General features: G+C 44.4%; 1 protein-coding gene across 2 annotated transcripts; it reads left to right on the forward strand.

Annotated features, from left to right (window-relative positions):
• The first annotated feature begins 9,416 nt into the window (after window positions 1-9,416).
• CD9 (CD9 molecule) lies at window positions 9,417-45,437 on the forward strand. Of its 2 annotated transcripts, XM_030538835.1 has the most exons (9): window positions 9,417-9,645; window positions 27,263-27,365; window positions 32,805-32,902; window positions 34,963-35,037; window positions 36,627-36,719; window positions 37,908-37,991; window positions 43,353-43,358; window positions 43,664-43,747; window positions 45,054-45,437. In XM_030538835.1, exons 1-9 carry the CDS (start codon window positions 9,580-9,582, stop codon window positions 45,117-45,119), a joined length of 675 nt encoding a protein of 224 aa, XP_030394695.1. In that variant the 5' UTR covers window positions 9,417-9,579; the 3' UTR covers window positions 45,120-45,437. The 2 variants fall into 2 exon arrangements, with proteins under 2 accessions (XP_030394695.1, XP_030394686.1); XM_030538826.1 differs by lacking the exon at window positions 43,353-43,358 and having other exon boundaries at window positions 9,418-9,645; window positions 37,908-37,997.
• Window positions 45,438-72,089: the final 26,652 nt, after the last annotated feature.

Genomic DNA, 72,089 nt, shown 5'->3' on the forward strand with positions numbered 1-72,089 from the left:
TGGGCTCAGGAAACAAGCACTGAGTTGTGGGATCACATCGTGATGCATGTCTGGGATGATGAGCAGTGGCTGCAGAACTTTTGGATGAGGAAAGCCACATTCATGGGACTGTGTGATGAGCTCACCCAAGCCCTGTGGCACAAGGACACAAAAATAAGAGCTACCCTGTCATTGGAGAAGAGCATGGTGTCAAGGTTCCTTCCCCCACTCTGAACTCTAGGGTACAGATGTAGTGATCTGCATGAGAACCTCTAAGCTTAATTACCAGCTTAGATCTGGGTTTACTGCCACCATCCAAATCCTTTAAGAGTTATTTGGGAAACTCCGTCTACCTTCCCCCCAGACTATCTCCCTCCCAGTAGCCTTGAGAGACTTCTCCACCAAGATCCTGGTGAACACAGATCCAAATCTCTGGATCTAAAAACAAGAAGAAATTAACCATTCCCCCTTCTTTCCCCCCCCACCAATTCCTGGTGAGTGTAGATCCAACCCCCTTGGATCTTAAAACAAGGAAAAATCAATCAGGTTCTTAAAAAGAAGGCATTTAATTAAAGAAGGAAAGGTAAAAACCATCTCTATAAAATCAGGATGGAAAATAACTTTACAGAGTAATCAGATTCATAGAGCCAAGAGGAACCCCCTCTAGCCTTAGGTTCAAAGTTACAGCAAACAGGTAAATCCTCTTAGCAAAAAGGAACATTTGCAAGTTGAGAAAACAAAGATAAAACCAACATGCCTTGCCTGGCTGTTTCTTACAAGTTTGAAATATGAGAGACTGGTTCAGAAAGATTTGGAGAGCATGGATTGATGTCTGGTCCCTCTTAGTCCCAATAGTGAACAACCACAAAACAAAGCACACAAACAAAAGCCTTCCCCCCACCAAGATTTGAAAGTATTGGTCCTTTGGGTCAGATGTCAGCCAGGTTACCTGAGCTTCTTAACCCTTTACAGGTAAAAGGATTTTGGTGTCTCTGGCCAGGCGGGATTTTATAGTATTGTACACAGGAGGGCTGTTCCTTTCCCTTTATAGTTATGACGTGGTGATTGCACTGTGGAAGCTGGCTACTCCAGACTGCTACCAATCGGTCGCTAAACAGTTCGGAGTGGGAAAGTCAACTGTTGGACTTGTGTTGATGGAAATGTGCTGGGCCATTAGTTGCATTCTTCTCCAAAAGACCGTGACTGTGGGCAACGTGCGTGACATTGTGGATGGCTTTGCACAAATGGACCTCCCTAACGTCGGAGGGGCGATAGATTGCAGCATATTTCAATTCTGGCACCAGACCGGCTAGCCATCAAGTACATTAATCACAAAGGGTATTTCTCAATGGTTCTCCAGGTGCTTGTGGATCATCATGGGCATTTCCAGGGCTGGCTGTAGCCATTTTGCTGCCCCAAGCACAGTGGCACGCTGCAGGGGGCGTTCTACCACTCGCCGGTTCTGCGGCTCTGGTAGACCTCCCGCAGGCGTCTCTGAGGAGGGTCCACTGGTCCTGTGGCTCCAGTGGACCTCCTGCAGGCATCCCTGTGGAGAGTCCGCTGGTCCCGCGGCTCCGGTGGACCTCCCGCAGGCGTGCCTGTGGGAGGTCCACCAGAGCCGCGGGACCAGCGGACCCTCCACAGGGACGCCTGCAGGAGGTCCACCGAAGCTTCCCGCCTCCCTCCTGGCAACCGGCAGAGTGCCTCCTGTGGCATGCTGCCCCAAGCATGCTCTTTCAAAACACACAGACTTTCAAAATTCCAAAGGAATTTGTGGGGTGGGGATGGTGGTTGGTCACCTGAGGGCAAGGCAGAAGAGTTCAAATCGATGACCAGAGAGGTGAGAATAGGCATTGTGGGACACCTCCTGGAGGCCAATCACTATGCTGTAATTGGCCATGGTGTCTACACTGGCACCACAGTGCTGTAACCCCAGCACAGAAAGCTGTGGTGGGGTTTTTTAAGTGCTACAACTGCACAGTTTCTGCGCACTAAGTGGCTTGGCAGTGTTTACACCTTGGGAGTTACAGCGCAGAAAGCTGCTTTACTGCACAGAAACTTGCCAGTGTAGACAGGGCCTCAGCTATATGTCTTCTGACTCATTTTCTCCTGCTCTCAACAGCAGGTCATCAGTATCTGTCCTCTGTTTCTTGTATCTGTACTCCACACTTATGCTCTCTCTCTTGATTCTAGCACCCTTTTCAGAAAGCTAATCAAGGTATTTCTCCTACAGACTGGGAAGGAAGAGGAAGAGACATTTTGATTGTTTCTATTTTTAAATGCTTGGGAGGTACTCACATAAGTAGATAGATACAGACTTCATCTGTATGTGTGTGAGTGTGTAATCCAAAATTGGTTCATCTCAGGTAGGTACATGCTCTGAAATAATGTATTGACTAGTTCAATCTCAAATCATGAGAAAGAATTGGTCTATCATTTCTATAAAAGATTGTGCAAATAGAAAATGGCCATGAATAGTCCAAAGCGTTAAATTCATGGGTAGATTCTGTCCATGACTCTATGCTCTTCAGCGGCAGTAGTGGCAAAATAAGTTGGCACAGAGCCTCAGGTACCACAGCTGATTGCCTTGCCTTTAAAGCCGTGGCTGCACCCTTCACAATAGGAACGCTAAGCAGCTGATATGTTGTGGGGCTATTTTCCAAAGCCTTTTCTCTGAAGAAATGTCCTCACAAACATTGTGCAACACTCAGCAGTAATCCTGGAGACTCAGTGTACGTCATTTGCACTTTAACAGACATGTCCACCAAAAACATGTTCCATCTCCACTCAGCTCTCACTCAGCTGATTGTAAGGAGCAAGCAGAACTTCCGCTAAGCTATCAGTAGATGCTTTGATTGCACAAGGGACTAAGTGAAAAACAGCCTCCTGACATCACTATAGGAACTAAAACCTCATTATATTGTGTCCTAAGCGGTCAGAAGTGGTGTCCCATCCTGGCCCATGGTCTGAGCAGTAGAATTTTTAAAAGCTTCCACGTGATTCATTTTACCTGGTTGCCCAACTCTGACACCAAGGAATAGATCTGAGTGCTCCAAAGTGGTTCCTAAGCTGTGGACCCCAGAGCCCTTTTTCATGATCTGCATCATGCATGATTTTAGATTCAGGTGGAGAGGTGCTGAAAGGGGAAGTGATTCATTGGAGGCTCTTTCCGTTACGAAATAATCTGTAGTTGAAAAAAACAGTTAGAAGACTCAAACTCTGACGCTACAGTTTGCGTGACCAAAGAGTAAGAGCTTTTGCAATTTTAATAACCGCAAATGTGGAAAGCCCCAGTCATGGTAATATCTTTCCATTATCTCATGGGGAACGTTTAGGGCAATGACTTAGTTTATTATGGGGCACACTTTCCAAACCGGTGGCTTTCAACCTTTCCAGATTACTGTACCCTTTCAGGAGTTTGATTTGTCATGGATACCCCAAGTTTCACCTCATTTAAAAACTTGCTTACAAAAATCAGACATAAAAATACAAAAGTGTCACATCACACTATTACTGAAAAATTGCTTACTTTCTCATCTTTATAATGTAATTCTAAAATAAATCAATTGGAATATAACTATTGTATTTATGTCAGTGTATAGTATATAGAGCAGTATAAACAAATCATTGTACGAAATTTTAGTTTGTACTGACTTTGCTAGGGCTTTTTATGTCGCCTGTTGTAAAACTAGGTAAATATCTAAATGAGTTGATGTGCTTCCTGGAAGACCTCTGCGTACCCCCAAGGGTACATGAATCCTTGGTTGAGAACCACTGTTCCAAACAACAGCCACACTGTGTTGACCTGTCCACACCAGATACGTTTTCCAGGGAGTAACATTCAATATATTTATGCCCTCTTTCACCATCCTCTCTTCTACACACATTATTCTTTCTTCCTCCCCTCTCCTACAACCTTCCTCTGTCCATCTCTACTTCTTTTCATATCCCCTCACCTCTACTGAGACTTCTCCACCATTGACCTCTCTACTAATCCATGAAGAAAATAGTGGGATGGGGAAGGAGAAGAGAAGGAGCTAAGGATAGATTGAAAAGGAGAACAGAAGTATGAGAATTAATGGAAAGAAGGGGGGAAGGAACAAGAAGGAACAAAGGGAGATACAGAGAAACGAAATTAAGAGAATGAGAGATGTATGGCTTAGTTCCATTGATTTCAGTAGGATTACTCATGGGCTTTAAGTTAAGCATGTGTATGTTTGCAAAATGAGGCCCTTAGAGAGAGAGAGAGAGAGAGACTGTGAAAAAGCTGGCCTTGTCTACACAGGGCAAACTGACAAACATAACTATTTCAGAATAGCTATTCTGAAATGACTCTCCCATATGGATACTCTATTCTGGAATATAAATTATTTAATCCAGAATAATTACTCCTCTTTGTGAGCAGGGTAATTATTCTGAAATAAAGTCCCATTTATTCCACAATAGAGTGTCCGCATGGGGAGCTATTCTGCAATAGCTGTAGCAAAATAGTTTATTCTGCAATAGCTGTGCCAGTAAATTTCCCAATGTAGACAAGTCAGAGACAGAAGAAACACTTTATTCTAAAATAAAGGGTATCTAGGTGACTTTTCTCCTAATTTTCCATGACAAACAACTTTATATAAACTAAAATATTAGGTCTCACGACTTTTTAATTAAAATTATGAGGTCCCATAGATACTCCCTGGTGTAAAGTAGGCCCCTTTTCTCCTTCACTATAATTCCCAGGATGAAGGCCTTCTGGGTTGCACAATCTGAGGAGGAAATGAACCTGTTTATGTGACCAAAACCTCACTGTGCAAGGCAGCAACGCTGTCCTTATGCAACATTGACCCCCGTGGGAGTATATCTGATTTATTTAGTTTAACAGTGACATTGGACAAAATAATCAGGCTATCAGCCCATGAAAATTAGCAAGTCTTCAAGTGTAGATGGTTATGGAGTTGATTTTGGTAAATTTCTGAATATCAAGATTTCTCCATGGAAGTTCCTGATGGTAAGTGATTCTTTCTCACTAGGAACCGTCCTTGAAGCCACTATGATAGGACCATAACAGTGATTCTGGGGAGGAAAGCAAAACAAAAAAAAATGCAGAGAGCAGGAAACATTACCACTAGTATCACCCTTAAATGCACATAATCAGCATGTAAGACTTTATAAATGTCTCACCTTGAAACATTCATTCAGACCAGTTTAGATTCAGTTTAAAAAGATCAACAAGAAACAAAATTGTATGAATATACCATAACACAGGCCATGCTGAAACTTGAAGGCCTTCTCCTCACCCTCAGTGAGAAAGAAGGTGTCTCCTGACTGAGGAATCTGTCCATTTGCCCTTATTATTTCAAGTCCTTGAGAAATTTAATTTTCGTCATGAATGTATTTCCTAAATTACGTTTTCTTCTATAGCCCCCAAAGAAGCCTGTCCCTTAACCAAGACATATTCTGACAGTTTTGAATTACATCCTGAGGCAAGACAAGGCTCCTTTCTGTTTTCACTGAGCCCCTACCAACTGCAATTTGGTGCCATTTATCAGACCAGAGAATAGAACACAGAGGAAATGAGTGTACAGTCACACTGTTCACTGGTAATATCTTGCTATCCATCCTAGAACTGCAGAAATCAATTAAATGTCTCAATCAGGCATTTGATCCAAATTAATGAGCCAATGGAGTTAGTCCAGATTTAAACTGGTGGAACTTAAAACAGAATTTGTCCCAACAGGCCCAATTCTGCCCTGAATCAAAAAGGTAAAACTTCTGCTGACTTCAGTGGGAGCTGTGTAGCGAGAATTGGGCTCAATGTCGCTAAGAGTTTGTCTACATTACCCGCTGGATCGATGGGGAGTGATCGATCCAGCAGGGGTCCATTTTTTGTGTCTATTCTAGATGCGATAGATCGACCGCCGAGTGCTCTCCCGTCAACTTCATTACTCCACCAGGGCAAGAGGTGCAGGCGGAGTCAACGGGAGAGCATCAGCCATTAACTCACCGCAGTGGAGACACCATGGTAAGTAGATCTAAGTACATCGACTTCTTAATGCAGCTGAAGTAGCATGACTTAGATCGATCCCCTCCCCACCCAGTGAAGACCAGGCCTAAGTCTAAGGCCAGAACTACACTAAAAAGTTAGGCTGCCTCAGCTACATCACTCAGGTATGTGAAAAAAACACACTCCTGAGTGATGTAATTAAACAGACCTAACCTCTTCCATCTACGTAGCTACCAGCTCTCAAGAAGGTGAATTAACTGCAGAAAAGGGTGAATCCCTCCTGTTTCTGTAGTAAGTGTCCATAATGAAGCACTACAGTGCCACAGCTACAGTGCTGCAGCTGTGCTCCTGTACTGGTTTAAGTGTAGACATAACCTAAAGCAATGCCTCTGGGAAATTCCAGAACCTCTCTTCTCCAGCCTGAATTTCAGGCTGACTGGTACCTCCAGGACTTCAGATACCTTGCAATTAACACCCTCCCTCAAATATCAAAGCTATACAAGATATCATTTGCTTTGGGCAGTGTACATAAGAGGGATGAGCATTTTTAAGAGAAACAAACACCAGAAGAAAGCATGCATGAGTGGTGGGTGTCTCTGTGTGGGAGAGCGTATGGAGAAGAGGTACAAAGGGACATGTGGCTGAGGAAAAGTGAGCCGTTAGCAGTCTCTGCAAGTTGGATCCATAGTCTAAATATTTATTGGCATTTCAAAACATACAAGTTTTGTCCAAATTAACATAAAATACATTTAGGCTTTACTGTAATAATATTTAGCTCTTATACAGTGTTTTTTATCTATGGTATATAGTGTTTTTCATCTATAGTTCTCAAGGCACTTTAGAAAGGTAAAAAGTCAATATTATCCACATTGACTATATGAGAAAATTGAGGCATAGAGGGTTTAAGTGGCTTGCCCAAAGATACACAAAGAATCAGCCACAGAGTCAAGAACAAAAGGCAGGTCTGATTTACAGCCCTATGCTCCACCTCCAAGATCACAGGTCCTGCAGTAGTGGAGTTCTGTCCCATGTGTCCATTTACTATCATTGTCTATTTCTGGCTCTATATTATGGTGATCATTTCTGCCAACTCTTTAATTTCTCCCCATGTTATGCATTTTTCTTTCTTGCTTTCTAATGGGAGAATCTCTCTTATTTTTATTTTTCTTATTATTTGAAAACTGATACAGGAAATCTCTTTCCATTGCAGTCGCTCCTCTATCACATTATTTTCACATTAAGTCTTATCCTGGACAGTTCTGAAAAATATTCAATTTTACCATCCTTTAAATTTTGGGGTCACTTATTCTAAAGAGTTCTTATTTGCATTTCATTCACTCCTGTTTGGGTTTCCACTCTGTTTTGTGACTCCCAGACCAGATCCTCAGCTGGTGTAAATTGCCTTAGTTCCAATGGCAATTTGGCAAGCAGTACCGGGTTTACCACGGCGCCAGTGGCACCAGGTCCACAATCAGAAGGGCCCCTGGCCAGCCCAATCCCCTGGCTGACTCACCCAGCCAGGAAAGCTGCCCCTGCCCCTGCCCCTGCCCCTGCTCCGCCTTGTCCCACCTCTTCCTCAAAGCCCTCACCCCTGCTCCACCCCTGCCTCCCCCTTCCTACCCCTGCTCTGCCCCAGCCCTGACTCTTCCTGCCCCGCTCTACCCCGCCCCCATTCCAGCCCTTCCCCTTAGGACTGCAGCAGGGTCAGGCCTGCACTCACTGGCGGCAGGAAGTGGAGAGATCCAGACCCAGCCCACTCCATGCCACCAGTGAGTGCTGGGGTGCGGTTCCCCCCTGCCCCCCAATCCCAAGGCTGGGAGCCAGAGGAGTAGAGCGGAGCGAGCTGGAGCCGAGTCACTCCACTTCCCGCCACCCTGTGAGTGCGGGGTCGGGCCCGCCCTGCAATCACCAGGCAGCAGGAAGTGGAGCGACCCGTTCCCAGCCCGCTCCACTGGCTTTTGCTGGGGAGCGGTTTCCCCCCTGCCCTCCAAGCCTGGGAAGGAGATGGAGCCATGGGGAAGGGGCATGGGATGGGGAAGATAAGAGGATGAAGGAAGCAGGGCTGGGGAAAAGAGGCAGTGGGGAAGAAAGTGGATGTGATGGGGAGGAGATAGATTGATGGGGAACGGGCATGGGATGGGGAAGAGAAGGGGATGGGGAAGTGGCGGTCCAGCATGTAGATCCCCTTGGTAACAGCTGGGGGTCCTCTGTTAAGCAGGCCCATCAAACCATCATCCTGACAAGCCTTTCCTCCTCTGCATCTGTATCACCCAGATGAGCCCCCCCAGACATCCTCCCCACTGAGCCCCAACCATCTACACCTGGAACCCCAACCAAATCAACCCCCCACCCTGCTGAGCTCCAACTACTTTCACTTGGTCCCGCCTGCAGACTCCCATTGTGCTGTGGTTCAGAGTTCTGACATAAGTAACCAGCCCACAAGCACAAAGGTCTCAACCCTGGTTCCAGCAACCTAGTTACTCTTTGCAGGGTGACCTCAACAACCCCTTCCAGGCCTGAGTCCCCACAAATCCATCTCCCCAAGTTTATAACTACCAGATACTTAGATTTTTCTCCTCTGGGTCATCACCCATGATGGAGTGAAACCTGCCCCAATTATCCGTTCACTTGGGCACACACCCTCCATATAGTTTACACATCACAGACCTGCTTGGGGTAAAAACAAACAAAATATTTATTTAATAGAAAAATCATAGAGTCAAAGATGAAATAAGAAGGGAAAGCTAACACACAAATTACACAGAAAATAAACAAAAGACAATCTCAGGCTTTACACTTCTCTGTTAGCTAAATTCCCTTTTCCAGTACAAGGTACCTATTGCCTCTGACCTGTTTCCCAGGGTGCCCTCTCTCCTAGAAGGAATCCAGTGTTTCTGGGACAGCACCCCACTTAGATGCTGCCCCTCAGTTTCTGGATCAGCTGTTGTTCCTACAGTACTGCTGATGCTATTCCCCTCCAGCATGAAAACCAATGACATGTTTGGGGGTTTTGTTAGCTGTTTGATCTGTGTGTGTCAGTTGGGGGTGGGACCAGGGTCTAGTGCGAGGTAGAATGTGGACACCATAGCAAAGGCAGGCCAAGAAGCTGTTGGAGAGGGAAGGGGCAGAGGCAGATGTGAGGCTAAGAGCTCAGGGGCAGAGGAGGGAGTAGGGGCAGAAGTGACTGGAGGCAATGCAGAGGAAGGGTGGGCAAGGAGGCAGAGAAAGGAAGAGAAGCAGGGCTGAGAGCACAAGGGGAGCACACAAAGGTGGCCTAGCGTTGTGCAGAGATGGCTAGCCGGAGAGGCAGGTGCAGGGCAGGGAAGGGTAGAGGAGAGAGAGATTGGCAAAGCAGGGATAGTGGGAGGGGAGCCATGACTTGCCAGAGGGCAGGGCAGGGCTAGAGGGTGGGGCGAGGGGCAGGGCAGTCAGAGGAATGGAAAAGGGGGCCGGGCTGGGCAGCCGGGGGGAGGCGCACGGAACTGCTCCACGGAAACTCGGATTTAAGGAGTGGCACTTTTGAAAGTCTCCTCGCCGCGTCCCGTTCCGTCCGCCGAGCCCCGCAGCAGCTGCCCAGTGCCCCCAGCCGGCCCGCACCCGCCAGCAGGATGCCAGTGAAAGGAGGCACCAAGTGCATCAAGTACCTGCTCTTCGGCTTCAACTTCATTTTCTGGGTAAGAGCCCAGCGCGCCCCCCACGCCGTGTGCCCCCTTCCGGCACCAGGGCGGCCCCACCCCTGGGCAGGAACCCGGCCAGGTGCGGCTCGGGAGGGAAGGACGCTGTCGTGAGCCCCCCGGTGCTACCCCGGAGGGAGTCAGTGCCTCCCCCCCAGCTTAGAGGAAGAGGAGAGTCGGTCTCCCCCCCCCTTCCAGGGCGGGATTCTGGCTTTTCCCCGGCGGGGCCAGCTCGCCAAGCGGTGCCGGAGCTTCCCGGGCCGAGGCGCCGCTGCTGTTTGGGCAGGGCGCCCCGGCGGGCGGCGTCCGGGCCCGGCCCCGCGGCGAGCGCTCGGCTGGTGGCTCTTTGCAGGCTGCCCCCGGGCGAGGCTGGCGCGGTCCCCGGGCTGCACCCTGGGAAGCCTCCGCTCCCTGCTGCCGACACAAGGGGAGACCCGACCGCGGGGCGCTCGGGCAAACCTGCCTCACTCCCCCCCCCTCCCCCCGGTAACGTGGCTGGTTGGGAGCGTCGCACCTCGGCCCTGCCCCCCGGGCGTGGGCGTCTCCGAGTGGAGGTGGAGAGGACTCGCCTTCTGGAGCAGCGTCTTTTGGTTCCCGCTCCCAGTTCCTCTCCCCTCCCGTTGGGGAGAGACGGGACCCCGGTTCTCTTGCCTCTCTGTATCCCCTGCCCCTGAATACCTCTCCCCCCGCCCCCAGTCTCACAGGGTGCGAGCACGGTCAGCCTCCGGTTCGTGTTGATTTGTAAACGGAGCCAAACCGGAGAAACTTGTTGGGGAGCGCATTCGATGTGCTCCAGTGGGAGAGTGTATTGGATCTTCAAAGGGTGTCTCCCCGACGTTTTTAGAAAGGGCCTTTCTCCTACCCGACCCCACCCTCCCCCTTAGACGCCGTGCCAGTAATCCAGGGTGAGGCTGAGTGGCAGTGCTCCCAGGGAGCGGCCAGTGCGGTAGCAGGCAGCAGCTGGCAGCCTGCCTAGTTCAGGGTAGTTGAGACACAAAACACTCAGGCAGCAGGCTCACCCAAGGCCTGCGGGACTTCAAGTCCAGTTTTAATATACCATACCTGCCAGGCAGTTCCATTTAGCCACATTTTCCCAAGCCTGCCTTTGAGAAGAGGCCAGGTAGAGACTTCTATAGACATTTGCTAACTTCAAATAATTGTATAAGTATACTCTCAGAAAGTAATTGACCTTCTTAAAACTTGAATTTTAAATGAACACCAGCAAACTATGGTAGAACCCTAATAGAGAAGGTGGAGGGGATATGGTACCCTATGCAGTGGATTTTAAAATTGCTTCCTATATTGCAGACTATTGATGTTCCATTTACCTTGGTGTCAAGTATCAGAGGGGTAGCCATGTTATTTTGTATCCACAAAAACAAGGAGGAGTCTGGTGGCACTTTAAAGACTAACAGACTTACTTGGACATAAGCTTTCATGGGTTAAAAAACCCACTTCTGATGTATCTGAAGAAGTGGGTTTTTTACCCATGAAAGTTTATGACCAAATAAATTTGTTAGTCATTAAGGTGCCACCGGACTCCTTATTTACCTTGGGAGACTCATTTTCCATAGGCTAGTAGACTTGATTACAAGCAGAAAGTGATTCATAATGTTCAAACAAGACTTTAACCTTTCTTAATTGTATACTTTTTTAAAGAGATGTCTTCGGTATCTGCTGAAGAAAATCCTAATCTAAGCAGTATTGCTTTAGTTTCAAAATGTATGCTGTGTTAAATACACTGCACCTGTAACTCTGATGAGAGAGTTCTGTATGCAGCTCAAAGCTGGCCTTTGGGGAGATGGGTGGAGCTACAATTACACATTGCAAACTTGCCTCTGGCCTATTATGTTTTGTCAGCCTTGTTGCATATGAATATTACTGCTTTCCAAATGTCTCATCCCATTGAATATCCTCAGTTCATTTTTTTTTGTAATGGAATTTCACTTCAATTTCTACCCATTGTTCTACAGAAATATAATAGAAGCATACCAGCTAGCCTGCTTTTTAACATGGGGGAGGCAAACCTGTTGTGTATGTAAGTTCCCATGGTAACAGACACACACAATTAAGACACATTTTTTTTCCCCTGGAGTTTAAACTCATGCTGTTTGCTGGTGGAATCTTCACCTGAAGCTGGGAGCGTCTCTCTGGGACATACTTAATAGTGCTTTCTCAGAGTGCCATGTGCCGAGGAAGTCCAAAGATATTTTATCCCTTTGGAGCAAGATAACAGAAATGAAAGCTAGGGAGCACTGCAAAGCAATACCTCAGGTGACTGCAGTTGTCATTTAGAAGCTGTGGCCTCTCAAACTTTATTTCCTTTCCCTGTGGTTTCTATTTAAACAGTCAGGTAACATCTATTTTTTGGCTGTTTACACTGCTAAATACAAATCTTCTGTTTTGGACTCTAGAACAAACATGAGTAAATTCAGGGAAGGTAATAGACACTGCTGTAAGTTCATTGTAAATGTCTGGGAAATAAGGTCATGTGACTCAAAGGGACTCAGGTTTGGGTACAACTGTGTGTGTGTTTTCTCAAAAAATAAGAAAAGATCCACTATTTAAAAATAATCAAGATTCAGCCAACACCTCACACCTCTTCTCTTTACTTCCTCTTCCCCCTCCGCCCCCTCCGCCAAAAAAGCTACCCTCAAAAATCCAGGAAATGCCTTTTTGACCTGCAGACTAGCAGTAATAGTGAAACCTGGAAAAGACAACCCCATGAGTAAATGCAGTACTAGAAGGGAAAAAACAACTGCATGTGTTCAAGTGAAATATACCTCACTAGTAATCTGTTTATGTAGAGATGGCCTTGAATACATTCTCTGATTTTTATCAGGCACAAACTACAAATTCTAGCTCTATAACTAGCCAAATCAAAACACTTAGTTTTTGGGAACACCTAGATTTATAATCTCCTGCCGAGAGATTGAAAGTGTTTGGATTCAGAGTCTCTGCATATCTCAACTATGTAAAATGTGATTCCACATCTGATATTCACTAAACATTAACTTGGATTAGGAGGATGGGAAGCTGGGAACAAAAATTTATCTGGTAAACAAATTTATGAATTCAAATTCTAGTATTTTACATAATGGTGTCTACCAGAGGTCTGGATTACTGGAATGGATGATTGTACATGAAGTTACTCTGTAAAACTATTCATATACTTCAACTAGCTCATAATGCAGTATCCTGCTTGCTCAGCAGCAGGCTGGTACGCTCTGTGATTTGAACAGATGCATAATCTGTTCATGCATGCAATTTAAGGCATGTGTTTTAATCTATAAATGGTAAAAAGTACTTCTCTCTCCATGCGGTGCCACAGCAGTTGAGATCTGCTGAGATGCTCAATTTACAGTTCCTTAGTTTAGCCATGAGAACTGGCAGGACGTTTACAGTGAAATGCTGTTAGCCAGGGAGCTCTTAGCCATTCTCTGGTACAGCACAGCACCACTTTACTGACTGTTTAGGATTAGCTTCTAGATCCACATTGTAGGAGATAAAGAGTTAGGGTAGCATCAGTGAGTCAGAGAATGGGGAAAGGAAAGGAAAGTACATGGACTATAAGCTCTTTGGCCTTGTCTTCACTAGGGAAAAACCTGTGTTCCTGTTACCTCATGTTAGCTAACAGGAGGAAACTTCCCAGAGAAGACTAGGCAGTGTGTAGTTTTTAGATGTGTTAGCTGGTAGAGGCAAACACTAGGCTACCCTCTGGTGCTTACCTTGATCTGCTAACACATGTAGAAAAACTACAGACTGCCTAGTCTTCATTGTGAAGTTACAGGTTAGCTCCCAGGAGGCAACAAAACACCTTTTTTTTTTTCCTAGTGAAGACTCAACCACTGAGGCAAAGACCATCTCTTATTTTGTGTATAGAGTGCCTAGAACAATGGGGCTCTGAAACCTGAACAAGGTCTCCAGGTGCTACTGCAGTACAAAAAATTGATGAGGAGAATCCATATTTTCATATACGTGTCCTAGGATAAAATGATAGATATTTTATTTGCCTTGAGGACTAAAATAAAGGGATGCTTTTTTGTGTCAAAAATCTTAAGAGGCTGAAGGTCCTTCATTCTTAAACTGACTTTTAGAGTACCAAAGTTTAAATTTAGAGACTTACCTGCACTTGTAGCTGGTCCATCTTCTGGGTTCTGGGAAGGTGTGTAGTGGTTGGAGGGCAGGGGCTGGAATTAGCTAGACACTTGGGGAGAGTGGCATGGAGGAGTGAGTGCACCATACAGCTGAGTGCTGGCTAGCACTGTTTCTGAAGTGAGGACTTGGGAAAGGAATTCTTGTTCCTGAGTGGCCCCACTGCCACTTGCAGGAGGCATCCACCTTTCCCTGATGACTAGTAGCCAGAGGGTCCTGAAGACAAATTAGATCTTTAACATCAATAGTTAAACTAAATATCTTTCTCTTAATACTTCCTTTTTCTGTAAGAGTTGCTCCTGATTAACTCCATGTGTGGACACATTTTGGGCTGGGAATAAGAGTAACTTTCATCCACCCACAATTACTATTGTGGATGGGTGGAAGAATAAAGTGACATTAACTTTTGAGCATAGACAAGCCCTGAAACAGGTTCCCTGAGGGTAGGTCTTCACTACCCACCGAATCGGTGGGCAGTGATCGATCCAGTGGGGGTTGATCTATCGCGTCTAGTGTACACATGATAAATCGACCCCCGGGTGTTCTCCCATTGACTCCTGTACTTAGCTCAGCGAGAGGCGCAGGCCGAGTTGACGGGGGAGCGGCAGCAGTGACTCACCATGGTGAAGACACCATGGTAAGCCAATCTAAGAATGTCGACTTCAGCTACATTATTCATGTAGCCGAAGTTGCGTAACTTATATCAATATCCCCCACCCACCCACCCCCTGTGTACACCAGACCTGAGAAACTGAACTGTTAATGTCGATTCATGTAGGATGTGAAGTTACAGCACAGTAACTGTTCCTGAGGGCATGGCTCTACTTGCAGATGTAGAGTGCTTTGAGTTAAACCAGCCTTCAGAAAGCGCAGTAGGGAAAGCACTGCAGTCTGTCCACACTGAGAACTTCAAGCGCACTGGCGTGTCCACATTTGCGGCACTTGCAGTGGTATTGGGAGTGATGCATTGTGAGCAGCTATCCCAGCATGCAAGGACTGCAACGTGCTTTTCAAATTGGGGTGGAGTGTGACAGGGAGTGTGTTATGTGTATGTAGGGGGGTGGAGAGAGTGGGTTTTGGGGGAGCTGAGAGCATGTCAGCATGCTGTCTTGTAAATTCAGACAGCAGCAGACCTCCTCTTCTGCCCCCCTCCCCCACCGTTCCACAGTAGTGGTTGCTTTGTCTTGGAGCAGATAAGCATTCCGGCTGTCAGAAACAGATCTTTGAAAGGGCATATCCGTATTCCTGCAGTGATTCCAAAACAATGACAAGAGTGGCCACTTGACTTAAGGGGATTATGGGATGTTTCCAAAGGCCAATCAGAGTGCAGTAATGCAACAGTTATTCACACTGGTGCCTGGGCGTTATAGACAAGGCACATCAAACATTATTCCACTCGCCGAAGTGGAGTACCAAGAGTGCTCTAGCTGTGGAGTCAGAGAGCAATACATGCCTTGCCGGTGTGGATGGGTAGTGAGCTAGGGTGCCCATGGCTGCTTTAATGCTCTCTAACTCGCAAGTGTAGCCAAGCCCTCAATTGTCCATAGTCATTTATTGTGGAATAAGACTGTCCATACTGGGCTCTATTGTAGAATAGCTTATTCTGCAACAACTAATCCAGGCTATCCCTCTGTAGACAAGTCCAAAGAGTGTCCACCCATGTAGTTAATGAGGAAAAGTTAATCAGGAGCAACCCGATGCCTCCACAAGCCTTAATTAATAATCCTTAGCTCTTAAGAGGGGTCACTCATACAGGGCACAATTTGCGGGGGGAGGTATGTGTGGGTGCATGCTGGGTTAAGTGAGTGATAATTCTCAGCCACTGTAAATAAGTTTACCTAATGAGGAGTTTAGAGTTACATGTCAGTCAACTTTATATGATTTATCTTAAAATTGGACTGAGGCGCCCTTGCCTTAAAGCTGTTTTAAAGACTCTGATTTTTAAGCACAGGTGTACAGGCATATCGTGACTCAGGCAGAGGACTGTGAATCCCTAGGAAATTTACACATGAGAGATCAAGCTCATAAAGACTGTACTAGAATCAGTTTGGCTAGCTACTTGAAAATAGTAGTTAACCAGATACCTCTTAATTCCTCCCTCCTGCCCACCCCCAAACTTCAAGGATGACTGTACCACTTAATTAAGCTTATTCACCTAATTATAGGGTGTAGTTTCATTCTGGCACTTTCCCTCTTTGAATATTGAACTTGCAAGGGTTCCCCACCCAATTTTAAAGGTATGAAGAGGATGGTGCTTCAACCATACTTTCCTCTCTTTTTCCCTCCAGGTGAGGGAATTCCCTGAGAAGCTCACACCTCTTACTACCATTATTCTGGTGTTTACATTAGGCTTGTAAATTTGTTTTTAAACTGTACCTTTAGTCAAACTGGTGCAACTCAGAATATAGATAATAAGGCTTTATAGATTCCTGTTCCTCATCAGTGTAGTGAGGTGTGTGGCCTTAACCACACTTATGAGTGGCTCCTTAAAAATACTTAGCTTACAGAGCCAATTTTTTGTCTTGAAATTCTATATCTGGGCTTGGGCAATTCCACTTGTGCATAGTGACAGGCTACTTGGAATGGAGCTGGGGAGCAGTGTGGCCCAGGCACTGGTGTTGGAAGAACCTGGGAGCAGACCAGTTGGAGCCACCAACTATCTTAGGTGTGATGGGGGAGCCAGGGACCATAGCAGCTGGAATGGGTGAAAGAGGAAAGAAGTTAGAGGAAAAGAAGTGAAGGGAGTGAGGGAGAAAGATAAAGAGGGAATCAGTGCTAAAAAATAACTTGGGAGGGGGAGTGCTATATTTGCAATAATCACCACCTTCTGATGTATTGCACTTCCACAAATCCGCTTTTCCGATGTGTTTTGACTGGGCTAAACTCCTTCATCAGAGTTTGAAGTCAGTTGGACTTAAGCTGAGATTTTCAGAAGCCCTTAGGGGCTCTTTAAAGTTTTGGCCTGTATATAAAAAATGTTCACAGTAACTTTAACATACTGAATGTCTAATAACTTCATTATTATCACTGAAGTAATGTTGTTTGGAAGAAGCAAAGATTTTATGCCATGAAGAGTTTTTAATGTTAGTTCCTGATGCTGCAAACACTTGTCTACGCCATCACTTAAGTCGACATAGGTGACGTCGCTCAGGGATGTAAAAAAACACCCCTCCCTCCAAGCAACGTAACTTACATTAATTTACACCATGTTAAGGCAGTGGGAGATGCTTTCCCATCGACATAGCTTCCACCTCTGATTGAGGTGGATTAATTATGTCAACAGGAGAGCACTCTCCCATTGACTTATCGTGTCTTCACCAGACCCACTAAATCAAATCCATTGCATCAATCTCAGCGACACCAATTTAGCACCAGAGTGAAGACAAGCTCTTAAACATGTCTTAAGTTTAAGCACTTGGCTAATCCTGTGGAAAGCAATGGAACTACTCATGTGAGTAAACTTACAGTCAGTTTTTAAAGTAAGTTTGTGTTTGCAGCATCAGGGCTTTAATCTTCAATATTTTTTGGTTTCTTGCTTATAGCAGTCTTGCAATATTCAAAGACAATGCCCTACTAGCAGTGGCAGTTTAAAATTTATAATAAATTATGATATACATGTTCTTTTTATCTAAAGTTGCAATAACACATGCTAAAATTAGTTTTACAAAGCCTCAACCCGACCTAAACGGGGGGTGGAATCAAGTGACTTAAATCTTTGAACTCTGTTTGGAAGTACTATTTTGTATCGCTCACTCACCGTTGTTTACAGAGGCCATGATTCCGGTAAAACTATGGTTAATGATAAGACTGGACTTTGGAGGCTTCTTCCTTTCTTCAGTGTGTGGCTGATCCACTGTGTGATAGAGCACTTAGTTCATCTGTTTGTTGTAGTACCACAGCGTAGAGGGTTGGATCTGATGACTTCTCAAGGTCCCTTCCAGTGCTGCATTTCTATGATTGTATGAAAAACAGCCAGCCTCTTTAAAGTACTGACAAATGTAGAACAAACATCCTTAAGCCAGTGGTTCTCAACCAGGGGTCTGGGAGCCCCTAGGAGGCTGTGAGCAGGTTTTGGTGGGGGTGCCAAAATAAACCACAGAGCAGGGCTGGCATTAGACTCTCTGGAGCTCAGGGCAGAAAGCTGAACCTAAGCCGCACAGGGCTAAAGCTAAATTCCAAGCAACTCAGCTTTGGAGGGCCCCCTATGTTGTGGGGCCACAGGCAATTGCCCTGCTTGCTACCCCCTAATGCCAGCTCTGGCTTTTAATCCTACTGGATATGCAGAAAAACAGCTGTTGCGGCACAGGCGGGCCATGGAGATTTCTATAGCGTGTTTGGGGGGTGGGGGGCGCCTCAGAAAGAAAAAGGTTGAGAACCCCTGCCTTAAGCCACTCAAATAAGTGGGGAGGAAAAGATTTCTCACAGCAAACACATTTGGGGTGGGAGGTGGGGAACCAAGCATTTTTATAAAATATTTTCTCTCTGCCTTGTGTAATGGTCAAGGCTGTTGACTTAGTCATGGGCTGTAGAGCCTGAATCAAAATGCTACTTGTGTTCAGTTGAACTGATATGTTAATTTCCAGTGTATGTACTTGAATTCCATGTAAAATGTAGTGGAAAGTCAGGAACACAATTGCAGTATATTGCCCTGAGAAATCTGATGTGAAATTATCTATATTTAGATTTCTAGCAATCTTAACTTAATTTACAATTTAAATAAATGTAAAATCAGTAGATTGACTTCTGAATAGTAACTTGTGTAAAATGGCCACTAGTCTTGGCTTTGGTTCAAGAATTCCCTGTAATGTCATACCATTTTATTGCAATAAATGCTGTTGCAGTACAGTAGGCATTGCATTAACTTTGCAAATAACGTTCTTGAACTGGAACTTGCTTAATGAGAAAGAAAACATCTTTTTTCCAACCCATACATTTTCAAAGCAAAATAGGATTAAACATGATCATAATAAACAGTTGCTGACTCTTTTCTAATTGCCAGATATGCATTATGCATCTCAGAAGCCTGAAAAGTCTGTGGATAGTGATACCATTACTAAGGCTAACCTCAGTCCATTCAAAATCCTTATTTGGTTTTCTTATCGGTGATTTTCTTCTTGTCTATAGTGAGCCAGAAGTTTTAGTCGGTTCAAAATCAGACATGTTCCTAAATTGCTCATAATAATCTCAGAACTTTTCTACATGCTTTGCAGTATCACGTCTGGTCTTGGCCCAAGGCAGTATATAGGCGTGCATATGTAGGGGTAGAAGTTGCTTTGGTTTCTGTACCAGTGGAAAGTTTGAGGTAAATGTTTTGGTAGTGTTGTTGTTTTGAAGGAGGGGAGGAGGGACCACACTGACTTACTCTACACTCCCATTCTTAAGGTGGGGAGGGCAGGGCCTGCTTTTGGATAACCCTAAATGAGGAATAGTCATTTAGTGATGCCTGGAAAAACCAGTCAAGTAGTAGCCAAAAATTATTATTGATACTCTTCCCCCTCCCCCCTAGCTTTCTTCTCCTAATTCTGTTCCATGCAGCACTAGGATACTCACAGCTGTGGAAATACTCTGGTTTTTATTGACTGCAATGCACTGCCACCATCTCACTTCCTTTCCCTCCAAATTAATTTCCCAAACTTGATTGTAATCAAATATACATCACTAAATGGCATTCATTTCAAAGTTTAGCAGCTCTAGGGATTTGCACTCTGAAGTGCAGTAAGCTTTTAATAACCTTTGAAAAAGGAGCCTACGTGCATAGTAAATGGCCACTGTCTAATGCCATCTGAATGAAAGTGGAAGGGTTCCTCTCTCCCTTGATCCATTCCTCCCAAACCCACTTATCCAGAGACACACACACCTTTCATATGGCATTGGAAAGTAACCAGGAGTTCTCATGGGTCTTCTCTTGGGCACTGTACTCTGACATTCATTTTAAATCACAAGGGTTCTGGCACACATCAGCCTAGTCTGCTCTCTGCATCCCTTGTTAATTGGCCTAATTTAAGGTTTTAGTCCTTTATCTTCAATAGCCCTGCACATGATTAATCCTAGCAAGTTTATTATTTGTATTACCGTAGCTCCAACAGAGGGTGGGGCCATGTTATGTTAATACCTCTACATACACATAGTAAGGGACAGTCTCTGCTGTGAAGAGGTTGCAGTCTAAATAGATGCCACAGACAAAGGGTGGGAGAGGAAACTGAGGCACAGAAAGGTAAAGTGAGATGGTCCTTCGCTTCAAGTCCATGACCCACGCAACAGCTATGTCTCTCTGGAACAGGGGTAATCCATTATTATTATTATTTTTTTTTTTTTTGGTCAAGGTCCAGATTCCAGAGAAAATACAAAAATAACAATAATGATACATAAATAAAAAGATGTTGCAGTCTGTTCAAAAGCATCTAGCTGTTCGGATTTGGCCCCTGCGCCACCTGTTGACTACCCCTGCTCTGGAACCATGGAGTTTTCAACCTCTAGATGGAGATTTGCGCATACAAGGCTTGGTCTACGCTTAAAGTAATACTGGTATACTGCATCAGTGAGGGGTGTGCAACAATAGCACCTGTGATTTGACCTAGCTATGCCGACAAATTCCCCAGTGTAGAGTCAGCTGTGTTGGTGGAAGAGGGCTTCTGTCAACACAGCTAGTATCATTCAGGGAGGTGGTGTTCCTACCTTGACAGACAACCCTCTTCTGTTTGTGTAGGGGCTATAACTGTGCTGACATAGTTATGCTGGGGTAGGCCCTGTGGCATAAATATAGCCTCGGACAGATTTTTCAGAAGCTGTTCCACAACTGTGGAACTCTGTCATTTTGAAGAGATTGGAAGAACTAACTTATTTTGTCACCTGCAAATTGAGAAGTAAAATCCACTTCTTTGCCCTTGCATTCACAGGGTACAATAACCTATAACACACAAGGTAGATTTACTCTTAGATTTCTTTTTTTTGGATAAGGTACTCAGATGCAATGTTGAGTGGAGCGCTCCCTTATCCCTCTCATGAAACATAACTTAGCCACTTTGTCAGCATATGGCAAGCTTTTAAACAGGCATTGGGACTTGTAAAACTTTTAATTACACAGGTTTCTTCAGAGTTGGTAAGTTCTTTGAACCATAGTGTAATAGATCTTATGCAGGCGGTGCTGATGGAGTGACAAGCTCCATAGTCTCCATACAATAGGTAATGGGGAGGTTGGTAATGGTCATCCATGGAGCTTAGTTCTGTAGCAGCAAATACAGAAGGCCCACGAGTACATTTTGTATACCTTGCAAGCTCTAAGGAAGAAACTGCACTTAACTAACCCATCTAGGCATCATTTGCCAACCTTGAGACCTTACTTTTAGGATGTCTTTGAGCTTCTGAAAAAGGAGTTGTCTCTGTCCAAAAGCTCCCAGGCTCTGCATGGTGTGTGTGTTTCTTGTATCTATCTGACCCTCACAACCTGTGCCTGTGGAGGTCATACCCTTCTCAAGACCAGTGAAGGATTTAAGTTCAGAAGATCTCCTGGAGATCCAAGAGGCTCAAACTACTTCAGTGATTAACTCCAAAATTAATTGCCTGACCTTCTAACATAGTATACTTATTCTTGTTCAAGAAAAATGAATAAAACTTGGAATAAGTAACTTTTTATACCCTGATATCTCCTTGTTCAATTAACATAACACTTTCTTTAAAAACATAAAAGACCCCATTAGCAAAGTTTCAGTAAGTGTTTTCAAGGAGAGGTGAAAATAGGTTGTATGCCATCTCAGCTTTATAACTTTCATCCAACATCCAGCTCAATCAGAGCCATTCTTCCCCCCCACCCCTTTCCCCATAGCTTTCTCAAGATTGGTTATCCAGAATAATCTGTTCTGTCACAACCCAGTTATCCAGTAACTTCACTCTGCAACATTATAGGTGTGCATGGGTTTTCTACAGGAAAAAATAAGGCAGGTTTCCTCTGGTCCAAAGAAGTTGAAAATCCAGGATGGCTATGCACAGTAAGCAAGCGAAAAGGCAGAGTGTCAGATTGGATTAGAGTCAAAACAGTAAATGCCATGATAACCTTTGTGTGGACTATAGCTTGTATGTGTATATATAATTTAAACAAAACAAAGAGTTTGGGAGCAGGGTCTTACAGGAATAATAGAGTGGTGCTCAGCATTGGAAAGCTAACAGAGGTGAGCTCAGAGGAGGACCTTCCAAGACAAAAGTTGCATGGGGACACAGGTGCAGGAAGGAAGTGGAGACTAGAAGAGTGTCAAGGTGCATGGAGCTGGGAGAAGAAAGGACAGGGCATGTTGTGGACCACAGTAGGAGACAAGAATACATATACAGGGGCCCAGCCTGGAAAGCAACAAAAGACAGTTTGCATTTGATACAGAAAATGACTGGAAGCTAGTGTAGGGATTAAGAAGAGGGGTGATGTAGTCAGAGTAACATGTAAGGAAAACAATTTGGCTGTAGTCAGATGGATTGAGGAGTGATGCAAGTTCTGGAGAGTGAAGCTGCTGTTGTAAGAAGTGAAAGATGACTAGGGATGGATTTTGGAGGAAGCAATTGGGTGCTTAGTAGCCTTAATACAAATGGTAAAGAGAAGTCTTGTAATGGCAAGAAACTTGCCTTTTTTTAGTGCCCTCTTTAGGGATTAGAACTTTGTCAGCCATCAAGTTGAATATCAGTTTAACTCCTGTTTCTGTTTAGACTTAACACAGTGTCTGTGACAAGCCTGTTCCCATAACAGGATCTGTCCAAGGTTTGCGGGTAGAGTGGATTTCAACTTAATATCTTTAATTCTTCAATTAACTTACGTTTAAAAAGTTAACTTTGGGTTTCTATACCATCTCTGGATTCAACCTGTCAATTTTGGGAGGGTTTACAGTTGCGTTCTTGCCTTTTTTTTTTTTTTTTTTTTTTTAAATCTTGTATCTCTGCTGTTGCTATATGCAAAAACCCACACAAACAAGGGGAAGTGACTGACTTCCTATACAGAGGAAACAGTGGAACTGACTATGTGATGTTTATACGCACCAAGTAACAAGCTTAAATTATATGCTTATTTAGTCTTAGTAACCTGTGTCACAAGTTCAGAACTGGAAATTATGGTCAGAAAATGCCACAAACAAAAGATCTCTCTTTCATTACTTCAGATATAGCTGCTTAACTTTTTGACCCCAACAAAATACCTCCCCAAATCTGTTTTTATTTTTGTCCTACAACACCTGTGGAGAGGGAGCTAGATTCTTGGTACATTATCAACAGAATCCTCAGCTATGTTCTAACTGTTTAATTTTTTTACTGGTGATCCATTTTACTTATAAACTGAACCTCTTTTAATATGTAGTCATTGAGAGGTAATAAGCTTAGAGCTCTGTAATGCCATTTTTATAGTTGTTTCAGAGTAGAATTGTACTCCAGAGTAGAACACAAGCCACTCCATAAAATAGCTTGGATTATCGCTGGTTTTCCTTCCAGATGGAGTTTTACTGCGTTGTGGTAGCCAAACAAAAGTCATAAAAGCACCCTTTTGATCTGAGAAGAATGTGGTTCAAAAAATCAAACTCCTTTCTGTTTTTAAAAACTGGCCTTGGATTTTCTATAGGTCAGCTCTTTATAGCCTAAAGCCAACAGTGTCCAGCTTCCCTTTCCCAGGCAGAAAGCTAAAAATGGAGACAAACTTTTCTGCTCAGCTCTAATTTGAAAGATGAGGCACAAATTTCTCATCTTGGATGGGAATTATTAAAGTCCCCAAATTTGGGGTGGTGGTGGGTAGATTGGAGGGATCTGGTAAGATTGCCAGGTGTCCAGTCAAAAAGGGACCTTGGCGGCTCGGGTCAGCACAGCTGACTGGACTGCTAAAACTCTAGTTGGCCGCAGTGGTAGGCTCCTGGAAGTAGCGTGCATGTTTCTCTGGCTCCTAAGTGGAGGGGCAGCCAGGGGGGCTCCAGCTCCGCCACTCCTGTGGGAGCTCCGTGACCAGTGGGGACTGTGGGGGCGGTGACTGCAGACAGAAGCAGCATGCAGAGTCCTCTGGCCACCCTGGAGACCTTCCTGAACTCTGAACCCCTTGGCCTACCCCGGAGCCCTCATCTCCTTCCACACCTCAACCCCCTTCCCTACCCTAGAGCCCTCTCTCACACTCCTAACGCCTCATCCCTAGTCCCAATTCAGAGCTCTCATCCCCAGCCAGAGCCCTTATCCCCTGCCTTAGCTTATGAAAATGATTGAGGGTGGGGGAGAGCAAGGGAGGGGAGCTGGAGTGGGGCTTGGGGGCAGGCCAAGGGTGTTTCTGATTGCAGAAAACCAAAGTTGGCAACCCTATGGCAAGGGCTCGTCTCCATTAACTTGGGAGGCCTTCGCAAGTTGAATCAGAGATGCTTTCAGTCATTTTATTCACAGAAGGCTTGAGGCTGCCTGAAAACCAAATGATAGCAATATCTAGCCTTAGGAAGCAAAGAGGGTAAGAGTCACTGTACTAAGGAGCTGGAGTGTTGTGGGTAAACAGCCTTAATCTGATCAAACATATTAAGGGTACATTAACAGGGAACCATTTATTACAACATCATTGCTTATTAATTTGTTACAGTCCAACTGGTCTGTAGGTCACTCATAATCATGTTTTGTAACTACAATACACCATCCGCTGACAAGTTTATAACTAACTAAAATACACATTACTTGGGTCAGTAACAGGCTTACAACCTCTAATGAATAAGCCACTTGAAAATGGAACCTTTACTGAGAACCCAGCATATGCAGAGATGCGTGAGTAGTGCTGAATGCTTGTTGAGGGAGGAGAGTCTCACCTTGAGAAACCCCACATTGCTTCTTTGGCCATGTAGGATATGGTGGGCAAAAGGGGTGAGAAGAGAACTTCCTGACCCTTTGGAAGATTAAGGCTCTTGCTGAAAGTCCTTTCGTTATGACTCTTGCTGCCTGTGCATGGTGGAGTATCCCAGGATAGCATTATATACTGTACTTTCTTTCCTTTATAACCCCATGAACTTCTTGAACTTCAGCCTAGTCAAGTCTTATTGGCCTCTATTTACACTTCTTTTATTATACCTAGCATAGATAAAGTGACACTCTCTCCCCTCCCCATCCCGTGTGGATAGTTATATCAGTATAGTTTATTGCCAATCATCAGTGAAGCAGAATAAACAGTACTGTTATAAAGCACCTTATACTATTACAACTTTATAACACACTAGGGTTTTTACTGGCATAATTATATCGTGAAAAAAATCATACCCTGGATTGACATAGTTACACCAGTAAAACGCTTTATGTAGACCAGGCCTTACTCTTATTCAACTGAGGTACAACCTGAAGATGATTGTCTGGTTGCATTTTGGTTTTGAAGTGTCAAGACTTTTTTCGTGTGTGTGTGTGTGTCTTTGATTGGGTTGGAAGTCTTTGGATGCGACTGGTTCCTAGAGAACAAATTAATATGTAGTGGTGCACTCTAGCTAAATCTTTAGGCTCCTCTTTGATAGGTTGGTCATCAGATTCTTGCTTTTAAAGGTGGTGCTGGTCTTTCAGGTATGTGTGGTTTCTCTGATCAGGTAAATCCAGTCTTTGGCTGTTCAGAGGCTAGGTCATTCTCTCTGACACCCCCCTCCCCCCCCCCCCCCCCGGGCCAACTCCTGTGGTGTTTTTAAAGCCTCTTTAAGGGCAATCTACACTGAGGTGAGGCTATTTAAATTGCAACTCCTCTCTAAACTATTACAAATACAAACCCAAACTTTCCCCTGCTAGTGATTTTTCCCTCTCGCCCCATGAAGAGTTCCTTCAAGGAACTCCACACACTTCCATCATTTTGGGGAGAGAGATTGGGAGAGGGGAAATATGTTTATGGGCAACAAAAGTTCACCTCTTCCTCCCTTCTCCCTCCTCCCTTGAAATGTCTGTACTCTAATACACAAGAAGAAAAGGAGTCTTTTGCTCCCTCTCTTTGTGCATATGTCCAGTGCAGGGTTTCACTTGGGTCCAGGGGAACTGGATATGATGTCATAGAGGGAAACATGCGCACCCATGGAGATCAGTGGCAGCGGATTGTCTGCACTATCTGCAGAGGGGACAATAATTTGAGCCTCTGTAACAATTTCCAGTCTCTTGGGTGCAGAAGTCTGTGAATGCCATTCTGTTCTCTCCTAGCTCATACTTAACTAGCTTAACCCTTCCCTGGGATTTCCTAAACCTTAGGCCTGTTACTAGTTCTAGTCATCTGTTATAAACTTCTCTTTGCCCTAGAAAATGTTGAGGCAAAATCTAAGTATTTGGCTACATGAACTCTTAGTCTGTAGCAAGCTGGGGTATAAATCTACTCCACACTCATCTCGCATGTAGTTAGTGTCCTTGTGCAACCTGCTGCTGCTGCTAAAATTTTCCTAGTGTGCATTGATCTACTCCCATTTCAAAGCAGCATAGGTGAAAACAACACTAGGAGACTTCCAGTGCATGGCAACAGAATCCACACACAGACACTTAGTGACTGGCAGGCAAGTGTGGGGTAGGTTTAAATCTCAGCTTGCCACAAACTGAGTTCATGTAGATAACCCCTAATTCTGGTACCTCTAATTCATAACCCCTTGTTTTGGAAGCAGGGCAACTGTCCCAGAGAGTAGTTTGTGAATATTTAAATGTCCTCTGCCACATGTGTGCGTGCACACAGCCAGGCTGGCAGGATCCTTGGGCACATAGACTTGGTTTTTTGTTTGCAGATCCAATTTTTTGGTCCAATTTTGAATGCAGAACTTCAGATTCGGATAGAGCAGTGTTTCTGTCACTGCCTTCTGTATTTTCTACCCCTCTTACAATATTCCCACATATCTCCTTTGTTTAGCTCCTACTTTATGCTTGGCAGACTTGGACTGATGAGCTCAGCAGACATATGAAGCTTTTTTTTTTTTTTTTTTTCTATTTTTACCACTGTGCCAGAAACATTGACCATCGCATGACATAAATCTGGCTTATTCCCTTAATTCACTGAAATTACTAGTGAGTCTTCATATAGGAAGAAATAAGACTGCCTACAAAGCATTGTCTTCAGTGTGAAAACATCAGCATGATGCAGTATTCAACCTGGTTACAATAGGTCCTCTCTAAAGCAGTGTGGGGTTCAGGGATAAGTGGAAATATATAACCCAGCAAGTTGACACAGTCCAATACTTAACATGTCTTCAATGTGGAACAAGAATGACATTCATCTTGATCTGTAAATTATGGTGCAATAAAACTTGTGAAATACTCTGCTGGATATGTACAAAGCTGGAGACTAATAGAGAGACCAACTTGGAATGTAAATATGCCAAAATTGAAAATAACATCTTAGTTCTGGAAATTAAATGACAAGGCAAAGTCCTCCTTTTCATTCATAATAATATTAGTCTAAAAATAATATGTAAAATTATCCTCCTCATCTACATTTGTAACAGCATAATACTTATTTCTTTAATGTTTCTCTTTACTCATACAGCTTTTAGGAACTGCAGTCCTTGCAATTGGACTATGGCTTCGGTTTGATACGCAGACAAAAAATATCTTTGAGATGGAATCCAACAATTCAAACTTCTATACTGGTAAGCAGTGAAGTAATTTTGAGTATCATAAATTCCCTTTGTACCAAGAACTTTCTGATAATGGACTCTGTCATCTTTAACCTTCACAAAGACTTGCCAAAGTGCAATACTCAATTGTCTGAGATTTTAAGATGTTCAGGTAAATATGGTGAGTCTGGAGTAAACACACGTCTCTTTCAGGGAGACAGCTAGCTATGTGCTTTGTACTGTTCGGATGCCTACACATACACACTGGTTTAGCATGCAGTGGAGGTCTAAGATATCCCATGGAAGAAAAGCACTAATAAATCAGTTTTGCCTCTTTGGCTGGCATTAGAGATGTGTGCGTCTGTGCTTACACTATGCTTACCAGTCCTAGAGACCTCTCTAGATGCGATGAGATAGAGCATGTGTTTCCACATGATGGACAATCCCTTGGAAGGGATCCAAGAACTGGTCTAGATCTCCAGCAAGGTGTGAGAGTCACTAGAGCTTCATTCTAAACCGAGTTACTATTTGTGCAGTGACTCGAAAAAATTACGGTGCAATAAAAGTTATTACTAAACTCCCAAAGTCTGAACTTAGAGGCAACAGGGGTATATATGAATCTTGGTAGACCTGGCATTCAAACCCCAGGACATCATGATTTGACACAGAAGATGCTCCAGAACCAGAAAGTCTCAGCAAGGATCATGCTTGTGCACATTAGGCATCATTGATGCAGTAATATGTCTGGTAGCCTTGGCACATATTCAAATGAGGCAGCCTCCATAGAACCTGAGGGACTTCTTCATAAGTTCAGATTCATTTCCTCCAAGAGTTTGCATCCTACCCTTTACACACTGGTGTGAAGGGAGCTGAAGTACCATCTTGCATGTACCAGTAGGAAGAGTCCCAAATTCCTCTATTCAAAATTATATTCCCTGTGGATTCACAAAGGGGTTGGGGGCTAGAACTAGAGCTGGTTAGAGTTCAGTCTGCTGAAAGCTCCTTCTGAACCACTCTTTGACGTTTTCTCTCTCGGGTATAAGGTTAACCTTTTGGATCGCTTGGTAAACTGGGGACAAACAATATAGGTTTTAATACACTAAATGTAAATATGTGCTTCTAGGAACAAAGGATGTAGGCCAAAATTACATGAAGGGAGACTCTACCCTGTGAAGCGGAGACTCTACCCTGTGAAGCAGTGACTCTGAAAAAGATTTGGGAGTCATGGTGGATAATCAGCTGAACAAGAGTTCCCAGTCAGATGCTGTGGCCAAAAGAGTTAATGCAATTCTGGGTTGCATAAAAAGGGGAATCTTGAGTAGGAGTAGTAAGATTATTTTACCTCTGTATTTGGCACTGGTATGGCTTCTGCTGGAATACTGTGTCCAGTTCTGGTGCCCACAATTCAAGAAGGATGTTGATAAATTTCCAGAGGGTTCAGAGAAGAGTCACGAGAATGATTAAAGGATTTGAAAATATGGCTTATAGTTAAGATTAAGATTTTGTCATGTTTATTTTTAGTAAAAGTCACAGACAATAAACAAAAATTCATGCAAACCCGTGACCTGCCTGTGACTTTTTTAATAAAAATAATTGGGAGTGGGGGGCTGACAGGGGATGGCTGAAACCTGAGGGTGTGGGAGGGGGCCACCACCCATCATCCTGTGAGGTCTCAGAGCTCCAGGGTCCCCCTGAAGGGGTGAGGTGGAAAATGTCACAGAGGATTCTGGAAGTCATGGAATCTGAGACCTCCATGACCTAATCTTATCCTTATAGCAGGAGTTCTCAAACTTCATTGCTCGACGACCCCCTTGTGACAACAAAAATTACTTCACAACCCCAGGAGAGGGGACCAAACCTGAGCCTGTTCGAGCCCCACTGCCTGGGGAGGGGGCAAAGCCTGAACCTCACCACTCTGGACAGGGGGGGGCAAAGCTCAGGGGCTTCAGCCCCAGGCAGGGGGCCTGCAATCTGCACCCCACGGCCCAGGACTGAAGCCCTCGGGCTTTGGCCTCAGGCAGTGTAGTTCAGGCTTCAGCCCTGGGCCCTAGCAAATCTAAGCCAACCCAGGCGACCCCTTTCAAAAGAGTTGACCCACTTTGGGGTCCCAACCCACAGTTTGATTCTATCACTATAAGGCAGAGATTCTCAAAGAGCTCTATCTCTTTAGCTTATCAACATAAGAACAACCATACTCAGTCAGACCAAAGTCCATCTAGCCCAGTATCCTGTCTTCCGACAGTAGCCAAAGGTAGATGCTTAACAAGGAATGAACAGAAACAGGTAACCATCAAGTGATCAATCCCCTGTTGCCCCATTCTCAGTTTCAGGCAAACAGACGCTTGGGACTCCATCCTGGCTAATAGCCATTGATGGACCTATCCTCCATGAACTTACCTAGTTCTTTTTGAACCCTGTTTTGGTCTTGGCCTTCACAACATCCTCTAGTAAAAAGTTCCATTGGTTGACTGTGCGTTGTGTGGTGAAATACTTGCTTTTGTTTGTTTTTAAACCTGCTGCCTATTAATTTCATTTGGTGACCCTTAGTTCTTTATCTCCCCTTAGTCATCTTTTTTTCCAAGCTGAAATGGCCCAGTCTTCTTAATCTCTCCTCATAGGGAAGCTGTTCCATAACATTCTCTTTGAATAACAAGAATGATTCGGGGTAGGGGATGACTTGATTACTATCTACATAGGGAACAAATATTTAATAATGAGCTCTTCAGTGTAGCAGAGCGAGAGAACACAATCCAAGGCTGGAAATACAACCTAGACAAATTCAGACTGGAAATAAGATGTACATTTTTGACAGTGAGGGTAATCAACCCTTAGAATACTTTACCAAGAGTCATGATGAATTCTCCATCACTGCCAATTTTGAAATCAAGATTAGGTGGTGGTGTGGTGTTTTTGTGTTTTGTTTGGTTTGTTTTTTCTTTAAAAAAAAAACAAAACTCTAGGAATTATTTTGAGGACATTCTATGGCCTGTGTTACACAGGAGGTCAGACTAGATGATCACAGTGGTCCCTTCTGGCCTTGGAATCTATGAATCTATTGGTGGAAGTGACTCCAGTTGCCCTAGTAACTGGAATTAAATTATCTCTTCAAGGATATGCTAGTTCAATGATTGCTTCCTGAATTCCTCTTAAAGATGCTGTCAGATTTCCACCTTTTAATCCTCCTTTCCATATTTTCCCCATTCTAGAAATCTCTCTCAGCAAGGCCCTGCTGTGCAAGTCATGTAAACAGGCTCTCTGAGAGCTTAAGTTGCCTTAGATAAAATACTAAAGTCCACTTGGACTTGCGTGCAACAACTTTTTAGAATTAGATCTGGTTTCTTCATGAGCACTATACCTAAACAGCTGTCTGCTACTTGTTTCATTGCATCCATGAGACAAATCTACTACTTCGATGTCTATAGAGCCAGTTGAAGACTTTCTGATGGAAAAACGCTCCCCTGTAAAACTCTGATTTGACAAAATCAAAATATTTCACAGGAACACGTCAATTTAATTGCAATTGTCAATGCAAAACATTTTAATATTTTTTTCTTCAGTAAGGTCAAAGTGGTTCGTTTTGACTTTTTTATAATTTATATTATAAAAGTCAAAACAAAGCACTTCACTTTTGTCAAACTTCAAAAGTTTCTGGAAACTCTTTGTTTTGCAGAAAATTGACACTCTTTCTCTCCCCCACCCCCACCTCCCCAAATCCCAATTTAGGATGAGAGGAAACTTTTTGAAATGTCAGAATCTCTTGCAGAATGGAAATTCCAAGTTTCAACCAACTCTATGTATATTTGGCCTGTCAGTTCACATCCAGAAAACTTGTAGGACAGCTCCAAAGTTTTCTGCATATATATAATATTGTGCATTGATTATTAATGTTAAGTTGCAGTAGTTGATCAGCCATGGCACTCATGCTGACAGTTTCCTGGTTTTGTACTGTGTATCAGGGACTGAAAGTAGGGAGTCTTTACTGGAGGGTCCCCTACTCTAGGACAGACTGATCGCTACCCCTTTCAAGAAGCCACTTCCCAAGTTGGACAGAGCACCATAGTCAATTTACTCAGTCACTTAATTCTTTTTGAGTGTGTTTGGCTGAATTTTTTTTCCCTTTCCCTCTTTAAAAGGCAGAGGAGGTTGAATTTGCTGTGGTTGTAGAGAATGACGGTTTAACTAGCTAAATTATAGTTTTTGTTATGCTCATGTGCCTAGAGGATTCCAAAAGGCACTCATTCATTTAAAAAGGGAAAAACAGCTCTTAAGCTCTATACCAGATGTATATGACTCCTTTTTCCTTCCACCCACGTTCTTGTGGAGCCAGTAAACCCTAGGTTAGAGGTAAATTGCAAACCTCGTCTGCCTCCAATCAGAACAATTGCAGCCCAGCCCATGGGTCTACAAAGAATAACTTGCAGGATTTGGTTCTTGCATAATTCCAGGTTTTCCCTATATGGGTTTAGAGACACGGTTCTGGGATGAGACAGTCTTTGCCCTTTGCCTATAATAGGCTTGGCAGAATTAGATTGTTTTGTTTTGCAATTTTGGCAATTAATAATTTATTTACTTTTACAGTTGTGGGGATGGTTAGGGCAGGGGCATTCTGTGTGGCCAAAGAACCCAAGACACACAGGTGCAAGGTGGATCCTGGTTTGGCAGAGCCAAGACCCTAGGCCAGGGCCGTCAGAAGGAGAACAACAATCCCCTAGCTGTGAAAGAGGCTACCTCACTGCTGAATGACTCCTGCCCAGGACAGAGCCATTCAGCAGCGGGGTGGCTTCCCCTCACTGCCCTGGTTGGAGGTCTCTGCTCTGCCCCATGAGGGTGGCAGCCATCCCCATATCTTGTACCTGCAGGGACCAGTGTCATGGGCCCTGTAGTCATGCAGGAAGCCCTCTGCAGTTTCACTGCCACAGCCCTTCTCTCTCTCTCTCCCCCCTGTGATAGTGGAGCTGCCAAGGGCTCTCTGCCCTGCTGTGTGGCCAGTGACACACAATCTCTGCAGCAACAAGGTGTGTATGTGCATGGGGGAGGAGGACAGGCTGCACTCATAGATGTTACCAATGGATATTTTTCATTTATTTTTGGTGTGTCCGCTGAAATCAATATTTACTGACATCAGTCTGTTTTTACATTGAATCTTGCCAAGCCTACCTATTAATAATGTGTCCTAAACAAACTCTGGGCTTAATGACTTGTGAAAAGGGTGGCAGAGGAATTGCCCATCTTATTGCTGCTTTGAACAGAAACATTTGTTTCCTCACTACCTTTTTGCTGTATGATCAGATGCTTTCACTCTAAAGAATCCCCTGTACTGCTTTGAAAAGTTCAACCTTAAGAACTTAAACCATGGCAAAGGCAACTACTTATACGTGCTATTGCCCTGGGGAATCTATTAAAAAATAACTGCAATCTCACAATCACTTATTGGTGAGTACTTCACCAGCTTTGTTTTCTCTTTACCCCCAGGAGTTTACATTCTAATTGGAGCTGGCGCACTCATGATGTTAGTTGGTTTCTTGGGATGTTGTGGTGCAGTGCAAGAGTCACAGTGCATGCTTGGCTTGGTAAGCATTTTTGTTTACAGTAATATTTGATCTTGGGCTGGGATGTGTTCTGCAAATGGAACCTTCAGAAATCTTAAGACGAGAGTGGGAATGCAGGCACATGTGATAAGAATAACGGGCAGCAGATTCTAGCTCTATTTCACTCCAGTTATTACTTGTTTTGAAGCTTTACTTCTCTCTCAATATAGATTAGTTAACATAATACTAAATGTAAATGACCAGCAGTTGAAGTCACATCTTGCTCTATTCCCTATCAAGTATATTCTGTTCAGACAAAGCAAGCTTAAATATTGGTATGTTCTGCAACATTCAAGAGTTAAGACAAGATGCGGGATGCGTGAATGCAGAACTGATGGACAGTGCCATTATTGGCACAAGTATGCATTTTATTCTGAATACAGTATAACCAATACATGTGATGCAGACAATAGACGGTTATATAAATTGCACACATGGCACTAGTATCTTGGTTTTCATCTTCAAAAGCACAGGCCTCTACCATATGAGCCAATAGAAGAACTGCTGTAGTTACCAGTAGTCATAGGCACCACTCTTTCTAAGTGAATTATGGAGGACAGCATTACTCACCTATATACAAAACCAGTACATCCTATCAGCCTCTCCATGTCTCAAAATTAAATAGCTGTGCTCAGAGTCTTCTGTAAATCTTCACAAGATTAACTGCATATCAACACAGACTGCCATTACAACTGGGAGAAAGAACTCATCATTTGCTGTGTTCAAGGAAGAAATTCATTTCCAGAAGACTCTTTCAAGTGATACGTATTGGCTTTGATATTTTAAATCTGCCCTCCATGCCTTTCTTTAATTCTTTTAAATGCTAGCAGCAATTTGATTCTCCCTGGCAGTTAATTAAACACACAGACTTTCTTTGTGTGAGATGCAGTACAAAGCTCCTGACTTCTTAAGGTCGCTAAACATCCCATAGTGCAACTTAGAGCAGCAGCGGTGACAGAAATTCGGAAAGAACACTTCTGAGAGAAGAACGATGTAGGCGATACCTGCATTACAGAGCCTGTGCTGGCATAGCCCCCTAGCATAGATGCAATGTACACTGATAGCAGGAATTTGCTGCCAATGTGTATGGACACAACCTCCCCATACAACACTGTTTATGTTGACAGAAGCACTCTTGTGTCGACATAGTTGCATCTGCCTGAGGGTTTTGTCACCATACCTCTGTGGGTCGGGTGTGGTTTGTTTTTTTTTCACACCCGTGGTGGATATAGCTATGCCAATATAAGTTTAAAGTGTAGACCAGCCTTTAGGCTATGTCTACACTACAGCGATACACATGCAGCACTGCAGCTGCACCTCTCTAGCACTTCAGTGTAGATTCTACAGCTATGGGAGGAGTTCTCACATTGCTGTAGCAAAATCCACCTCCCTGACAGGCAGTAGATAAAACAGTGGAAGAATTCTTCTATCGATGTAGCGCTGTCTACAACTAGGGCTATATCGACTTAACTGCATCTCTCAAGGGTGTGGATTTTTCACACGTCTGGCTGACCTCAGCCTCTTGTAGCTGCTCCACAATGCAATAGAATTAAAGCAGTGACAATACACCATTAGTTCAGTTTCCATAGTTCAGGAGTGACCAAAACATATGACTGGCTTCTTTCATTCATGACACACGTGTTGCTTCTGAAGTCTCCCTCTGCCATAATCCTTACTACTTTTCCATTCATATTGCAGAGCCAACTTAAAGGTGTAAAACCTGTCTCCATCGCCACTAAATCCACTACTCCATCACCACTTAATTTCTGAAGTAATTGTGAATTGGCTTTAAAGTAATACCATATCCTAAAATAAAAACCTCGAGGAACAAAGTCTAGTTGTATTTCCTCCCCTCTCTCTGCCCCTCCTCCCCATACATATGGCATTTAATTTATTTATTTTAATCTTGATAGGATTATAGTACTTGTACTTTAGAGATGATATTTAGGATTTTAAGTCCACTAATTTAAAAAAACTACTCCTTGCAAAGTACTCACAATAAACACCTTGATTTAATGACTTAAATCTCTCTTCTCTTCTAGTTCTTTACCTTCCTTCTCGTAATTTTTGCCATTGAAGTAGCTGTTGCCATCTGGGGATTTTCAAATAAAGAGACGGTAGGTTTTTGACTATTGCAAGCTCTTGGCACTGAAAATTTTCCTCAAGAACTGAAAACATGTTCAGCTATTTTAAGATCACACAATTAATAGGACAATGCAAAAGACAAATAATTGTTTCACTGGCATGTAAACACACAATCTTTCCCAAAGATGCAAGAAGTATAATGGGTCAAACTTTTTCTCTCTCATGATACAGGAGAATTTTCTTAACCCTTACACTTCTCCACAATAATGCAGTCTCTCCCCTCTTCTCAGCAAAGACTATGGGCATGTCTACATGCGGAAATTTATCAGTAGCATGTTACCTTTATAATTCCCTGTGCAGACACTTACTTTTTTTTTTTTTTTTTTTTTTTTTAAATTCCAGAATAAGTGTGTCCACACAGGCAGCTATACTAGTATAAATGTAAAAGTATAATCATACTGCTGTATTCTGCTGGTAAATCTCACTGTGTAGACAAGTCCTCAGTCACAGATTCTGTACTGGAAGTCCCTATTATGTACTACAATATACTATAATATACAGAGTATATCTTAATGCATTATCCATGTTCTCTAAACTTTGAAAAACTCTGGAGGAGATTCCCAGGCATTGGACCAAATTAGCAAGGTTCTGTTTTACTACAGTTAAGGCACTGTATAGTTATTAACTTCAGCCCCATTCCTTCAAACATTAGGGTACACCTACAAGATCAAGTCTCCCAGTCCAGGTCAACAGACATTGGCTAGCAAAGTTCACGCTGCCACTCTAAAAGTAGCTATGTAGTCAGTGCTTTTAAGTTGTGGTTCAGGCTGTGAAGTCCATTTCCCCCCGCCTCCCTAGGCTTCAGAGCCCAAGTTCCAGCCCGAGCCGCAACATCTACACGGCTATTTTTAGCACACTAGCATTAACCCTGCTAACCCAAGTCTGTTGACCCAGGCTCAAAGGCTTGCTGCCTCAGATTATGTAGACATACCCTTTAGGCATGTGAGTAGTCCAGTTAACTTCAGTGCAACTACTCAAATGCACAAAGCTAAGCAAACGTGGCAGGATTGGGGCCCAAAAATTTTAAGAATCAATGGAGATGCCTGAATTGGTAGCTTCCCTTATTTTTCCTCCTCTTGTACAACAGGAAAACTTGTCCATTGCTAAAACAAGGCTAGATAAGTAAAGATTTGCTCTCATGTATCTGATGGATGAAGTCTTAGTTTTCATCCCCATCAGATTCCCTCAAGATTTAGAGGGACATGATAAAGCTGGTATCTTCTTACTCATTGTCAAGTATCGGAGCAGAACCAAAAACACAAATTGGAAGAACTAGTATGATGTGTCCGTAACCATATTTCACTGTTGTAACCTTTATCTTGCTATACCTTTCTTCTCAACTCCTCCTTTTGCTATTTCCTTGTTGTTCTAAGGCTCATGCATATTTTTAGAGGCCTATGATGCTGACTTCTTTGGAAATGGAGGATGTTTACCTCTTCCTAGGATGGAACATTTAAACTGTAAAATAGCTGGTTTAAATACTTTTTGTCTTGGAAAATTTTTACTATAAGTAACATAAGTCAAGGTAAAACAGCATTATAGCTCTGTGCTATTTTTGTAGATTATTGAAGAAGTAAAGAAATTTTACAGGGAAACCTATGATAAGAGGAATCAGCCAGCCGTTAAAGAAACCTTGAAAGCATTTCAATATGCAGTAAGTATATGGTCATACTTATTTCTTTTAAATGTACAAGATGTCTGTTTTTTAAGAAGCTGGGCATAATACATTAGAGATGATGTTTCACTTCATTCTTTAATTATGATGTCTAGCCTTCAATTTTGGCACTCTACAGAGAGATGGCAGTTTGGGGGGGGGGGAAACTATTAAGTACCCACGCAATATGGTGGTGGTATATGTTTTTGTTTGGGGAGGGGGTTAAGTCTCTAATAATGGTGTTCATGGTGGCAAAGACTATAGCATTAAAGTTTAAAAAGGTCTTTGCTCTAACAGTCCCTACTTTTTGGTGAGTTCCTGAGCATCTGAAAACTTTTTTTCCTTTTGGGTCTGGAATTTAGGATGTCTCACATACATGGTCTTGGCCCAAATTCATCGGTGTTTTTAAGTTTTGGCCATCTCCATTCAAGAGACTGTTCAGGCATCTTTAGTCTAAAACTTCATTTGTCGCTGATCCTCAGTGAAAATTTCTCTGCTAAAACTGGGGGAAAAAATAAACCAAGTTATGGATGACAAGATTAGATTTCAGCACACGTCTTCATTGTTTGCTGACTTTTAAGATGCCTATTAGTTTTGGGTAGAATGTAGTAATTCTGATACATTAGATAAATACCCATGGTGCTATGAAACAGCTTGTGTAAACGGTGTGATGCCATCTTTGCACAAATGTGGAACTGCACAAACCAGCTAGATTATTGAACAAGCTCCTCTGACTTGATTAGATAATATCAGTAGCAAACTGTACACAGGATTTAGTCACAGACACTTCTGCTCTTCTAAGTGTGGGGTAGATGTAAAGAAATCTTTAATTGAGAATGTAGAGAGAAGTTTGGAAACTAAGGTTCCTGTAGCAATGTTGTCATTTATAAAATAAACTGTGATCAAAACTGTTATGTGCTACATAACACAAATGCAACCACTTTTACTGTTAAAAGAACTCCTTTACTTGTTCAAATTCTCACTCTTAATGTAATGTTCACAAAGCCATTATTTTAAAATAAAACTATTAATGGCACAGTCAAACTGACTGATGCAACTTAAATGTTTGAAACTCTTCTATTTGATATTTGTGTATATCAGAATGAAGTAACTATCTTGCTTGTTTTAGATAAAAATCTAAAATATGAAGGTTCCTAAAGATTTTCCTTTTTCTATTTTCTCCTGTAGCTAGACTGTTGTGGTATCGCAGGAGCTATTGAACAACTGTTACAAGATACCTGCCCTAAGAAGGAAGGATTAGAAATACTTACAGTAACGGTAACTGAAAACTGAACTCATTCCATATAGTGGTTCCATGCCATTACACTTGTATTTGACAGGGAACAGACTAAAGAACTACACTTCTTAATAATGAATTATGGGCCAGATAATCCCCTTCCCTAGGAAGAGTCCCTCCTTCTCCCCTCCCCCCAGTTTATATAAAATAATAATATCCAGGATGCAGAGCCACTTGTATCTAGCTGGGGGGGCCTCTACTACCAGTCTGGAAATGGCAAAACATGCAGCCTCCTAAGGACTAATAGAAAATCCTGATCACATCCCTGTGCAACTTGAATCATATACACATTGAAATCAATGGGGATTGTGCCACTGACTTCAGTGGGCCATGATTTCACCCAGAACGTCTGCATGCTTGCGGTCAGGTCTTCACAACCCTCTTTCGTCTTCCTGCTCCCTGCCCCTTCCTCAAACGGTCTGCAGCAATGCGCACTATGGCTTTGCAGCCACAGCTCTGCAGCTGGGATGAACAGAGCATGTGAAAATGAAACTGCAGGTCTGAATTTAATGAGGGGGGGTGGGAACAGCAATAACCGTGGAGGAAATTGGTGCGCATCCTCTAGGTGAGCACATCATATGGAGCCAGTGCTCTTCTGCTCTGGCTGCCTCATGAAATCCTATTGTCAAGGTGCCAAGGCAGGTTAATGCAGATCCCTGTAGGATCCTTCTGGACAAATCAGTCTTTTATCCTTCCCATCATTCCAACAAATTCTCTTCTCTTTTTTTATTTATTAAAAACTAAAACTACTCTCTGTACTGCCATTGAAGTTCCTTCTGAGAGCTTTTAATCCATGTATTCATGGGCACTAAGATGCATTAACTTTTCAAGTAAAAGCAACATGAGACTCTCAGGGTACATCTACACTATGAGATTATTCCGATTTTACATAAACCGGTTTTATAAAACAGATTGTATAAAGTCGAGTGCACGTGGTCACACTAAGCACATTAATTCGGAGGTGTGCGTCCATGGTCCGAGGCTAGCGTCGATTTCCGGAGCGTTGCACTGTGGGTAGTTATTCCATAGCTATCCCATAGTTCCCACAGTCTCCCCTGTCACTTAGAATTCTGGGTTGAGAGCCCAGTGGCTGATGGGGCAAAAATAATTGTCGCGGGTGGTTCTGGGTAAATGTCGTCAGTCATTCCTTCCTCCAGGAAAGCAACGGCAGACAATCATGTCACACCCTTTTTCCCTGGATTGCCCTGGCAGATGCCATAGCACGGCAAGCATGGAGCCCGTTCAGCTTTTTTTACAGTCACCGTATGTGTACTGGATGTCGCGGACAGAGGCGATACTCCAGCACTACACAGCAGCATTCATTTGCTTTTGCATGATAGCAGAGATGGGTACCAGTCATTCTGTACCATCTGCTGCCAGTGTAATTTGGCAATGAGATGAGGGTTATCTGTGCTGTCTGCTGCTATCATGGGTGCCCCTGGCTGAGATCGGCCAGGGGCGCAAAAGCAAAACTGGGAATGACTCCCCGAGTCAATCCCTCCTTTATGGTTTCTAAAAATAGTCAGTCCTGCCTAGAATATGGGGCAAATGTACTAGAGAAGCAGTGTATCAGAGTACAGCTGTTCTGTGTCAGATCCCGCAGAAATGATGAGCTACATACCATTCACAGGGGGTGCCCCTGCAACAACCCCACCCGTTGCTTCCCGTCTCCCCCAACCTTCCTGGGCTACCGTGGCAGTGTCCCCCCCCATTTGTGTCATGAAGTAATAAAGAATGCAGGAATAAGAAACACTGAGTTTTTAGTGACATAAAATGAGGATGAGGCAGCCTCCCACTGCTATGATAGTCCAGGCATGACAGAATCTTTTCTTTTCACATGAAAGGGAGGGGGCTGATGGAGCTCAGCCCCCAGTTGCTGTGATGAAGATGGTTACCAGCCGTTCTGTACCATCTACTGGGAATGACCGAGAATCATTCCTATTTTCACCCAGGCGCCCCTGGCCAGCCTCTCCTGAAGCCAGCCAGGAGCACTCACGGGTTGATAAGAAGGACGGCTACCAGTCCTTCTGCACCGTCTGCCACCAGGGAGGGGAGAGGAGCGGATACTGCTCTTCACTGCTGCAGCATCGCGTCTACCAGCAGCATTCAGTAGACATAGGGTGGCATTGAAAGAAGTCAAGAAATGATTTCTTTCCCTTTTCTTTCGCATGGGGGGGGGGGAGTAAATTGACGAGCTATCCCCTGAACCATGCCGGAAAATGTGTTTGTTTGAACCTACAGGCATTGGGAGCTCAGCCAAGAATGCAAATACTTTTTGGAGACTGATGGGGACTGTGGGATAGCTGGAGTCCTCAGTACCCCCTCCCTCCCTCCCTCCATGAGCCTACATTTGAGTCTCTGGCTTCCCGTTACGCTTGTCACGCAGCACTGTGTAGCCTGTAGATTTTTTTTTTTTTCAAATGCTTTGGCATTTCGTCTTCTGTAACGGAGCTTTGATAGAACAGATTTGTCTCCCCATACAGCAATCGGATTCAGTATCTCCTGTATGGTCCATGCTGGAGCTCTTTTAGGATTTGGGACTGCATTGCCACCCATGCTGATCAGAGCTCCACGCTGGGCAAACAGGAAATGAAAATCAAAATTTTGCGGGGCTTTTCCTTTTTACCTGGCCACTGCATCTGAGCTGAGATTGCTTTCCAGAGCGGTCACAGTGGTGCACTGTGGGATACCGCCCGGAGGCCAATACCGTCGATTTGCGGCCACACTAACCCTAATCCAATATGGTAATACCGATTTTAGTGCTACTCCTCTCGTCGGGGAGGAGTACAGAAACCGATTTAAAGAGCCCTTTATATCTATATAAAGGGCCTCATAGCGTGGACGGGTACAGCGTTAAATTGATTTAACGCTATTAAAATCGGTTTAAACGCGTAGTGTAGACCAGGCCTCAGATGTACAGATACAGTATAGTACATCAACCACATTTCCTTCATGATTAACATGAATTCTATCAAGTATCAGAGGGGTAGCCCTGTTAGTCTGGATCTGTAAAAGCAGCAAAGAGTCCTGTGGCACCTTATAGACTAACAGACGTTTTGGAGCATGAGCTTTCGTGGGTGAATACCCACTTCGTCAGATGTGGGTATTCACCCACGAAAGCTCATGCTCCAAAACGTCTGTTAGTCTATAAGGTGCCACAGGACTCTTTGCTGCTTTTATGAATTCTATCAATGCCTTCAATTTAGCTGATGCAGCTGTAAAACTGTGCTGCTGACTTTTTGTGGGCAATTATATCCTCTAGGTCAGAGGTCAGCCACCTTTCAGAATTGGGGTGCCGAGTCTTCATTTATTCACTCTCATTTAAGTTTTCGCATGCCAGTCATACATTTTAATGTTTTTAGAAGGTCTCTTTCTCCAAGTCTTTAATATATAACTATTGTTGTACGTAAAGTAAATGTTTTAAAAATGTTTAAGAAGCTTAATTTAAAATACAGAGCCCCCTCCCCAGTCCAGTGGCCAGGACCCGGGCAGTATGAGTGGTGCTGAAAATTAGCTCACGTGCTGCCTTTGGCATGCGTGCCATAAGTTGCCTGTTCCTGCTCTAGGTGCTGCTGCATTCCACCTGTTGTTTGGGTTACTATAAGCATGTGATCTCCCACTAGGTGAAGCAATACTAATTAGAGTGCTCTATAAGGACTAGCAGCTTCACGTGTCCTCATCTCCACTTAAAAGCCTGTGGTGCTTTCGTGAATCAGTTGGAATTCAGAGGGCTACTGGGGAATGTTGAAGGGTGCTGGGGTTAAGGGAGTGGGGAGACCAGAAACCAGATAAATGGTAGAATTTTTGAATCTTATTTATTTTAAACATTTGGCTTACTGTGCTAGCACATGTTCTAGTGATCTGATGCCTGCTACCACTAATAGTATAGTTTATACAGTTATTTTTGTGTACCTCAAATAGGGAGAGAGTGGGGTTTTTTTCTTCATTTTTTTTTTTTTTAAAGCATCTAAGTGCAGCCTTCTCCAATTTTTTTTTTTTTATGGGAGTTAAATTTCAGGCCTCTCTGTCTTTTTCTCATGCCTTTGTATTCCATGCAGAATATAGGGCCTTCACCACTGAGTTCCATCTTTGCTGATCTCCTGCTGCAGTCTTAGCTTCTTCCTGTGTCATTTTTGGTAGCTTTCTTTTGTGCGTTTCCATGTTATCCATGGCCCACCTCATCCCACTCTTGTCCTGGGGGTTTCAGGCTAACGCCTCTCTTATGATGTTCAGGTGTTACCTCCATGTATGTCTTAGCCATTTCCATTTTCATTCGGTCATTTCCTGTCCTATCCATTTCTGTTTCGTCCTCTATTAGAGTTCTTAATGTGTGATAGATTTATTTTATTTTTCTGGCCATCTGATATTGAGGATTTGTCTAAGGTAGTTTTTATGAAAACTTGGAGTTTAGATTAGTAAGGTCTTAAGTCTCCAGATTTCATACTGTAAGACTGACTTTACAATGGTGTTAAATATCTGAAGTTTAATTTGGAGGGTGAGATTTCCCTATAACCTGAGAGCTATGCTGGTGAGAGCATAACTCCTGGCTGGGTCACTTGTGCCAAACAGGTCAAAGCCAGTGGTTCTCAAACTGTGGCCTACTTGTGTCCCAATCAGCACAGAGCTGTGTCCCATGTCACATTCTCAGGGCCATACAGGTAGTATTAGATGCGGCCCACATAACACATATATGCGACCCACAATGGTAAATAGTCTAGCTCAGTGGTTTTCAGCCTAACGGCAGTCCACTAGATGTCTTGGTAGAGCCTTTGGAGTAAGCTAATGACCTATTCCTGCGTAGTTTTGTTTGTTTGTTTTTTAAAAAGTCATTACGGAAACCTTGCTTCCTTAAGTCAGCAAAACTTCTGGCCTGAAACAGGACTAACCACTGTGGGAAATGAGCTTTGAATCCTACATTTTGGAACAGAACAGTGCTTTAGCTCATTACATAGGATCCACATAGGGCTTTGCATTGGTTTAACTAATTTAAAACAACACATTTAGTTTGGTGCAACTCTGAATACAAATAAGACCCACAGTTGCTTGGTTTTCAGTCACTTGTGATGTCACAGTTTCACTAATTCTCCAGTTACCATGAGTCGTGTGCACGAGACACTTATTTTAAAATTGTAGTAACAATTCAACTGCTAACACAGGTCAGCTACTAGAATATTAACAACTATGTTGTATAGGGCTGCTCCAAGCAGGGTTAGGCAACGTCGCAGCTAAAAAGTTAGCAGCTGCTGGTAACGTCTACACACTAGTACTTCCACCATTGTTGCAAAATCACTGACAATAGCAGCTGGAAATTCTAGTGTGGGAAAAGCCTACCCTAGACAAAGGCCTTTTTCTTCTAGGGTAGAAAAGACCTGAAAGTATTAGTGTACAGTAGAAGCAAGGGGGAAAAAATTGTGCATCCATTTTTAAAGGCAACCTGCCTCCCCTTTCCCACCCTTCTTTGCAGGCCACTTTCAGGAGATGAATATTTTGCTTCTGTTGTAGTTGGATCAGGTTCAGCATGTGCTATCTGATCAGGTCAAGGTGTAGTGCTGCTCATAGTACCACATAATTTTGTAAGTCAAAACTGCATATATGTAAAACAATATTTAAGATAAGCTCTCCACCCTTGTTTTTTTCTTCTTTTCAGCCATGCCCTACAGCCATTGAGGATGTCTTTACTTCTAAATTGAATGTGATTGGAGCAGTTGGCATTGGTATTGCTGTGGTAATGGTAAGTTTCTTGATCCTTTCGGTCAATTAAATCTGATGGGAAATTGTGATGGCCTTCTCAAGTTAAGATGTGCTTTTCCCACTGATTTTATACTTTACAATGAGGATCTAGTCCTCTCATCCTTCCTCATGCAAAAATGTCACCAAGAACAATCCTGCCTCCACAATTGCAGTACAATAGTGTGTGCTTTGTATTGATTTAAATTATGTAGTCTGCCATCTGAGCAAATGGTATTTACAGCTATGCTTTGGTACTTCTAGTTTTCACTCTAAATACTCTGCTAGGGACCCTAGAATTGTGAGCCAAGAGCAAAAATTGCGTATGTTTTCCCTTTATTGTGTTTTATTTGAGAGGTTTCATTGAAGACTGATACTTTGACTATAATACAACTGCATCTTTCTCCTCTCCCACCCCACCCAGAGAAAAGTCTGACTGATACTAGTGTGTTCCCCTTCTTCCTTGCTAGCTGTTTACCCAGCCAGTCACATTATGAAAACCAGGCTAAGGAACTAATTTTTTTTTAAATTCGGTTTGAAGTTAGAGTATCTTGCCTCCTCTCTTGGATAATATAGTGCTCGGGCACATGGAAATTTGTGCCAGGCAGAGAATGAGACTAAGCTGTATTAAGAAAACTGTTTTTAATAAGTATCAGAGGGGTAGCCTTGTTAGTCTGGATCTGTAAAAGCAGCAAAGAGTCCTGTGGCACCTTATAGACTAACAGATGTTTTGGAGCATGAGCTTTCGTGGGTGAATACCCACGTCGTCGGATGCATGTAGTGGAAATTTCCAGGGGCAGAGGGGTGTGTGTGTGTGTGTGTATATATATATATATACCCACGAAAGCTCATGCTCCAAAATGTCTGTTAGTCTATAAGATGCCACAAGACTTTTATTTTTGCTGTTTTTAATAACTCACTAAAATCCTGCATGCTGTCCCAAAAGAAACTGGTGGAAAGTCAGCACTTCCTTGCATAGCTGGACAATGCACAACCTGATATCCCTCCACACGCAGCTGCCCAAGAGTGGGCTGGGGAACTTTTTACAGAGGGCACCTCAAGTTATCTCAGGAGAGAAGTGCTTTTGTGCGTTCTCTTGCCCTTAAGATCAAAGAGAAGTCATGGTGGTGGCTTTTATAATTGGGGGTAGGGTGGGGAGGTGGTAGGGAAAAATAACATACACAGTGGAAGTAACTTGGCCTATAGGCCAGGGAGAGCAAGAGCACCCACACTTATGTTTTTGGGAGAGCTGCATCACCAGAAAGCTAATCCTCTAATGTATTCTAAATGAGTCTGCTCTCCTTTTCCAGATCTTTGGCATGATCTTCAGCATGATCCTCTGTTGTGCTATCCGCCGAACCAGAGAAATGGTCTAGGGGATTTAACAAAGAAGATCTCTGCACTCTACAAATGTCTGTTAACTTTAGCATTCTTAAAGCATTTCTAAAATTATATATTTGTTACCTTTTTAATGCTTTATTTGGTATTGATGTTTTACTTACTGCTTTTTTGTTTATAAAGTTTTTAAAAAACCCAATAGTAAAAGGTACTATATTTGTTAGACTAAAGTCAAAGATATTGTACATAAAACAATTTGTCCTTACGTGGCTGTCTGGTTTCTTGAAACTTATCATAATCAGGATGTAATTTATGTTGGAGACAATTTGATACTTAATAAAGATTAAGACTGTAAATGCAGAGTGATTAGGTTCTTAATCTTGCCCACATGCACATGCTCTCCATTAAACCATGTTGTCAGCAGTCTGTGCTTGGAGAAACCTGCACCAGTTTGTGCTTGGAGAAACCTGCACCTCATTCCTTTTCCCCTTGCCCTTTTCTTGATGAGAGTGACATGGTGGGGGGGAAATAGTTGGAAGTGAGAGGCAATCTGACCTATTGGCATTATTACAGCACTGCAGTGATTAACATTAAATGGGTAGCATAAAGCTAAGCACCTTTCAGTTTAATGTAAGTGTCTCAAGGCCACCCTCTGGGTGGAACCTGTTACTATTTGTATTACAGTGCCTAGGAGCCCCCCGTCATGGGCCAGGACCCCAAAGTGCTAGGTGCTGTACAAACAGAACAAAAAGACAGTCCCTGCCCCAAAGAATTTCCAGTGTTTTTCCACTTAGGCCTGAGGGGTGGCTCTTTGAAAGTGAAAATGCTTCATTTTAACAGAGTGAGTTAAAAGCACAAAGAGTTATATTTGGCAAACAGCTCTGCCCATGTTTTTCCCGCTTTACCTCAAGTGTTTACTCACCTGTTAACAAAATTCAATAACTCACAAACAAAAGTAGCTGGCATCTATCACAAAAGCAACCCAATTCAATTGGTAGCAACTAGTGTGTTCACTTGTAACTCTCTCACACCAAAATGGTAGAAGGGATGAGTTTATCAAGGTTCTACTGTAAATGGCGAAAAGGTAAATTAAGGCTGTGTTTAATGGGGTTGCCAACTTTGGTTGGACATATTCCTGGAGGCTTCATCGCATAAAACTTTTTAATTAAAAAGATGAATCTTTAATTCCTGGAGACTTCAGGACAATCCAGAAGGGTTGGCAACTGTAGTAAGGATCAGAGCTTAAAAGCAAAATGCTTAACTAAAAACTTGGCTTTCCCCATTATTGTCAACTCTGCTACGTTATCTATACAGTGCTTCATTTTTTACAAATGTACACTGAGGAAAATCAAGCATTTAATTAGGAAATGACAAGTCAAGGTTGAATGTTGACTCTTTACCTTTTGTGCATAATGTGTAAAGTGAAGCTTTTAATCACACTATTTCTCAAATATATTTTAGCATTGCACAAATTCCCTTCAAATGATTAGCATTTTAAGGGCAGCAGGGAAGGATTCTGCTGTGTCAGTGAGACACTTCATTCAAACTGTCCAGGCTGTAGTCTCAGAGCAGCAGCCTTAATATCTGGCTTTACAGAGCGAACATGCAGTGATGTCACAATGCTTCACTAAACTTCTCAGTCAGATATTCACAGAGCATGCTCAGATTTCTCAATACCTTAATTTTATGTGTTCTTTCCCCAAACCTACCAAAACATGAAATTTGGCACACAATAGTCCAAACAACATGTTTCCATCTGAAAACAAAGTTATAATGAAACTATTTTTCAGTCTTAATTATAGTGGCTGCTTCCAGCAACCACTGTAATTGAAGTATACAGAAACAGACATTTGAAATACAGCTGTGCAAAGGAGGAAAAGCTAGTACTGCCATTATGAATTATCAGCCTTTTCTGCAGGTACATTCTGAACATTGCATTAAGGTTGGGGTGGGGGAAAGCTGGCAGAGGTTCTATACAAAATAAAGACGTTTTAGCTACAGCACTGGATTGAGTCAGAAGACTTGCACTTTAATTTCTACTTTGCTTGAGCCTGCAGTGTGACCTTGAGCAAATCACAGTACTCCCATGCCTCAGTTTACCTTTCCCCCCACCATTTGTCTGCCTTACATGTAAGGTCTGAAACAGATTCTCACTTGGTGTGTGTGCGGTGCCTAGCACAGTGGGGCCCTGACCTCAACCTGGGTCTTTAGGTGCTACTGCAACATTAAGAATGTGTTCACTAAGTTCTCTGCACAGGTGTGGAGAAGCAAACAAGGTGCTTATTTTTGCTATACTAAATGTAAGGAGACTGTTGCCCTCTTACTAACATTCAGTGGGGGGTGTTTGGTTGCTAGCTCCCAGCACTAAAAGGGGAAGGGTCGATGGGAAATCGGGAGCCTGAAACTGACAGTCTCCAGGAACAATGCGGAGAGGCCAATGCTCCAGATTAGCCTGATTGACAGGGCGGGCAGGCTAATCAAGGAGTCAGGAGGCCGGGGGGTCCCCTTCTCCATGTGAGCTGGAATCGTCTGAGTCAGGTGGAGTGGGGCCGAGCTAAGGAGAGAGTAGGGGCCCAAGCTAAGCTGCTGGGAGCAGAGCTGCAGTCCAAAAAGCCAGAGCACAGCCCAGAGAGAGCAGACCTGCTCTGCGAGGGGAGCTGCAGCAATCAGAGCCAGCGGGGCCAGAGAAGCAGCCCAAGAAGCAGGTGAGAGCTGAGAGAGAGTCATAGAAACAGCCTGCAGAGCAGAGCTGTAGCAACTGGAGCCAGAGAGGACAGAGAAGCAGCCCAGGGAGCTGAAGGCAGAGCAGCAGCAGCAGCCGTGCTGAGGCAGTGTGGAGCTGGGGCTGGAGCAGTCCGGAGCTGGGTGCGGTGAGCAGCTGGGGAAAGCGAGGGGGACCTTGGCCAGTGGGCCCAGCACAGGGAGATGCCTCAGCCAAGAGGCCCTGCAGGCCAGACTTGGAGGGGAATCATAACCCTGACAGAGCGGGGGTGACACTGGGGAGAAGGGTCCTGCCACCCAGAGCCTGAGAGTGTGTGGCCACTGCCAGAGCAAATGTCCAACCCGCAGCATCCCTGCAGCACAGCCAGGGCCTGAGGAACAGACTGTGAAGTGCCCTGATGTCCAGAGACACTGTTTGTGATGGTCTCTGCCACAGAGCAGGGTGATGTGTTTTCCTTTAACCTTTCCCATTTTTCCTTATTCTTTTTTAAAATTAATTGTTAATTAAATAACTTCCATTTGCTTTAAATTGTATGATGTGATCAATGGGTCAGGGAGGTGCGCAGTACAAAGAGAGTACCCTGGAGTAGGGACACCCTAGCCCCTGTCCTGGGTGACCACAGCAGGGTTGGGGGTTGAGCCCCCCAGGAATCCTGGGCCCAGCCTTGTTGGGGTTATGAGGACTCTGCCAGACAGGAGAGTGGAAGGGGAGTCCTCAAGGGCAGGGAGGCCTCTGGGAAAAGGAAGTGGGAGCGAGGACTCAGATCCTTTCACTAGCCCACTTTACTGGGGTAGTGCAGAAGCCAGGAAAGTTCCCCACAATAGCGGGACCTTTCCCCTGCTTACATAAGTAGTGCCCACCATGCTGTGTGTAGACTCCAGAGGGTGCATATATTTCTCAGTAAAGTCTGTATTTCCTACACCACACCTACTCCTCTTAAAGCTTAGCTGAATTTGCATCTATTGAGTGTGTCCATGCCTCCATTTTATGTAGACAATTGTACCCCGGCATGTACTTTAAGGACAGTCATGTGTTGTTCATGCTTAACCTGCAGTTTTTCAAGTGTTCCTAACTTTATTTCAAAACCAACAAAGTAAATTGTGCATACATCATTCAGTATGATGCTAATAACATCCCTTCTCTAGCACATTTTATCCTCCAGCTTCACTCTACAAATAACACAGACAGAAAGGGCTTCAAAGCAAGCACGGCTAGGCTCAGTTCCCTCCTTGAATGGGAAACTCTCTGAGGGGAAAACCTAATATGATACTGGAACCGATGACTCAGGAAGTGACACCCTTCCTTCAAATGTGGTATTCCAGTACCACAGCATGGAGGCAGGGAGCCAGTGCTGTAAGAGGTGCCATATTTAAGATGAGACTTAACAGAGGACCAGGACGCTTGTTTACATGAAGGATCCATTTCAGTTTTCACAATAGGCCTACCAGACTTTAACTAGGCCAGTGGAAAAACCCTGTAAGTATGCTCCGGCTCTGCTAACCTAAACCACCTTCCTTTGGTTTCAGCTGGGTTCATTCTTCTCTTCCTCTTTTAGTGGTGTTGACCTAAACGTATTAAACTACCCCTCCCCAGGCTTCACTTCAGGAGTAGGCATTTGAACAACACAAACACCAACAAGATCTGGAAGACCGGTACAAAGGCATATAACTAGGATACTAAGATGTACCGGTTTTTGTGGCCTGTTGATTAAAACAAGAAGTAAAGCTCCATGGGCATAACTGGGTTCCACTGACTTCCCACAGAGCTACTCTGACTTGCACAAACTAAATCTCTCTCCCCCACACTCAAATGTAAATTAGCCTGCTGCCTAATGGACTTCTGTCCAGGTGCTTCTATAGCTTTTGCCTTTGGAATCTCCAGGAGTTTTCTGTCTGCCTCTCTCCATCTTCACAGCATCCTTCCTCCCCCTTAATCCTGTTGTGGGCAGTTCCCTTCAAGGCACCTTGTGAAGGGTGATGCCGTGTGCACAAATAACAATTAAATATACTAATAGAAACATTCAAGTATTGTACGTAACCAGGGAAGAGCTGTAAATGTGACACAAGGGTTTTAAAAATTGGTCAGTGCAAAAAGCTCATTGTCCCTTTAAGAAAGGGAGCAGCAAAAGGGAGAGTGCAGGGAGCCTGCAGCCATTTTGGAAGTGTGCCCTGGCTTTATAGGAGTGCACACACTGATAGTGTCAGCAGGCCTGCAGAAGAGTGAAGAAATCCCTGAAGTTACCCATGCCTGTGCCTTTTCCCTTCCATGCAGTAACACATGTTTCCAGGCCCTCAGGGAGGGAATAATAAGGGTGGTACTGTTTATCAGAAAAACTGCTGTTAAAACTAAGAAACAGACAAGTGTGAACATTAACTCAGGACAGTCCAGAGCTAAGTTTGCTGGGTTTCTATGTTTAGAAGGTGGCTTGTGCCTGAGGGCTGCTGTATAATTACTATGATCATATACTAATCCACAGCTCTGGTTTCTGCTTGTCAGCAGCTGTATGAAAATGACCTAGTTCAACCTAGCAGCATTCAGGACTTCTTCAAGCACTAGCAAAAGTCACTTTTAAGTGACGCTAGAGCATCTGCAATGTTTGCAGGCTTCGTTAGCTGAGATAAAAATAGATGAGTAAGATTTTCCGATGTGGGACACAGACTTCTACAATTTAGTCTTGTAGAAAATGAATCCACAAGGCGGCCATTCATGGAATCTGAATGTTTCACTGTATTAAGTGCTTGTGCGATGTTCAATAGATATTCAAACTGAGACTAAGTAGTGACCTTTTATGCATTTCTCTTAACACTGGCTTTATCACAAATTTCCAGCAAATCTAGTTGCTACAGTCCTGCTGCTTTGTTGTAAAGCAGAAACAGCACTTGCTAATATGTGAGCATTAAGTACAGCAGAACTATTTGATTAAGATGTTTATGTGCATTGCAGGGATGCATGAGGATGTTATAAGATTATAAAATTGTTACACGCAGAAAGAAAATCCAAGCTTGTGACTGGTTGAAAAGTCAAGCTCCATGTCAATGTTTCTTCCATCTCCTTTGGACTTCATGAGTGCAGTCTGGTAAAAGCAGATCAGTTTATCTTTGAACACCTCTTCTTCCAAGTGTTCAACAACAAGTTCCAAATCTCCCCTCTAATCTCCTCAGTGTAGAATGTTTTGTTAAATAAAAATTGCATTTAAATTCAAGGCCATATGAGGGTGTGAAGTATTTCTGATGAAGACGTCATATGTACGGTACTTATATGGCCCCCGTGACCACTGTGAGGTGCTCAGACACTAGTTTCAATGTATTTACCCTCGACACCCCTGCGAGGGAGGGTAGTGCTGTTATCGTCATTGTACGGATGAGAGACTGAGGCACAGGGAGACTTGTCCAAGTTGCACCAACTAGGGACTCGATGCTGGCCCATCTGCATCCTAGGCTACTGTTCTAGCACTGGACCATCCTTCCTTCCATTCCACCAATATGTATCCTGAGATTCAGAGGCTTCATGCTTCAGTGAAGATCAGGAATGACCTGATATCAAACATCACATTTCTTTGTGTTCACCTCAACCAAAGGGGCAATATCATTTTAGGGCAAGATTGTTGCTCACCCAACATGCCACTGCTGGGGACTAAAAGGGTATAAATTACCACCTTAACTAAGGCTAGAGGGGGTTCCTCTGGGCTCTTTGAATCTGATTATCCTGTAAAGTTATTTTCCATCTTGATTTTACAGAGATGATTGTTACCTTTTCTTTTTAATAAAACCCTTCTTTTAAGAACTTGACTGATTTTTCCATTGTCCATAGACCCAGGAGTTTGGGTCTTTGATCACTTTGTAACCAATTGATTAGGATATTATTCTCAAGCCTCCCCAGGAAAGGGGGGTGTAAGGGTTTGGGGGGATATTTTGGGGGAAGAGGAACTCCAAGTGGTCTTTTCCCTGTTTCTTGTTAAATCACTTGGTGGTGGCAGCGTACCAGGTTTTAACCTAAGCTGGTAGAAATAAGCTTAGGGGGCTTTCATTCAGGTCCCCGCATCTGTACCCTAGAGTTCAGAGTGAGGAAGGAACCCTGACAAGCACTTTGAACTCCGATGCCAGATACACAGGAAATGCCCCAGGAACTTTTGAATTTCATTTCCTGTTTGGTCAGCGTGGCAAACTCAGCAGCACTGGTGAGCATGCAGTCCCTCCAGAATCATAGATCGTAGAATGTTTCTAGGCTCCCCTTATCATCTCCATCCCTGAGGTTATCACAGATTAGAAGGCAAAAAAAATGCACTCACAATGACATGTTTTCCAAGCTCATGCAGTCCTCCTGCAATGATAGGGCACAGCTTAATGCAGGGAGGCATTCAGTGGTAGAGGCCAGGAAAGAATTAAGTGAATGCAAAGAGTAGAGGCAATGATGCAATGCTAAGGCTAATGGGGGAGCAAATGGACATGATGAAGCATCTGTTGGCGGAGCAAATGAACATGATGAAGTGTCTGTTGGAGCTGCAGGAAAGCCAACGAGAGCCTACCCTCCTCCCCATGTTCCATAGCCTCCTCCCCCAAATGCCCAAGAATACATGGGTGTACAGGAGGGAGGCTCTGGGCACCCAGCCACTCCACTCCAGAGGATGGCCCAAGCAACAGAAGGCTGTCATTCAGTTTAATTTTTAGTGTGGCTACAATAAGCAATGTGGCATTGTCCTTCTCTCCCCCCAACTCCACCTGGGCTACCTTATTTGTTCTCTCATTTTGTTTTTAATTAATAAAGAAAGAATGCATGGTTTCAAAACAATAGTTACTTTATTTCAAACAGGGGAGGGTGGTTGTCTTACAGGGAATTAAAATCCATAAAGCAAGCGGGTTTGCATCAAGGAGAAACACACACAACTGTCACACCAAAGCCTGGCCAGTCATGAAACTGGTTTTCAAAGCCTCTCTGATGCACAGCGTGCCTTGCTGTGCTCTTCTAATCGCCCTGGTGTCTGGAGCAAAATGGTTGTCTGTTGTTGCTTTTACGGAGGGAGGGGCAACTGACAACATGTACCCAAAACCACCTGTGACAAAGTTTTTGCCCCACCAGGCATTGGGAGCTTAACCCAGAATTCCAATGGGCAGCGGAGACTGCGGGAACTGTGGGATAGCTACCCACAGTGTACCGCTCCGTAAGTCGATGCTAGCCATGGTACTGAGGATGCGCTCCACCGACTTAATGTGCTTAAGTGTGGACATACACAATCGACTGTATAAAATCGATTTCTAAATATCAACTTCTATAAAATCAAACTAATTTCATAGTGTAGACATACCCTCCGTAACTTCACAGGGAACTGGAGGGTGTGTGTTACGGGTCCCCCTCTGTGCCAGTGCATAGAGAATAAGCATCTTTCACAGCTCCAGCTAGAGAGATAGCACGCAGCTCCTGCTTTTAGTTCTGGAGGTCTCTGGTTTAGTCGCCACAGTCTCAGCCAAGATGGTTTCTATCCCACAAGAACTCAGCATTTCTTCAGTCAGGTCACTTTGATTTAGATACCTGATATTAAGCATCCCTGTCTGAATATTTACATCAGTGGCTTGAAGTAAGCTTCCCTCAAAGGTGTGGGTTATTTTTGGTTGGTTGGTTTTGTTTGGGTTTTTTTTAAGGGGGATGGAGGGTAGGGTTGTTAGTTTTTTATGAAAACTCTCCCAGGCAGGGACTATGTTGGCCCTCTATATCTTCTTTTGTGGATCTAACTGCCACAAGTCTTTACTGAGGCCAGTAGCTTAGCAGGATTAAAAACAAAAAAGTTAGATGTGTATATGAATATTTAAAACAGTCACAGTCACAGCGGGCATAACTGGACACTGCAAGATGGAGGTTCCTAGGGTTGTGTCTGGGACTGGAGATATTGACTAGTGTCATTAGGTTGCACAATCCAAGCAGCGGCTGGCCAAATGTGCTCACTGACATAGCTGGGAGCAACTTACATGCCAGAGGCTGTGTGTGAACAGCCAAGGAGTGGGGGTTCTCACAGCAGAGCAGGGTAAGGCTGGCTCCCAGAGTCGAGGATTGGAGTGACCTAGCAGATCACCAGTCCAGATAACACCAGGGAAATGTCACAATTACCATCTAACTAGCAGGATTAAAGTGTGCTATTATTTTAATTACCCATTTGCCACAAGATTCAGCTTTCTTTGTGGTACATGAAGAATTTCCCGCCTCCCAGCAGTGTATCTAGCTCAGGCATGTACAACAGTTGTAGTTCTCAGTTACTCCTTCCATAGGCAGCTGGGAATTTTGTTTGGAAGTATAAAAGTAAACGTTTGTTGAAAAGAAGCCAAACTGGCATGGCTAGGCTTGGATGCTAAAGAGAACTCTAAGCCAAATCCCACTCACTGTGGTCACATGTGTGCGTTAGTGGGGCTAGTCACCCATGTGAGGTGAGCGGACCCTGGCCCTGTAGCAGCAGCCAGAGTGAAAACCAGCATATTGCTTGTCATGCCAGCAGCTGAAGGTGAAAATGTAATGTTATGGCTCTGCTTAAATATAAAAGGGGAGGATTAAAAACTTCAGCCCTGAGCCTCAGTTCCCCTTGGGCCCCTTTCCACCACACTGACTGAATAAAGGAAGCTCATAGGGGTGGAAATGATTCCCAGATTGCCAACCCCAAAAGTTCACAACTCATGAGTCTGACCCCAAAAGTCATGAGTCTGGCTGTAAAATTGCTAGACTTAAAAATAAATTACACAGTGGTTTTTGATCTGCCTTTCGATTGTTGAACTTCCCTGCCGCTCCCAGTGCGTGCATTGCCAATGCTTCCAGATTTATAGACTAAGGTGATTCCAGCCCCTGCTGTCACTGGAAGACCCAATTAAAATCAAATTATACCAGTTTCTATTAAATGCTGCCTCAGGTTTCAGGGCTTCCAGCTTTTCCCCAAACCAAACCATTCTAATTAGTTAATGCTGTGTGTTTCCCCACATCTGCCCATCCCCCACCCATCACTTAACTGTGTACCCCCTCACACTCAATGACAACTTTGCCCCCCCCCCCAATTGCCACAACCACACATCAGTTCTGCCCCCACCAGGCCCACATGGGCTTTTCAACTGGCACAGCAATTCATCAGACGCCCACCCTGACTGGTATGGGGCTGGCATAACAGCTCTAAATTGACCCTGCTCTTGGCCCCTAGCTTACGGCAGGGAGGAGGCAGGAAGTGGGTCTAGCCAAACTGCATTGGACTAAAGCTGTTCTCCGCTTCCTGGGGGACATGGGAAGCAGAGCATAAGTTGGAGCAGTTGGAAGGCTCCTCTAATTTACACAAGGGATTGGGCAGAGCACCAGTTTCTCCAGAATACAGGGAGTGCAAAAGTAGATTAAAACGACTTTCCCTTTTCCTCCATCTTGAATCTTGCCTCAAGCACAGGGATGGACTAACTGAAACTTGGGAAAATGAGTATTTCTGACAGAAGCAAATAATTTAAATGGAGTCCAGGTCTACCCTACAGCCGTTTGCCAGCCTAGCTATGTTGGGCAGGGGTGTGAAGCTGTGTGATCGCCGAGTGCCATAGCTGTGCCGTCAGAAGCTCCTAGCGTATACTCAGATATACTGGCAAAACTGTCCTTTTACTAGTACAGCTTGTTTTGCTCAGGGATGTGGTGGAATAAGCTACACTAGCAAAGTGCAGCTTTCCCAGTATAGCTGCACCCACACTAAAGCATAGCATACCAGCGTAGCTGTGCCAGCAAAGAGCTCCTACTGTATACATGGCCTTGGTGAAAAAAAATCCACTCCCCATACCCCACCGCACTCCCCGTTCCACCAACCACCTTATTTCCTCATTTTGTGGTTTATCTTTGATGAGCAGGAAAGTTCATGGACATGGCTGTTATTATGCAACTGCTTTTTAAGGAGAGAAGCTACTGGCTGTAACCGAGGCCCTGTATACATTGGCAAGTTTCTGCACAGTAAAGCTGCTTTCTGCCCTGGAACTCCCGAGGTGTACACACTGCCAAGCCCCGTAGTGCGCAGAAACTGGGCAGTTGTAGTGCTTTTAAAATAAACACCCCAATGAGAGGTGTACAGCTTTCTGCACCAGGGGTACAGCACTGCGATGCCAGTGTAAACACGCTGGTCAATTAAAGCACTGCAGTTGGCCTCCAGGAGGTGTCCCACAATGCCTGTTCTCGCCCCTCTGGTTATTGGTTTGAACTCTACTGCCCTACCCTCAGGTGACAAACCGTCATCCCCATCCCGTAAATTCCTTTGGAATTTTGAAAGTCTCCTTCCCGTTTGCTCAGTGAAGCGTGCAGTGGTCTCAGCGCATCTTTCCAGGTGGCCATGCCTGCTCCACACACCAGGTGATCCCCCATTTGGAGCAATGCCGAGCTGCTGGACCTCATCAGCATTTGGGGAGAGGCGGCTGTCCAATCCCAGCTGCACTCCAGTCATTGGAATTATAATACCTACATACAGATTTCATGATGCATAACAGAAAGGGGCCATGACCAGGACACACTGCAGTGCAGGGTCAAAGGGAAGGAGCTGCAAAACTTCTACCACAAGGTATGGGAGGCAAACCGCTGCTCCGCTGCTGCACCCATGAGCTACCAGTTCTACAAAAAGCTGGACACGATACTCAGTGGCGACCCCACCTCCACTACAAAGGCCACTGCGGATACTTCGGTAGCTCCCATGGCAGCTGAAAGTGGACCTAGGCAGAAGGAGGAAATCTTGGACGAGGAAGTGGAGGGAGAGGGAGACCCAGAGGCAGAGGATGACTCAAAGGTCAGAGATGCATGCAGCCAGGAGCCCTTCTCTACCCTGGAGGAGGCTAGCCAGTCACAGCGGTTGGATCTTGGTGAAGTGCAAACAGGAGAGGAGGCCCCTGGTAAGTGGATTTGATTTTGGGAATCACTGAAGTGAGTTTTGGGAGCAGGAGTGTTGCAGAAAGCAGGCTTGTGTCTGTATGATGCGTGTACTGCCACATGCCTAGTCTGAACAGCGGAACAGGCTGTTGATTGACTCCCTCACTTCACGGGAGTCTGCCTCAGAGATCTCCAGGAAACTCTCATGGAGATACTGGGCAGTCCGCTGCCGCAGGTTCTTTGGCACAGCTGCTTTGTTTCTTGCCCCATTAATGGTAATTTTCCCGCAACAATCTGCCATCACTGGGAGGCGTGGGGGACCATTGCTGCACACAGACAAGCCGCATAGGGGCCAAAGTGGAAGCAGCAGTCTTGGAGAAGACCCTCCCTTGAATCCACACACCATCAGCAGTGAGATATCTTCCATAATGAACACAGCCTGTGGAAAGTGTATGGACAAGAATGATGATTAGGCCATAGGCTCTGACTCCATGGGTGCTCCGGGACTGGAGCACCCACAGGGAAAAATTGATGGGTGCTCTGCACCCACCGGCAGCTCCCTGCCCCTCTCCCCCACCCCAGCTCACCTCCACCTCTGCTCCGCCTCCTCCCCTGAGCACGCCACGTACCTGCTTTTCCCCACTAGCTCCCAGCATTTGCGCTGTGAAACAGCTGTTTTGCACTGTTGGGAGGGATGGGGGAGGAGGGAGAATGTGGTGCACTTGGGGAAGAGGCGGGCCCAGGGCGAGGATTTGGGGAAGGGGTCCAATAGGGGCAGGGAGGGGGTAGAGTTGAGGTAGCGACTTTAGGGAAGGGGTTGGAATGGGGGCAGGACAGAGGCAGGGAAAAGGTGAAGTCAGGGCAGGGCCAGGGTGGTCAACAGTTTGGGATCTATTCCTGCTGCTCAAAAGGCACACAGTATACAAACCAGTGAAAGATGGTGCCAAATGCAGACTGAAGCACAGGGATTGCTGGGATGCGAAGCAATGCATCACTGGGCATTGGGACAGGACCCAGGATACCCCGTGATCCCCTCCACCTTCTCATAACTCTTAGCAGCAGAAAAGGAAGAGATGATCTGTGGGATAGCTGCTCAGAGTGCACCACTCTGAATACCACTGCAAGTGCCGCAAGTGTGAAAATGATATTGTGCAGGCAGTTGACAGGGTGAACACATAATAGCAGTTTCCCTTCAGTGCTTTCTGAATGGCTCTGTAACTCTGCCAGTGTGGACATGCCACAAATCTCTAGTCATCTCTTCCTTGCAACTCCTATGACCTGTTACAGTTATTCCAACCTTAGCTCCTATTTGCCAAAGCAATAAAGTAGCTTTTCCACAGTTATTGGGATCATAAAGGATATAGAGTCTATTCTGAAATATTTTACAGTTGTGTGGGGAAATATGGCCCATGATAAAAGAACAAAATTGATGTGAGAAAGAGGGCGGCAGTAGAGGGGGAAATGGATCTCTCAGAAAATAGTGTGCCATTTCCCTTGGTCTCCAAGATCTCAACACTAGTGTTCACATCCAGATCTCTTCCTCCCTATCAAGATTGTCACCTACACACACCAGACCCAACCACAGAGATTCAGCTTCTCCGTGCCCCAGGGATGGCTCAGATCTGTTCTTCACTTCATGTCACAATTGAAAAAGGCTCCTGCTGCTGGCATTAATCCTACTCTCCAGCCCTTCCTAGGCACAGATTTCCCTCTCCGATACTCTCATGTATGGCTGTCCCGCACATCCTGTAGTTTTATGGTCTGGCCCTGACCCTATTCAGTGGTTTCCTGTTCTTCGTCACGACATAAATTCATCCACAAGGTTTTGACTGATAAGAACCAGCCATTTCTATCAAATTTTTATTACTCTTTTTGTGGAATGTCCTCTCCCCAGGGCTTCTGATAAATGCTCTGTTTGGCTCAAAGGAGAATTTCTATTGTACAAAGATATGTCTACAATTTTTTCCTGATAAGTGACTTCTTTTACAATGGACATGTTAATTTTGAAGAGAAATGTAACGATATTAAAGACAGCATAGATAGGGACATCATTCATAAGATTTCCCAACATTTTCCAGTATAAGACACTATTTTCAGTTGCTTATAACTTTACCACATTTTTACTGTTTGGGCTGAAATTTTCCATGCTGGCTGTTTGCCTCAGGCTGTTCTTTGTTTGTTTTTTGAAAGTTTCAGAAAAAATTATTCAGATATTTCCAAAAATGAGACTGGGAAAAATATGGTGCTTTCCCCATGTTAAAAAAAAATCTTATAGCTGTTTTGAGACACTCTGGTACCCCCATGCTTTGGCACAGGGGCTTGATATATGACCAGGGTGGGAGAGCCCTGGTGACAGGGAGATGTCATGGGGTGTCTTGATGTTTCTGAGAAAAAAATGCCCAAGCTGGCCAAGTTTTAAGCCTTTCTTTGAGAAATCTCTGTGTACATTCTCAGTCGAGACGTGTTCAAGTTTGGCACCTAAATTCTCCAAAGATTTTTTGTGCACTGAGCAGGCTTGGCAAAGGCTGAGCAGGACTTTCCCTGTAATTGCTACTTCTAGCTGTTATAATGCCAGGCATCAGAAATGAAAGCATCAGACAAGAGAGGGACAGGAGCTGGAAGAGTGGGGCAGCAGATGAAGGCATGAGCTGATGGAGTGGGGAGAGGGAGGAGCTAGGATATCGGGGTGGATAGGAGCAGGGGTAATATAGGCAGGAGTTGGAGTGGGAGAATGGCTAGGAGCGGAGAAGGAAGGGGCATAGGAAATGCACAGGACTGACTTTGTATAACACTCTGTACCTCAAAGTAGCACCTGGAAGCTCCATATTCACTACTGTCATATGGTTATGATATGTTCTGTACAATGCATGCTTGTGAGGTATCATTTTAAAATCTTGATCTGTTCAGCCTTAATATCCTGTTGGATTCTATGTACTATCATTGTATGTGAAGTTATGAAGTATTGCTATATGTGTTACTGAAATATGTTGTGAAGGGGGAAGGCCCACAGCTGGCCTTTCACTAGCAACATAGGAGCAGCGATCACTGGCCAATCAAGCCATGATGGCCCATCAAGAAGAAGCAACTCTCCCAAAGACTTCTCAGAGAAGGTATGTACACAGTGAGGGCTGCCTCACCAGCACGTCACAGCAAGGATCTTCCTAGAAGCTGGAAGAAAGTATAAAAGAGGGACAATGACATCATCACTTCGCCTCTCTCTGCCCCCATCTCAACACGTGGAAGATTGTCTGGAAGACAAAAACTTTGAACTGGGGAGATTGGTCCCAGGCTGGGAAGGGAATCCAGCCTGTGTATTTGGAACTGTAAACTGCCTGGAACATCTAGTGGAGTGAGAAACTGCTTGATTGAAATCCTTCTTGACTTATAGAACTTAGACTGAGAATTTATTTTTATTTCTTATGAACTAAATGTTGAGCTCTATGCCTGCTACTTATAATCATTTAAAGTCTATGTTTCTGTAGTTAATAAATCTGTTTTATATTTTATTTAAAACAGTGTGGTTTTGGTTGAAATGCTTGGGGAATCTCAGCTCAGATTACTAAAGCTGATGTATGTCTACTTTCCTTTGAAGAAGTGGTGAACTAATTAAGGAGCTAGCACTGTCCAAGGGACTCTTGAGCAGTGTAAGATAGTATATTTCTGGGGTGCAAGGCTGAGGGCTGGGTGTGATTGGCTGGTGTCTCTCTCTAAATCATCTAAATCATCCCCAACTAAATCATCCCAGCTAGGGCTTTGTCAAGACGGGCCTTAAAAACCTCTAAGGATGGAGATGCCCTAATCAGTTAATTCCCTTGGAAATACCTGGCATTGGTCACTGTCAGGAGACAGGATACTTGGCTAGATTAATCCCTGACCCAGTATGACTGTTCTTATGTGACTTTGCCCCTGCTGCATGACCATACATGCTTGAAGTACATTTGTGGTCATGCCCAATGAGGTGGAGGGGTGTGCTCTTAAAAATGGCATCTCCTGCCCAATACCTGATAAAAGCAGAACTGGTTTTGTCCCAGTACTGGAGAGGGGACAAACCACTCCAGAAGAGGACTGTCCGGCCCAAAACCAGAGAGATGGCCTCCCTAGGCGCATACCCACAATTGCAGCACCATGGAGGAAGCTCCCAGATAATATCTCGAGCTGTCTATGGAGCCAAAGAGAAGTACCTACTGACCCACTGGGGTTCCTCGCCCTCCTGACATGACAACGGATCCTGCCACTTGTTGTGAGGCAGAGGACTGCAGGAAGAGAAAGGAGGGTCTCATGGAGAAGGCAGTTGAATGCTGCCGTAGAGAACTAGTTTCTATCCACGCCTTTGTCACAGAGTTCCAGTGTGATGCAGGGCAAGGAAATTCAACTACACTTTTCAGAGCTGGTCACTAATTGTGTGTGTGACATTATTGACATGAACTGTGACTATATAGATCATCGTTGCAACCAGGGTCCTATAATTGAACCAAATCTTGTACAAATGAGGTCAAGTAATGTGTCTATAGAAAAGTTGTAATTTGCTGGTTATGATTATGCTGCCTGTATGTGTGTATTATTTTTGTATTTGAAGTTATGTGCTTGTATCTGAATGTATTTGATTCTAAGTAGCCTCAGCGAAGCATTTGGTTAGCTTCTTGAAAAAGGACTATTCTCAGTAAGTGCCCAATCAAGAAACACTTAACTGACAATGGACTTTGGGAGATGCCAATCCACATCTGAGCTTTCCTAGGAATGTTCAAACTAACATGTAAACAAGGGAGTGGCCTGCAAAAAGCTGAATCATTCACGGACACGTGACTTGCCCAGGTGGCTACAAACTCCATCTTGTTGCTGTGAATTTGCACAGAAGAACAAAGGGGTTTCCACCCACAAGAGAGAGAATATAAAAGCGCTGGAAGCCTCTCCATTTTGTCCTTAGCTGGCTCAAGAGATGGCTTCTGTACCCCAAAGAAATGCCTGAAGGAAACTGGGACAAAGGACTGTAACTACAGGGATGTGAGTGATTGCTGGGCCCAGACCATAAACCACAACATTGGTCTGAAAAGGACTGGGCCCAGACTAGGAAGGAGTCTAGTCTGTGAAAGAAATTTATTGAAACATCTCTGAGGGTGAGATTTACCCGTATTTAGTTTCCTACTGTATTAGGCTTAGACTTGCATGTTTTGTTTGATTTTGCTTGGTAACTTATTTTGTTCTGACAGGTTTCAGAGTAGCAGCCGTGTTAGTCTGAATCCGCAAAAAGAACAGGAGTACTTGTGGTTCCATTCTATGCATCCGAAGAAGTGAGCTGTAGCCCACAAAAGCTTATGCTGAAATAAATTTGTTAGTCTCTAAGGTGTCACAAGTACTCCTGTTCTTTTTACTTTGTTCTGTATGTTATTACTTGGAACCACTTAAATCCTACTTTTTATACTTAATAAAATCACTTTTGTTTATTAATTAACCCAGAGTAAGTAATTAATACCTGGGGGAGCAAACAGCATATCTCTCTATCAGCGTTATAGAGGGTGGATAATACCCTGTATAAACTTTATACAGAGTAAAACAGATTCATTTTGGGGGTTTAGGCTCCCAGAAAGACTGAATAATGTGTGCTGGGAAAGTCCCTGTTAACTGAGAAACCCCTGGGCTAAGTGAATCTCAGGGCTTGGCTACACTTGTGAGTCAATGTGCAATAAAGGAGCCTTGTGCGCACTAGCTCACTCCCCATCCACACTGGAAAGACATGTAGAGTGCTCTGACTCTGCAGCTAGGGCCCTTCTGGTACTCCACCTCAGTGAGTGGAATAACATTTGCTGCACCTCCGCTGGAGCACCGCAGTGCCAGTGTGGATGACCTGTCCTGTTAATGTGCTCTGATAGGCCTCCAGAAGTGTCCTACACAGTGCCAGCTCCAGCTTTTTTGCTGCCCCAAGCAGTGAAGCAAAAAAAAAAAAAAAGATAAAGCTGCTATTGGCAGCACCTCGGTGGCAGCTCTACTGTGCCGCTTCATTCTTCGAAGACAATTCGGCAGAGGGTCCTTCCCTCCGAGAGGGACTGAGGGACCGTCGCTGAATTATCGCCAAAGACCTGGATGTGCCGTCCCTTTCCATTGGCCATCCCAAGCACCTGCTTCCTTTGCTGGTGCCTGGAGCTGGCCCTGGTTCCACAATGCCTGTTCTAGCCACTCTGGTCATCACTTTGAACTCTACTGCCCTGCCACCCAGTGACCAACCATCAGACTCGCTCTTTAAATTCTCTAGGAATTTTGAAAATCCCCTTCATGTTTGCTCAGCCAGGCGTGCAGTGCTCTCAGCAAATCTTTCCAGGTGACCATGTCTCCATGCACCAAGTGATCCAAAGTATGGAGCAATGGTGAAGTGCTAGACCTCATCAGTGTTTGCAGGGAGGAAGCTGTCCAGTCCAGCTGAGCTCCAGCCATAGGAATTACGATATCTTCAGGCAGATATCAAGGGACATGATGGAAAGGGGCCATAACCGGGAGGCACTGCAGTGTAGGATTAAGATGAAGGAGCTGCAGAATGCCTCCCACAAAGCAAACAACCACTCCAGTTCTGCCCCCGTGACCTGCTGTTTCTACAAAGAGCTGGATGCAATACTTGGGGCCGATTTCACCTCCACTCCGAGTACTACCATAGACACCTCAGAGCCCAGTTCAACAAGGCAGGAGGAGGAGGAACAAAGCGGGAGCAAGTGTGCTGAGGCAGAGGAGGGCACCCCAGAATCCCTAGATGCATGCAGCCAGAAGCTGTTCATGGCCAGTCACGGTGGCCAGTGCTTGGGGAAGGACAAACACCGGAGGAGGTTCCTGGTAAGTGGCTTTTATTTTGGGAAGGAAGTTATTAGGTGCAGGCTCTTGGGGTGAGGAAGATTAGGGCTGCATGCATGCCTAAATGAGGAATAGGGCATTGGTGTGTTCTCTCACATCACGGTAATTGGCCTCAGTGATTTCTTCAAAGGTGTCATCCAGAACTTGGGCAATGCACTTGTTCAGGTTTCTCAGGAGAGCCTCTGTGGTCCTTGTCCCAGTAAGACTAACTTGTCTGCATCACTGTGCCGTGAGGGGCGGGGGGACCATTGCTGCAAGTAGGCCAGCTGCATATGGGCCAGGGCGGAAGCCACATTGCTGTAGAAGACCCTCCCTTGCTTCCCAGGTCATCCTCAGCAGCGAGATATCTTCCAGAATAAACTCCTGTGGAAAATGTGGGGACAGTGTTCAGTATAGGGGCCCCTTGCTGCTGTTGGCTTTCCCATGGCAGAGAAACCCGGAGGACAGTACAGCCGTGAAACAATCAGTCACTCTTGACCCTGTGCTTGCTCACCATTTTGGGGCTCCTGTGAATTATGTGCACTCGCTTTGGGATGGGCAAATTATGCTATTGTGTAGACTGTGCTTACCTTAAGTAATGGGGATTGCTCTGTCTGATGTGAACAATGCTGCCTTGGTTAAGTGTTGCATTTTGCCTTTACAGATGCAACCTTTAGATCTCAGCCATCCTTGTTATCACCGGCTGACAGACTCCAAAGAATCAGAAAGAGGCCACATAGAAGCAAGGAAAACATGTTGCATGAAGTAATGCAGCATTCAAATAATGAAAATCAAAAAGTGCAGGAGTGGTGGGACAGTGAAAGGAGGATCCGCCAGGAGAATTAGGAGTGCCGGCACAAAAACGCAGTGCTCTGGCAGCAAAGCACGGATCGGCTGATAAGCATCATAGAGCGCCAAGAAGACTCTATCCAGGCACTCGTAGCCATGCAGGCGGAGCACTACCACGCCTGCCTCCACCCTGCAGCCTTTTTCCCAAAACTCTTTCCCTTGTGTCCCCATTTCACCTCCAGCCCACTTTCCCCAACATCAGGGTTCTTATCGTCACCAGCTGCCTCCAACACCTGTAGCTTCACCAACCAGCCCTGCAAACTATGACCCTTACCCACTGCACTCAACCCCCATCACCATGCAGTATAGCCATCCTGAAGTGCAGCACTCATTGCACAGCACTCCAGACAGGACATCCAGAAATCTATGATTGTGCTGTTCCCCACCCCGCCCCCTTGCTCTTTCTGTTTCCCAAGCAGTTGTGTTTCTTTTCAATAAATGAATTTTCTTTTCAAAAAAATGGATTTTTTGGCTTTGAAAACATTCTTTATTATTGCATAAAGTAAAAGATACCTTAGCCCAGGAAAGAAACAGGCACTGCAAGTCAGCGTAGCAAACACAGATTCCTACTAATGTTGGAACCACTGCACTTCACTCCTATGCAGGGCACCAGACGTTACTGGTGGCGTGCAGCCTCAAATTGCTCCCTCAAGGCATCCCTAATTCTTGCAGCCCCGTGCTGGGCCCCTCTAATAGCCCTGCTCTCTGGCTGTTCAAATTCAGTCTCTAGGTGTTGAACCCCCAAGTTCCATGCCTAAGTGAATCATTCACTCTTCCCTTCACAAATGTTATGGAGGGTGCAGCACTCAGATATAACCGCGGGGATGCTGCCATAGGCCAGGTCCAGCTTCCCATACAGAGAACATCAGCGGCCCTTTAAACAGCCAAAAGCACACTCCACAGTCATTCTGTACCAGCTCAACCTGTTGTTGAACTGCTCCTTGCTGCTGTCAAAGCTCCCTCTGCAGGGTTTCATAAGCCACAGCATTAAAGGGTAAGCAGGGTCTCCAAGGATCACAATGGGTGTTTCAGCTTCCCTTACGGTGATCTTCTGAGCTGGGAAAAAAGTCCCAGCTTGCAGCTTCCTGAACATGCCAGTGCTCCAAAAGATGCATGAGTCATGGACCTTTCCAGGCCAGCCTGCGTTAATGTCAATGAAACACCCACAGTGATCCACAAGCGCTTGGAGAACCACAGAGAAATACCCCTTCTGATTAACATACTCAGAGGCTAGATGGGCTGGTTCCAGAATTGGAATATGTGTGCCATCTATCGCCCTTCCGCAGTTAGGGAAACCCATTTGTGCAAAGCCACCCACAATGTCCCGCACGTTCCCCAGAGTTGCAGTTCTTCTGAGCAGAATGCAATTAATGGCCCTGCAAACTTGCATCAACACGATTCCAACGGTCGACTTTTCCACTCCAAACTGGTTAGTGACTGATCGGTAGCTGTTTGGAGTTGCCAGCTTCCAAATTGCAATAGCCACCTGCTTCTCCAGCAGCAGGGCAGCTCTCAATCTCGTGCCTTGCACCGCAGGGTTGGGGCGAGCTCCTCACATAGTCCCATGAAAGTGGCATTTCTCATCCGAAAGTTCTGCAGCCACTGCTCATTATCCCAGACTTGCCTAACGATGTGATCCTACCACTCAGTGCTTGTTTCCCAAGCTCCAAAGCAGCGTTCCATGGCAGTGAGCATGTCTGTGAATGCCACAAGCAAACTCGTATTGTATGTGTTACTCGAATTGATATCATCGTTGGACTCCTCACTGTCACTTTGGATCCTAAGGAGTAACTCGACTGCCAAACGTGACTTGCTGGTGAGACTCGTCAGCATAGTCCTCAGCAGTTTGGGCTCCATTCCCTCAGACTGAAAGGGAAGACAGAGCACGCAGTTCAAAAAACGTTGAAAGATGGTGCCAAATGTGGATGGAAGCATAGGGAATGCTGGCAAGTGAACCGATGCATCACAGGGCGTTGGGACAGGACTCAAAATGCCCTGCCCCCTTACCACAAGCCACAATGCCATAATACACTGCTCCCAATGCTGTTGCAAGTGCCTCAAGTGTGTCCACGCCAGTGCATTTGCAGCTGAGAGTGTGGACAGACTGCAGTGCTTTCCCTACTGTGCTCTCCGAAGGCGGGTTTAATTCACAGCGCTCTACATCTGCAAGTGTAGCCATGCCCTAAGGTCCTGTGAACTACAGGGGGGCATGGCCCAACCTCTTGGTCTGTGCTATAGCTGACTGGTGTATCCAGCTCAGCAAGACAGGAGTGGAGGGAAACTTTCTCTGGCAGGGGAGCTTGTTCTCAGTGGTATCCCAGCACATCTAGTGACAGTCTGGAGGGAATTTCTGTGACCCAACCCATCACAGTGTGGCCTCAAATTGTCCCCCAAAATTAGTGTACACTTTTGATTTTAAGCTCCCTGTGCCTCATTTCCCCACCTGTAAAATGGGGATAATATTAATGATGCCACCTAAGCGTACAGGGGTCTTGTGAAGACAAATTCATTAATGTTTGTGAAGCACTCAGGTACTGTAATGATGAGCATCATAGAAGCATCCACAGAGAAATTAAAAATTGTGTATTCAAAGCAGGGTTTGGATTATGTGCAGTAAATAAGGACCTAGGCCACACACTGCATGAGAAGGATTTAAAAAAATACTGACTAGCTAAATGAGGGAGGGGTCCTCTGGGGAAAAATTAGTATTTGATCATGTAATTAAAGATTGTTTTGTAATGCATACACACAAAGGGCTGAATGAAGGTTGATCAAGCAAATCCTGTTCACATTACAGCTCAGAAAGATGGAGCTGGTTTCTATTCTTTCTTGTCTACCATCAACAGAATTGTTTAGTGAGTTTCCAACAGTTGCACATAAGTAAAACTCTGCAACACGGGTTTGCAGGTGTCACTGAGAGCCTGATGTAGCCTACAGATCCTTTATTACTGGTCACAATGACAAAAGAATCCAGCTTGATTTGTTACTCCAAAGCAACATTCACAGGCAATTAAAAAAGATGTAATTTGCTTGTAAACCAAACACATTTGTTATGGAAATGATTAAGAGACCATAAATACGGAGCCTCTGTGATGTTCACTTTTCAGAGCAGAAGCACATTTTAAATTGGTCATGCAGAGATTAGTGGATATCTGGTTTTATGATAAGTTTTCCCCAGATTGACACAAGCAGAAAAAAATCTACCTGACTCACCTGCTTCTGTTATAATGACTGTTAATCACTCAAAGGATGCTTCAAACAAATGAAATGACTTCCTAAGAACTCACAAGGGTATGGAGCCTGGTGAAAAAGCAGGCAGTTAGATTTTTGCTTGATGACTAAGTTGGCTGTTGTTCAGCCATCTGTGTACAAAGGGCTTTTTCTTTGTAAATCATTAACTAAATGAATCATCCTACAGAACATGCCTGCAGATGCATTGTATAGCCTTGCTCCAGAGCCCAGTCACAAGACTGTATCTTCCATTTACTCAGAGGACTCAAAGGGTCTGTACTCTTCTGTTGCTGGGGAATGTTACAAAACAGGAAGGTGCCTTTCAAAATGTGAGAATGCTGTGAAAATAAACACTGGCTTTCATCAGAGACCAGAAGTTACAGGAAATATTTTCAGCCCTCTGGCTTTGTTGTTATCAAACACAGCAAGATCCACAAACTGAGCAATTCTTTGTGTTTGCAAGAGGGCAGGGCTTCCTGATGTGCCAACTCAGTTCTAGGGAGGAGGTGTGGCCGTTGCTGCTAGATGCCAGCTTTCACTATACTCCAGAGCCAAAATCCTTCCTGTCAGCTCTGCCAGGCGGACACTGGACATGGCTGCAGCACTGAGATGTCACTCATGCTGATATCCCAGGCTCCCTATAGAAATTTGCTCTGGGCACTATAATACTTCCACTTTGGGACATGGGACTTTGCATAGGGGTGTGCTCTGGCCAGGCCTAGGTTTTTGTATCCTCACAGTTCCTTACTTTGGCTTCTTCTTTTCTACAATGGCTGAAATGAGAGCTAATTTATAGGTCCAAATGCTATTCCATCCATGCAGGCTCCTAGTGACTTCAGTGGGATTTAGATCAGAAGCCAATGGTGTACAGCACTGCCTGCTAATGAGCAATTAAGCAGAGAGAAGGGTATATAAAGCTTAGTCCCTAAATCACATACTGTAGAGAGATAGTGTGTCCTAGTGGCTAGAGTGGTGGACTAGGAGTTAAGAGACCTGAGTTCTCTTCTCAGCTTTGCTGCTGGATGACCTTGGGCAAGTCACTTCCACGCTCCGTGCCTCAGTTTCCCCATCTGTAACAGCCTAGTGTCCTTCATTGTAAAGTGCTTTCAGATCTACCTGTGCAAAGCACCATATAAGAGCTAGGTGCTATTATTAGCAAGAGATCTGAAACAGTTAATCAACATTAACCGTCAAAGTCAAGTGCTTTGCCACATATTCACCTTCCTTGGTGTGGACAGCTGCTGCTGTTGCGGCACGAGGGGAGACATTCTCAGAATGCACGCTAGAATACACATGCAGAGTGCTAGTCTTAGTGAAGATGTACAGGCACAGTTGTGGTGGCAGAAAAGCTGCTGTGTAGATACAAAACAAGCTGTGAACAGTTGAGGTGAACATACTCCCGAAGTCAGGAGTCTAGTTATAGTGCAAATGGGGTCATAGAATGCACCTGTTCATGCCTGTCTAACCCCTTACCCATTTCTGTTATTCTGTCCCTCCTGAACCACCTCCCTTCCCTATTTCCTCTCCCCTGCACTCCTTTTCCTGTAGAGGTTAAAGCAAATCAAAATCAGTAGGGCATCTTCCCTGTTCTGGTGGTTGTATGCCACCATGTGTGTTGATATCACACAGCAATGTGACATTGACATTACCTCATCTTTTGAGATAGGACCTGGTAAAAGGAAGAGAATGGGAACAAGAGAATAAATGTATCTAAAAGGAGCCTGTGACCCCAAGGGGAGCTGACAAGGTCATTCTGTTTCCCCCAAATTCTGGCAGGGACAGGGAGAGCTGGGGTAAGATTCTCCCTTTGACCCTGGAAGACAGGGAATGCTGGAAGCAGCAAACTCTACCTCTTTCATTCTCTGCCCCCCATGGAGGGAAATGGGATCAAGAAGAGGGAAAGATCTTCCTGTAGAAGAGAGGAGGCCGATAGGGGACTCCTCATTGAATAATTCTTCTTTTCTCTTTCTGGGAGGAAAGCTTGCAACCACATTAACTCCTCAGATATACAGCAGCACCCCGGCTACTCCTCCCACAGATCCTTGGCTTCAGGGTCTCCATTTCACCAGTCAGTGAAGAGGCAGAAAGAGGGAGAGTTCTAGGGGAGCTTAGCTCCCTGAGCCCAGGACTGGAAGAAGGGGGCAGGGAAACTTCCACTACACCGAGCAGAAAAAGGGTGCAGCTCTCCAACACCTGCACACTTGAATTGTTATAGAAGCACTTATACTGTGCTGTAAAAGCTTACAGTAAAGAGAAAGTCATTACCCTGTGCTCAGCATGGTGGCTGTGCAGATCTCAAGGCACAAGCCTTTGTGAGGTTACTGGCTACATGCCCCTGCCTTGCTGTGATAATGCACAGGTACAGACCTCTCTGAAGTTCCCTGGTCAGCACCGATAGCTTATCAGACTGATTTCAAGGTCAAGGCCTTTGTGTGGTTACTGGCTTAACACCCAAGATTACTCCTCTCAAGTCAAGATAAAGGCCTTGTGAACTCACTAGCTCAGCATCTTTAGCCTGCTGAGAGCAAGAATGAATGTACCTTGTGACCTCAAAGTAGCACCCTGGAACCCCTACATTAATCACTGCGATAAGATTATGATATGTTTTGTACAAAGTATTCCTTGTGAGGTATTATTTTAAAAGTCTTGAACTGCTGAACATTAATATCCTGTTGAATTTTATGTACTAGAATTGTATGTGACATTATGAAATATTGCTATATGTGTAACTGAAATATCTTGTGAGGTTGGGAACACCCACAACCAGCCTTTCAATTACAACAAAGCAGTAGTCATCAATAGCCAGATGGTCATTAATGGCCTATCAATACACAATCCACTATGCCAGAGGCATCTCAGAGAAGGCACAGACACAATGGAGACTGCTTGACCAATGGGGATTGCCTGACCCCCACATCACCATACGGATCTTTCTAGCAGCTGGAAGAAGATATAAAAGGTGATAAAATGACATCATCACTTGGCCTCTCTCCTCCTCCCCTCCCCTTCTCAATACCAGGAAGCCCCTATGGAAGACAAAGGCTTTGAACTGGGAAGTTTGGTCTCAGGCTGGAAGGTAGTCCCAACCTGTGTATTAAGGAACTGTAACCTGCTTGTAACATCCATCAGGGTGAGAAAAGCTGTTTGATTCAATTCTTGCTTAGACTAAAAATTTCAGATATAGAATGTGTTTACTTTTTATTTTCTTAAGATAACTATCTCTGATCTTTATGCCTACCACTTATAATCACTTACACTCTATCTTTCTGTAGTTAATAAATCTGTTTTGTATTTTATCTAAAAGAGTGTGTTTTGGATTAAGTGCTTGGGGAATCAGTTTATATTACAAAGGCTGGTGCATGTCTACTTTCCTATGAAGAAGTGGCAAACAAAGTAATGAACTTACACTGGCCAAGCTTGTGAACAGCGCAAGATAGTACAGTTCTGGGGTGTAAGGCTGGGAAACTGGGGGCAATTGGCTGGAGCCCCTCTATTGATTGTTCATGAGTGGCTAGAAGATCATGTATGTAACAGTTGGGTGTGTCCCTGCCTGTGGATGTCTGTGTAAGTGCAGTGGGTATTGGAGGTTTGTTGCTTAACACCAGCATCACAGTGTGAGAGGCAAGCCAGGTTGATGGGTTTGGAGGGCTCAGCAGCCCCACAGTCCAGGTAGTGCCACAGGGACCCAGTCACATACACTCCTGGAGACTAAATGGTGAATTAGGGTTCTTTTTAATCTCACAATGTGCCAGGCTGTACCCATGGAGTGATCTCTGTAAGTTTATAAATGATTCTGAAGAGACAATCATCATTGATCTAAGCGATACATGTATCACGGGTGAGAACACTGGTTTATGTGCTGGTGAACATTCATCTATGGAGATTTTTTTGATGTTGCCATATTATGGATTTTCTTACTGTGCTGTTCTGTTGTATCTATTCCAGCAACTCCCATTGGCCTGGAGCAGCGATCTGCGGCCAGTGGGAGCCATGATCGGCTGGACCTGCGAACAGGGCAGGTAAACACACCAGTTTTCCCTACAGAAGTGGTGACCCCTGTTTGAGAAACCCTGGCCTATTATAAAGCCTCAGGAACAAACTCCTTGTTGCTCCTGGACACACAGAGTGTACCATTGGGAAAGAACACTCCTCTGCTACCTTCAGCTTGTTAGGGTAACACACTCCTTTCTCATAATGACTTTAGTACTGTGATACACATCTTTGTCACCTCCAGGCTAGACTAGGGCACACATCTGCAGCTGAAGGTAAAACTTCAAATTGAAACCACAACTCATATAGCATGCAGCTGCGCATTCATTATTGAGCATAACTGAACCCATTGTTTTCAACCTCCATGATCTCCACTGTCTCCTTTTCCATTTAAGGACTGAATTCAAAGTCCTAGTCTGATTTTGCACAGTGTTTTGCCCTATCCTAGCCAGGTATCTCAGAAGATAATAATCTGCAACTCACTAAAACCACTATACTCCATAGGGATGATGCAGGTAGACATTTCCAGAACAAGATTCACAGGTTCTAGAGGAAAAGC

The sequence above is a fragment of the Gopherus evgoodei genome, chromosome 1 (assembly GCF_007399415.2).
Source record: "Gopherus evgoodei ecotype Sinaloan lineage chromosome 1, rGopEvg1_v1.p, whole genome shotgun sequence".
Lineage (NCBI taxonomy): Eukaryota > Metazoa > Chordata > Testudines > Testudinidae > Gopherus > Gopherus evgoodei.

What these genes read in the sequence shown, in the direction of transcription:
- CD9 (XM_030538835.1), top strand. Translation starts at nt 9,580, where the DNA reads ATGCCAGTGAAAGGAGGCACCAAGTGCATCAAGTACCTGCTCTTCGGC. An exon ending in CAATTCAAACTTCTATACTG is followed by an intron (nt 27,366 to 32,804) that starts GTAAGCAGTGAA and finishes CTTTACCCCCAG; the next exon opens with GAGTTTACATTCTAATTGGA. An exon ending in TGAAAGCATTTCAATATGCA is followed by an intron (nt 36,720 to 37,907) that starts GTAAGTATATGG and finishes TTTCTCCTGTAG; the next exon opens with CTAGACTGTTGTGGTATCGC.